The sequence below is a fragment of the Thermobia domestica genome, chromosome 12 (genome assembly GCF_964235325.1).
Source record: "Thermobia domestica chromosome 12, izTheDome1.hap1.1, whole genome shotgun sequence".
Taxonomy (NCBI): Eukaryota; Metazoa; Arthropoda; class Insecta; order Zygentoma; family Lepismatidae; genus Thermobia; species Thermobia domestica.
The window spans coordinates 135,007,570-135,079,658 of NC_137465.1; positions in this window are offsets into that span (position 1 = coordinate 135,007,570).

Below are 72,089 nucleotides of genomic sequence, written 5' to 3' on the forward strand. Positions count from 1 at the left end.
ATTACCAATCCATAGGTTTCATTGAGCTGAACAAAATTATGTCGATCAGTATAAATCCTCATGAGCAATTTTCGAGAAAATCAACCTAAAAATTTAAGTTCTGCAATAATCATGTGACCTACTGACATGAAACTGGTACTGAGGTACAGTATCCATTAACTTTTTTTTTTTTTTTTTTACTTACAAACTATGGTACGCATAAGTATCCAAAGTCTTATAGAACGGGTTTGTCCGTGCGTCCGCCTGTCGACAGGTATCAGAACAAAAACGGTAAGAGATATCGAGAAGCTGTTTTTTTGCAATCGAGTGAACGTCCCAAAGAAAGATTTCATTTCTGCAGTCAACCCAATATTCAAACTGGAAGTGATTCAATTTAACTGTTTTTGGTTTGAACTTTTATCGCCATAGGACGAAAACGGTAGCACATAGCAAGAAGAAGATTTTTTTTCAAAGAATTCAGCACCTCAGAATAACTTACCATGACTATCTATCTACCTAAACCGAAAGTTTTTCAAATTTACTATTACTTCTAGTTTCAACGTTTATCGTCATAGAACGAGAATGGTAACAGTTTAGCGAGAAGCGGTTTTCTGCAAACAATTTACTGTCTGAGGCTAACACATCATGTTTAATAACAAAACTCTATCAAAACCGGTAGTGATTTAAACTAACCATTGTTTTCGTTTTCAATACTGATTTCCGTAGAGAAAAAACAGTAAAATATATCAAGAAATGGCATCAATTCGATGTCCCAAGAATAGGTTCCATTTTCTTCGTTGAAGCTATATCCAAACCGCAAGTGGTTCAAATTAGCCACTTCCGATTTTTACGTTTATCGCCGTAGAACGAAAACTGTAAGAGATAGCGAGATACGGCTTTTCTACAAATGTTTCAGCGTCTCAAGACGATAATATGACTATCGAGAGCACTCTAAGAAAAGAGGAAGTGGTTAAAATTTACTATTACTTCCGGTTTCAATACTGATTTGTATGGAGTAAAACGGTGAGAGATATCTAGATGCGGTTTTCTGCGATTGATTTAACTTGCAATAATAGGTTCCATCAATAGGTCAATATAACATAGACACAACATATATAGGGTGGTCCAAAAGTAGGTATACACCCCTGCATTGATTGAGTATAACATTCTAACTTATAGGTTTAATTACTTCGGCTGTTCCAAGTTTAAAATATAAGTAAAAAGGCATTAAGAACAAATAATAAAGAAACTAGGTCTACTTGATGGGTAACAATAAGAAATCATATAAAATGAAATGAGCTCATCTGTACGGTACTGTATACCAACTTTTGGGCCACCCTGTATAACCTACTGTTTCTTTAAATAGGTTAAAATAATTACTGAAATAAGAAATGCAGTGGCTTCAATACCTTATGTGTAAACTAGTGACATCTGACGAGCTTCTGTTAGACATAACTTTTTCTTCTTTTAAAATTATAAATGGTGAGGTCTTGACTTGCCTGTCAAATGCACAAAAACAAGTAGTTCAGTTGAGATGCTATGAGAGAAAGGAGAGAAATCGAGTAAAAGTGGTTTGGGAGTTGGTTGAAGCCAAAGAGAAAGAGAGGCACGTGGGAGGGAACTGCTTATATAAATGACGCCCGCATTAACCATTTCTGAGATGGAGATCCGTCGCATGTAGGCACACAATTAGTTCTCCAATAACACCAGGAGAATCCCAAAGTGAAACTGGAATATTTATGACACATAGGGCGTCCCGTGAGGATGTTACACGTGTACCTGATAAGACACTAAGAAGCCAGTCAGTGTTCAAGGAAGCCACCACCTTTCGCCTCCTCCTATCCCTTCTCCTCCTTCAAAATTTCTTCGTTGTCTGAAGACCTAGTGCAGTAGGGGGTGCTCGGTCTGGAAAACTTAACGAAGAATCGAAAACGCAAATTTCCTCTGTTCAGTTGAAGAGATAACACACACACACACCAAACAAAATAGAATTGCTTCTTCTGTTGCAAATACATGAATAAAGAAAATTTCTTATCGACCACCTTCAGACATTGGAAAGTTCTAAATTAAAGGAACATAACGTTCTTATCACTTGAATTATCTTTCTATTCTATCTCTTGCCAATGATTTTGTGTTAGTTAAAGCAAATTTTGATTTATTGTTTTTATCTGAAATATTTTCTTCTTAACGCAGGGCACAATTGACACAGTGGGGGCCGCGGTGGCTCAGTGGTAGAGCGTTCGCCTCTGGTGCTTGGGGTCCCGGGTTCAAACCCTGCTCCCGCCAAGTGAACCTTGTGGTGGACAAACACCGTGTGCGTGGGTTTTCTCGGGGTTCTCCCGTTTCCTCCCACTTTCTTCATTCCATCATTTCATTCATCTCTCATCATCACCGTCTCCTTTAGCCTAACCGGCATAAACGTGGGACGTAAAACTCAAAAATTTCATTTCATTTCAATTGACACAGTGGCAGAATGTTCATCTCTGGTGCTGGATGGACCTGCTTCGATCCTAGATCGCGTAAGCTTCTGGTGGACAACATTGTGACCGTGGATTTTGTTGGGTTTCTCCGGTTCCAACCACATTTTCCATCCAGCAATTCTTTCATAATCATTCACTTTCATTAACAGTCCGTCTCCATTAGTTTAAGGACGTAACTGTAGGGCGTTAATTTTATTTCATTTTTCAAAAGAAGTCATATCATACCATTATTGAACATTCAAATCCGATGAGGAAAAAATCGATTTATATTGACTTTTGTTCCTATAACTTGTTAGCTTTCTGTGGCATGTGGCATTGATTACGCTTTAGTATTAATAAAAAGGAAGTAAGAATTTTTTTTAAAAAAATACTAACCGACTTTATCAAAAGTTTAAAAAAGCAAATAATAATAATAATTAAGCGCTTAAAATCAGAAAAATGCTAAGTAGACACGTGTAAAATTTTTATCTGAGTTGTTGTAAAGACATTTCTCGATGGGATCATCACAGGGAAGACTTTTTTGCTCTCTTATTGAAGATTGAAAGATATGATAAAAAATGTAACCCATGCAGTTAGCTTTTACTTCATAATTCATTACTACTATCTATATATATAAAAAATGTGAAGTTTGTCTTAAGCTAACACATTATTCTCAATGTATAAAAGAAAAAGTCTTGACTGATTGATCAATGCCTAAGCCAAACCGCATAAGCTATAAAATTAAAATATTGACAGTGCATAGGATGTGTGACATAAAACACCACTAAGGTACGGTTTTTGAAAATTCGACAGGAAAGGGGCATAGTGGAGGTGACAGTTATTGTAATTAATTCTCCGTATTTCCGAATCTCTGAGGGGTAGAGATTGTATTGTATTTTAGTGTAAGCTATTGAATATAGCAAAGCTAATTTGAATCAGTTAGGAATTGAAAGTGTGAGGTTTGTAATTGTTTTAATAAGACGGCCATAACTCGAAATTCCTTAAGATTAGGGACATGTTAGGAATAAGAAAGATACGAGACCTAAGACCAAACAAATGTGTGGGTCTGGGGACAAAGTCTCCCAGTTAAAGTCAGCCTTATAAAATTACCGTCCAAATTTATTTCACGTTAGACATTATTTGATGGGCTTGGTACTGTTACTTTAAGTAATGTAAGGTGCTACTTTCTAAGGGATTTAATAGTGTTAGTTAGCTTGAAATTATACTTATCTTAAACTGTCCGTAACCGTAATGCACCACAAATCAAAGTCATATGTTCACCCTTATAGAAACCTGAATTCTTTATTCTTCCATTTAATCGTATTCTTGTTCTTAAATCTTTTGACAACAATCTCTTTTGAATTTTACACATTCATGTAATCTTTACATAATCTTTCTATTCTTCGCCCTTACGACGTATATTCTGTATCTTCGTTTCATCTTGTTCACCTTAACAACAACTGTTATCACTTGACAACCACAGACTAACTAACCTTACACACACAACATGTATATTCTAAAATGACATTTCTTACCAACAGGCACACACTTATTTTTTATATATATGTATATAAATAATAGTACAGTAGAAACTCGATTAACCGTCACTCTCTGTTATCCGTCACTGCTCTGGACAGTACTGTACTTTAAATGTGCCGTAATTGACGCCGTGCGCCGTGCAGAACACGGAATAAAGTGTAAGCGAAACGGACTGAAATAGTCAAGCGTCACTTCCGGTCATGCTAGTTTCCACACAAAAACTTGGTAAAGTACTGAAACCCTTATGGGAAAAAGCATGGACTTGAAACACTCAAGATGCCAGAAATTAAATTCCAAACTGTTATGAATTATTTTCAAGACGAACCTATATTAGTGTAACATGGAAGGAATACGGTTTACTCTGGTCCTGTTTAATCATTATAAGTTGTGGTATAAAAATCCATTAAAAAAAGAGACATTGCTTGATTTCCGCTTTTTCCAACGCCGGTCCGGCTTGCGGCAACATTGCGCCGAAATGCATTATTCTGGTGCATTACTATCTGGAGCGGGATTGCCTTTGGAACAAGCGGAGAGCGTGACATCATCTCCAATAGGATTAGCTAGTACAGGTATACAATGGAATAAGAGATATAAAAGTTAGTAAACTGGAGGTTTGTGTCTAAGATTTTCTTAAGAGATTTGCTGATTAGATATGCTTCCATAAATATCTAGTAAAATTGAAAATTCTTTGTTTAAATTAAAGTTTAATTTTCTCTGACGTCATGGCTATTTTTAATCCATTGTTATTGAACGCGACTGTCCATTGTTATTGAACGCGGAAAATCCCCACCCCCACCCTTTCGTAGGCCCCGCCCCACTCCTACTGTTTTGGTAACTCAATCAGTTATTGTCAGTTTCACTGGACACTTTGAGTTGGCACGCAGATTTAGTGTGTACAGTACGAGTACTGTTACAAAACGTAGAGAGTGTACACAGCACACTCCTTATCAACTTACTGTTGATTGTTATGCTTGGAAGATGGCTGAAAAGCGAAAACGAGTCGTGTTAGGACTTGACCAAAAACTCGAAATTATTAAACGTTTGAGGAAGGGCGAAACTGCAACAAGTATCGCTCTGATTTATGGTGTTGGTAGAACGACTGTCAACGACATAAAACGGGATGCCGAAAAGATTGAGCAGCATGTGTCAAAAATGCAGAGTACCGATGAAGAAGCAAAAACTCGTAAAACTATGAAACCTGCTAGATATGAAGAACTCGACAATTCTGTGTATCAGTGGTTTATTCAAGCTCGAAGTAAAGGAATCCCAATTTCAGGGCCAATTATAATGACAAAAGCAATCGAACTTAATAAAAAGTTAGATGGGGATCCTAACTTTAAAGCTAGCATGGGTTGGCTTGATAAATTTGTTTCGTCACGGCATTCGAAAACTGGACATAAGTGGCGAGAAATTTAGTTCAAACAGCGCAGTCATAGAAGACTTCAGAGAAGAGTTTCAGGCAAAAATTACTGTTCTTAAACTTGTGAGAGAACAAGTGTACAACTGCGACGAAACCGGGCTCAACTGGAAAGCTTTGCTGCAAAAGACACTGGCATCACTTTCAGAAAAGACAGCACCAGGCTTTAAGGTCCAGAAAGATCGCATCACTGCAATGGTCTGTGCGAATGCAACTGGCAAGGATAGGTTAACCTTAGCAGTGATTGGTAAATAACAAAAAACACGCGCATTTAAAAACTTAAATTTGAATGTTCTTCCTGTGAACTATTATTCCCAAAAAACGCTTGGATGGACCAAACCATTTTTGCGGAATGGTTTCACAAAGTGTTTGTACCGCAAGTTAGAGCTCATCTCGCAAAGTTGAAGTTGCTGTAGGAAGCACTTCTCATTATGGACAACGCTCCATCACATCCCTTTGATGAACTTAAAAGTGACGATGATAAAATAACGTGTCTCTTCCTTCCAGCCAACACAACTCCTCTCATTCAATCTATGGACCAGGGGATCATTGAAAACATGAAACGTCGATACAGAAGTTTCATTGAAAGTTTGCTGTCATCTGACGATGCAACGACAGTTAAGCAATTTTGGAAAACCTACAACATTAAAGATGCTATATTTAATCTTGCCAGTGCGTGGGCGGATCTTAAAGATTCAAATCTGAAAAATGGGTGGAATAAGCTTTGGCCTGAACCTGAAGCTGAACCTGAACCTGAACTTCCTGTTGATGATACGGTTAGTGTTGAGGAAATTGTGCAACTTTGCAATAACGGATTGGACAGTGAAACTTTAACGACAGAAGAAATAACAACCTGGTTAGAATGCGATAAAATGGATGGAGGTTTTCAACTTTTGAGTGACGACGAAATTATATCTAATGTTCTGCAGGCCAATGACGAAGCTAACGACGGGGATGAAGAACCTAAAACTGAGCAACGACCAGCCACTAGCCACTCCGAAGCCGAAAAAATGTTAACCCATTGCATCGACTGGTTTAGGAAGCGAATGCCACGCAGATACTTCTTCTTAGAAAAATACGCAACATTGGCGCACAAAAAGCTCGGCGTTCGAAGAAGCAGAAGAAGATGACAGATTATTTTTAAATGTGTGATTATTTCACTACCAGTTCAGTGTTACTCTTGTATGTAAGTACAGTACAGTATTTTAAATACAGTATAAACATGTATTATTCACTTGTATAAGGTTATTTATTTCTTCCAGAACCTTTTAAATCTACTTACTGTACAGGTTTATAACGATATTTCTGTTATCCGTCTATTCTCTTAACCGTCATGGTCCCGGTCCCGAGGGTGACGGTTAATCGAGTTTCTACTGTAATGGGTTATTTCCTTCTTTCAAGTCCTTCGTTATTATTGTTTTTTGCTTTTTTTAGTGTTTTTATTGAACTTAGTGTTATTTTTAGTCTTTTATTGTCTCCTGTCCAATGCATTTTTGAAATCGGTCATTTTTCTTTTAAGTTTGTAACAGGGCACATATTTAATTATGAATTTCCAAAGGCTTTCCCGCTCCTCTTTAGGAAATGATGTGTGCGATATATATTTATATATATATATATATATATATATATATATATATATATATATATTAGCATCATTTGTGCATGTTTAAAGTAGCGTATACTATACCTACTTATTTACTTGTACAGAGTGATCACAAAGTCCTGTTACCCCCTATCGCGTATCCACGTATTCATAGATGGCCGAATTCAAGTATATAGCAAGTATCACGAAAGGTATACAATTCCATCTTAACATTAAAGCGGTAATTAAAATAAATTTACTTAGTATGATCCTTTATATCATGCATCATTTGCATTAACTACAGTTAGAATGATAGAATTGGTCTGTTTACTAATGTATTACAAATAACTGTAACATAATAAACCTAGTACTTTAGCTCCTGTAATATCTATAGTTTAAGATAACTCGTTACTAATTATTACATAAATTGCTCATAATAATATCGATTATTTATTTCATTAATAATAATAATAATAATACTTATAGTGTTTGCAGGATATGAGTTACTAATCGTACATAATATTCTACTAATCATATTAAATCATAGTTGAATCATATTAAACATAATACCTTAATTACTTCACCTTATTTAATATACCATGAATTTTCTTCGTCGTCAAGACGACTTCTTCAAATTCAAACGAGGCAATGTCATAGATGATGTGGAGTGGTCTACTGCCACATTTCACCTGTTTTCGGAGACAAGCTGCGATCTATATACTGAGTTAAGGACCGGCATCGCTAACGCATCCGGTCAGTATTCCTCCAGTATTTTCGATGTCTTGTACACGAGATATACCTTCAAAGTAAGTCTCTGAACCTTGATTACGTTTGGGCATGTAACCCTTTGTAGCTAGAGGGAATGGGATAAGCCCACCACGTGACTAGAACGAAGTTCTTAGTGCCTACTGTATAGTACCTGTGCTACACTAATTTTTATTTTAATAGGGAAATTAGTATTTTATTGTGATATTTTTATATCGAAATATTTACATACCAAAATGCAAATTTTACTGTAAATATACAAATGTATTATTCCTTTATTATATAGATAATATGAAATAATGTCAAATTAGTTTACATAAGGTAGTGATATGCATATTATATTCGTATAATAATGGCTTAATCGGTACAAAGGAAGCATAGATACGAAAACTATTTTTTTCTGGAAACCATCTACATCGAAGAGAGCACATCTGTGTGCAGCTGAGTATTTTGGAAGAAGACAGTTGGAGACTGAGAGTGTTTCTATCTAAACACTAAATCAAACTCCAAAACTGAGAAATAAATACACCTGGTATACTACGAGCATTACACTAGCGCAGGTCTAATATCTTTTCATCCAGAGTCTCAACGCTGCGAATCGAGCCTGCAGGCCACTGAACATTTTCATTGTATTCTCTTATAACAATGTGCTGTTAGTTCTACAGTATAAAGAACGGTGAAAATTTCAGTATATGATATTTTTTGACACTTTACCCCCTCTACACCCTTTCGGATGCTGTTTCTTTAAGCTAGCCTTGAGCTTCCGGTGATGCTGAAGGATACATAATTCATGGTTCTTTTTCGCTAGTTTGTACGCAGTACGAAATATTTTGGAGTTGATGTCTTGTTAGCGGGATAGTGATTTCGCATACGCAATTTCAAAAGATTCTTTTTCTGCTTGCAGAAGTAATTTAACAACAATTTAATGTAACAAGTAATGTAACAAGTAGTTTTAAGAAGTTCTTGACTTCGAGAAAAAGGCTATAACTGCAATTACTATCGCTTTGTCCATCCAAAAGACATATTTAATTCTCCATAATATTAGGAAACTTTCTGTGTCTTCATAAATTTTGTTTCTCTAACGTTTTAAAAGTTGTTGGGTTTTGAACATTCTCTATCTTACAAAAGAATCATAAAATGTAACTTACAGGCTAAATATCAGGAAGACTATTGGAGCTACGAAATATGTTGGTATTACACAAAACAAAGGGTACTTCATTACGAGCATTTAGGAAAAAAGAACAATTCTCTGCGACGCTTCGTTGTAGAATTATATTTGTTTAAGTAAAGTATTGCACGTTGGCGCGGCAGTCATAGTGATTACGTCTTTACTCGGATCCCCATCACTCACCAACCTTGAGAGAAACCTTTCCCAAGACTATAGATTATGTGAAATCTTAAGCACTTAACGAAGTTTATGATAAATAAAAGTCGTCTACGCGTTTTGCTTTGCATAATTTTAGAGGTCAAGAATACAACACCATGTGATACATAAAACCAAATTACTCATTCAATTTTTAAGATATAGTAATAAAATGGATATCTTTAAAAAGCTCAAATTCTGCTCTATCACGTTTGTTTCACATCATTTTTTTCATATCTATAATTGTTTCATAGTTATTTGCCAGTAAATATTTATAATAACGCGAATGAAACTAAATTTTGAGCGAATCATGCGCCATATTTAAAGATGGCGGCAATGCAAATAAACGGAAATGACATCAATTTTTTTTTTTAAATATTACCTTCAATTTGATACACGAACGAAGTTCCTACCTTCATTGGGTGGAAAGTTATCCTCAGTTAAAACTTGTGTTATGAATTCCGGCGGCAGCCATGTTGATGACGTCATTACTCTGCCCCCCACAACTCACCAACGTTAAGAAAAGCCTTTCTGAAGACTGTAGGTTATGGGTAATCTTAACCACATAACAAAGGTTATGGTAAACTTGGGGTAAATAAAAGTGTGCTATCTCTTGGTCTATTTATTTATCTCACTAATCCCACCCGCAAGGCCATTAAACTTCAGCATATGCGTCAAATTGGCCGGCACACTTTCAAAATTTCACAATTTGACTAATTGAATCGTTCCTGCTACGTTTCTGCTTAAAAATGCTTGAATTTGAACATTATTGTCAGGTGAATAATGCCGTTAATAATGTTTCAAATGCCTCGGCCAATTTGACGTCAAGTTGGCCGGACATAATCTTAGAATTTTGAAATTTCATAATCTGATTACGTGAATTGTTCCTGCTACGTTCCTGCTGAAAACTACCCGAACATAAATGTTACTGCTAGATAAACAATGCCGTTATTTATGGCTCACATGTTCCGGCCAACTTTACTTAAAATTATAGAATTGAATAACATGACTATGCCAATCGTTCCTGCTACGTTAGTGCCAAACACTGGTGGACTTTGAACGTCACTGCTAGATAAATAACGCCGTTATTACCGTTTCGTATGTCCCGGCCAGCTTGACATCAAATTGGCCTGGCCATAATCTTAAAATTTTAAAATTTCATAATCTGACTACGTGAATCGTTCCTGAAACGTTCTTGCTGAAAAATACCGGAACATGAGCGTTACTGCTAAATAAATAACGCCGTTCTTAAAGTTTCATATGTCCCATCCAACTTGACGTCAAATTGGCCGGGATCCAATCTTAAAATCTTAAAATTTTATCATCTGACTACGTGAATCGTTTCTGCTACGTTCTTGCTGAAAACTGCTCGAATTTGAAAGTTATTACTAGGTAAATAACGCCGTTATTAGAGTTTCCGGTATGTCGTATAAACGTTAAGTGAGTGGAACATAGAAGCAAAATTACTAAGTTTGTCAATCTGACCCTGCAAATAGTATTTGTTTTGCTCTTCATAGAAATGAATTTAGACGTTCCTGCTACATAAACAACGTCGTTATTGGAATTTCTATTATCAGTATTTGCATTAAGTGAGCCGAGATTTACACATTTACTAAATTTGACAATCTGACTACGTGAATATTTACTGCTATGTTCCTGTTGAAAACTGCACGAATTAGAATGTTACTGCTAGATAACGCCATTATTCATGTTTCAAATGTCCCTGTCAACTTGATGTCAAGTTAGCCGGCGAATAATATAAGTTTGCCAAGCATTCCTGCTGAAAACTACTCAAATTTGAACGATATTGCTAGGTTAATAACGCCGCTATTCGTATTTTTATTATCACATATGAACATTAAATGAGCCAAGATATAGGGGCAAAAAAACTAAATTTGACAATCTGACTAAGTGAATCTTTGCAGTTACGTTCCTGCAGACAAATGCTCGTATGTGAACGTTACTGGTAGGTAAATAACGCTGTTATTAACATCCCAAATGTTCTGGCCAACTTTTGAGCGAAGTAGAAGGAGGCAAGTAGTTATGCTCGGATGTTTTTTCGGCCTCATCGAGTTACAGGGACAAAGATACGTACGGGCAGATCCTAACACTAATGCTGTAAATATTTTCTAATGAATACTAGGGCCTATAAGCCCTGTACACTAATTGTTTCGCCCTGTACACTAATTGTTTTGCCCTGTACACTAAAGATAAAAATCATGAGAAGTACCTAGCAGTAACGTCCAATTTTGAGCACTTATCAACAAGAATGTAGCAAGGAAGATTCGCGTAGTCAGATTGTAAAAATTAGTAATTTTTCACCTATGTTCCGGCTTACATAAAATTAATATGTAATAATAGAAACTCCAAACGGCTTTAGTAATCTAGCAATGTCTATATTCAAGAGGTTTCAATCAGGAACACAACAGAAATGATTAACGAATTCTGATTGTCAAATTTAGTAACTTTGCTTCTATATCGCGGTTAACTAAACGTTAATTGGTCGTAATAGAAATACTAATAACGGCGTTATTTTCGCAGCAATAATGTTCAAGCAGTTCTCAGCAAAACCAGCAGCAACGATTGGCACAGTCATATTGTTCATGGTTTATATTACCGTGCGAAAATCGAATGAAAAAAACGAAGGCGCGAGTGAGATACAGAAGAGCCCAAACATTTCTATTCCCTGAATACAATAACCAACTTCAAGAAGAAACAAGGATTCGGAACTCTTTCTCTAGGAAGTAAAAAAAGGAAGATTGAATAAAATAAAAAACTCTGATTTCCATTAAACTATATATTTACTATTTGGTATTTCTGAAGTATCTTGTCAACTGCTTTTTAAGATAGAAAAAGAAATATTCCGTTCTTATTTAAAAGGTGCGTAGTCGGGGTGAATCAGTTATAGAGCGTTCACCTCTGGTACTTGGGGTCCTTGGTTCGATCCCAGTTCGCGCTAAGTGAACTTTGTGGTAGACAAACACCATGTGCGTGGGTTTTCTCGGGGTCTCCCGTTTCCTACCACTTCCTCCATTCCACCATTTCATTCATTTCTCTCTTCATCACCGTCTCCTTTAGCCTAACCGACATAACCGGCATTGCATTTCTTCATATATTTGTGTGTGTTAGCAAAAATCACTGGCTGTTCCAAGTAATTAATGTATTTTATATTGATTGTCGATATTTGTAACTATGAATTTAGACTAAATATAGCGTAAATCCTATATAATCACTACAAAGATTATTACAGAATATTTTTTCTTATCTCAATTTGAACACTGGCACAACGGAATTTCTGCATCTCGCTAAAAAATAAATAAATAAATAAAAATATAAATAAACTTATTAGTAATACCTTTGTTGTTCCCTACGAAGGCTTCCATTGCTTGAAGTCTAAAGTAATTATGGAACATATCTCCACCACATGACTGAAACAAACTTGCAGTGAGTGCTTTCCTATGTAAAAAAAAAAAAAAAAAAAAAAAAACCCTACTGTTTTTCCTGAGTTTTCGCTCATGCACTTTCACAAGCAAGATATTAATCCCGACTCCTTTCAGTATGTGGTCAATGAATTGGACACCTCTGTATCTTCTCTGCCTCTGATTGGCTGTTCTAGACGGTAGTCAATGTGCTGCCAGCCTTAGTCCTCGATTTTTTGATCGAACATTGTTTGTCTTACAAATAATTGAATAGGATCAATTAGCTACTACATACGACCAATTATTATTATTATTATTTTCAATGTAATTTAGAACTCATTTCTCGCTTCTCACAAGTCAGCAATGAAGAATTCTATAGAAATATTTTCAAAAGATGAACAGACAATTATAATATACTTAATGTTTCCATAGAAACGAGTTTTATCTTCTATTTTTCCTTCCTTCTTAATATTCTTCTTTCTTTTGCTCCTCCTCCTCTTCTTATTTTCTATTTCTTATGAATACTTTCTATAACCGTTCTACATAGTTTAAAAAATAAATAAAAAGAAAATTGACTTTTATAACAAGTCATTTAAGAAGAGCTCGGAATGCTAATAGGCATACTAGCATTAGTGTGTTTTGTTTGTTCATTTTTTCTTTTGTGAGATAAAAAAGCGTAGTCAATTGTTTCTTACGTACCAGAATAAGATGAAAGAAAAAGATGACATCTTAAATCTACTTCTTCTTGTTCACCTCATCCGTAGGTTGGTGGGCAACATGGAAATTTTAAAACTTTTCTCGTGCTTGGAAGAGCTGTTTTATAGTTTGATAAAGTCTCTTTTTTCTAACTGCATCTAGATATTCAATAATTGGTCTTCCTTTTCATGGTTTTCTTCTGCCTTTCCCTCAATCAGCATAGTGATCCAATCGCAGTGCCGAATAAGATGGCTAAGCATGCTGTTTCTTCTTTTTCCTATTATCTTCATCATCTGTCGTCCTTCATTAGCTTCCTTTAGTACGTCTTCATTTCTTTTCCTTTCGATCCATGATATGCGCTGCATTCAGCGCCAACACCATATTTCAAATGCTTCCAACTTGGATATTTCAGTTTTTTTCAATGTCCACATCTCTGATCCGTAAATTACCACGCTCCATATCAAGATCGTAATAAATCGTTTACGAAAGTCCAACGACGCCCAAATGTTTCTTGATGTTAGCAGTCCTCTTTTCCTATTGAATGCTTGTATAACCTGCGCTATTATTGAATATACGTATTTTTCACTTCTTCCGTCCGAGGATATTAAACCTCCTAAATACTAGAACGTCTTAACGTCTTCAATTTTCTTCGATTTGCATCTTTCTTCTTTTTTTTTTCAGTTGGTTGTTCAAGTTTGTAAGTGCTTCCTGCAAACCCTTTTCGTTCTCCGCTATCCGTGTTATGTTATCAACAAACCTTATTTTGCTGAAAACCTGGGCATTTACTTTTACGCCTTTCTGGTTTTTATCAACCGCGGCAAGGTGGAGACAGAGGCGGATCCAAGACGGGCTTCTGGGGGGGGGGGTTATAATACTCCTACTTAGAGCTACTTTTAAGAGCTCCAAACTCTGGGATGGACTTTATTTATATATAAAATAGGGGAGTTTCCTCATCTGCGGCGCGATCGCCCCGATCGCCCACCCCTGGATCCGCCCTGGGTGGAGATATTTTAATCTACTTGTTTCTGTAATTGTCTTACAGATTTTATTTCTTTAATGTGTATATACATTCAAAATCTCTCCAGTTGTTAACCTACCCCAATAATACATATAGACATTTTATAATACTTTTTACAAGGAAATATAACAGCGCTGGAAAGCACATAAACAGGGTTTCCTTTTCTGCTCGTGGAGATGCAGTTAGAAACTCTACTGATCCATTCAAACCATTGCTCCTCATTCATCTTCAAAAAGTTGGTAGGGAGGGAAACAAGTTACGAAATCAGATAAGATTGTTCATCTAAAAATGCGGAGAATGCATATTTTTGAAGTTATCTAGTTGACAACCTGATCGTATAGTTCGAAAGAAGAAAGGGTTGCGGGAGTTAAGACTGGCTGCTGTCAGAAATCAGACAATCTTATCTACCTACACATCTTTTTACTTGAATTTTATATCAAGCTTTCTTGTCAAACAGGGTGCATTTTGCCTATTTTCCTATTTCAATCATTTTTGATCCTAAATCTTGATTTTTGCGCGGTGATAAAAGGAGACACGTCAGAGGAAACACAAAACTAAAAGCATTACCATCAATATTTTGCTTTCCAAAATAAGGCATGTAATATTAAAAAACAAAACTTTAAAAGAAATATCTGGGAAGACAAAACAACAAATCATGACATTTCATGCGTGTACGTAACAGTAATATACAAAATAAATAAATAAATATTTTATCCAGTGTATACCTGAGCGTCAAGGGGAGGCTATAGCCCCTATAGCCCCCTTGGATCCGCGCATATATATATATATATATATATATATATGGGCTGTAGAACATTTTAACTCAGTTTCTTGACCAACCTTACGTTACATCTTAGGAATCAACAATTACGTCACTTTTGAACAAAGGGACATCTACCTTTGTTCCCCTACGTAGTTCATAACATTTCATAATTTTAGGTAAAATATCTGGCAACGTGTATTACTTCTATTCTCCTGATTCATTTAAAGAACCAATTACCGGTTGATTACAAACTTGAATTATTATTTTCGGCTGAGGAATCTTATCAGACTCTCAATCAAATTTGGTTGATACATGAATCTTGTCACAAATTGGAATGATCACAAATCGCACGGAATCAATAAAAATATATCCACAGAAAGCTATATTAGTCCATATATCAATATTCGTGAAAACTTCTATTTTGTAGTTGACCATTCATCGCAACAGGGTCCATACTTGATCTATTGATGATTTGCGAGTGAAACATCTCAATCAAAATCTCGCGGCCTGCAATCTCGCCTGGCGAAAACCTGGGTAACTCATAACTCATGTAACTGGGATACAGCACTGAAAAGTCTGCTTCATCACCATGATATTCTTTTATATGAACAATGCAATGAACATAAGTATTTAGTAATATTGTGAAGGGTAATTTACATTTATGCAGTAATAATTACAACAAATATATATGTATTGATTAGTGGCGCATTTAGAAGGCTATAGGGCTCAAGCCGCCCCGAAATAATTTCATTATTATTTTTTCGCATTATACGTACAACACAAATGCTTCTTACTGGTTCTCAAGCCTCCTCCTCCGAAACAAGATCCTAAATACACCACTGGTTTTGATAATTTGAATCGATATTATAAGTAGAAATACTTTACAGGAAGTTCAAACCTCAATTATCACAGAAATAAAAATTAGGGATGGCCACAAAGTTCCGGTTCCGGATCGGATCTTAGGAACCGGTTTCAGACCTGGATCCGAAAACACAGTTCCAGAACTGGATCTTAGGAACAGGTTCCAGATCTGGATCTGAAAACCCGGTTCCAGAACCGGATCTTAGGAACCGGTTCCAGACCTGGATCCGAAAGCCCCCAAAGACCCGTAAAGAAGGCACAAAGTTCACCTTCAAAAAAATGCAAAGAGGACCATGCACTTGTGCCTTCCCCGCCCAGACCCGCATGTGCCCCCCCAAAAAAATGTTGGTCCACCAGTGGGTGTTTAGCCAAATGAGTTTGCCAGTTTGCCTGTTTAGCCAATGAGTTTGCCAGTTACCCAGTTTATTTAGCCAAATGAGACAAGCAGCCGCCGCCTGGGCGCCTGCCTGTCGCTTCCACTATTTCATCTAGCACACTGTTCACAGCCTGCTCGGGTTTAGCGTAGGGATGGTCACAAAGTTTCGGTTCCAGCGGAACCGGTTCCGTGAGAAACCGTTTCCAGACTTGGATCCGAAGAACCGGTTCTAGACCTGGATCCGAAGAACCGGTTCCAGACCTGGATCCGAAGAACCGGTTCTAGACCTGGATCCGAAGAACCGGTTCCAGACCTAGATCAGAAGAACCGGTTCTAGACCTGGATCCGAAAAACCGGTTCCGGAACCGGATCTTCTAGAACCGGATCCATTCAGACCCGAAAACCGGTTCCACCAGGAACCGGTTCTGGCCATCCCTAATAAAAATCCATAATATGTTCGTAACTGTAGTAGTATTGTCGAACGAACTCCCTAAGGATTGACCTCTTGAATGAGATTGTCAGAGATACATGTTAATTTGCATTTGAAACTAACATTTCTACAAGAGCTTTGGCAGTTTATACTAGAAAATATTTCACTATGGCGTAAGAAAAATCAAAACTGGATATTGGTCAATATTCGTGATGCATTTGAATTTTCGCAATTCGAAACGTTCACATAATGATTGGATAAACTTCTAGTTTACGCGCATACCCACCGTTCCTAACGCACCTGCTCCCTACAGATGCACCTCCGCACAAGTCCACCAGTTCGTCCTATTCTGAACGTAGTGTTGTCCACGATACCAGAAATTTCTCATCTCGTCTTGATTATAATCTCGAAAACCACACGAGAAGTACCTTTCTAAATTCGAGACAAGGTGAAAAACACAACAATTATCATCTCGTTTTCGAGACGAGAAATTTCTCGAGTCCCGTGGGCAACACTAATTCACTCAAACACTTTTTTAGTGTTTCATAATTCATATGTTAAAAAAAAAACACTACAAATTGATAAACTGATGGTACGAAAGAAATGAAGAACATTTATCTGCGTTCAAAATATGCACAATTTACTCCAATAATAAGTAAGTATTGTTTAAAAGTTGTAATATCACACTATTCGTGGACCAATTGTGACGGGAACAGTTGGGATAACTGCCAGTTGAAATTAAGGGAAAATTTTGACATTTTTTTTTACATAAATTACACAGGCCTACAGAAAAAAATTTTTTTCTTGGTGCCTAAAATTTTAGAGCTGATTTTAACTATGTGTGGGGCGCTGAATCCAATAATGTAAGCAGTTTTTTTCTATCAGCTCTACTTTGGTAGATACAGGCTACTGTACCAGTAGTGTTATTTACGTTACAATGTATGTGGAAGAAATATTACAATCCAAAATAAATATGTAAATTATAAATGATGTAACCACTATTTCTGCATGCTTCTTGCAATAGTATACAAAATAAGCAAAAGAAATACAAATATTCTCGTAATAACAAGTTTGAATATGATCTTATAAACTCTGCAACTCAAATAAATCCTACTGTGCTCTATAGAGATTTCTATTTGGAAGAACGGCGCTCTTTTCTCATTAGTGCTGCTATCTGTCGGTACTAAACGGAAACTAGTCATATAGTAGTTCCAGGAACGTCCACTAGATTGCATTGGTATTCTACTTGGCTAGTGGATCGTAGTTGTTGTCTTGCAGGTGGAGTGACATGTTGGAACATGTGAGTTTTGTTCTGAAATCATAACTTGTATCGCGTATACTAAGGCTTTATATTTAACATCCGTGTTAGTGGCCTGAACATAAAATGAGTTCAAGTCGAAGAAGTTGTGTTAACCATCCTGATGTGTTTTGCTACATATGTGGTGAGTACACATTTAAAGACAATAGAAAACATATCAGTGACTTTGTAAAAAAAGCATATCATGCATATTTTGGTGTACGCCTAGGGGACCAAGATAACACGTGGGCTCCACATATTGTGTGTAAAATGTGTACTGAACACTTGCGACAGTGGACAACTGGAAAAAGAAAAAGTCTTAAGTTTGGTGTTCCAATGGTTTGGAGGGAACCCACAAACCATGTTGATGACTGTTATTTCTGCCTGGTAAATGTTACGGGTATGAATAGAAATAACCGGAACAAGTGGACATATCCTGATCTGCCTTCAGCAAGACGTCCAGTTGTTCATTCCGATGAAATACCAATCCCAACGTTTCACCACTTGCCAGAGCTTTGTGAGACTGAAAACGAACGTAGTGAACATTCTTGTGACATGGATGATGGAAGTGACAGTGATTATGAGGGAATGTCAACAATTCCTCAACAGTTTAATCAAGATGAGCTAAATGATCTAGTTAGGGACCTTAATCTTTCAAAAGAATCGTCTGAATTACTTGCTTCCAGATTGAAGGAGAAAAACGCACTAGAACAAGGAACTAAAATCACATTCTACCGAACAAGGGAAAAGGAGTTTTTACCTTTTTTCACTGAAGACACAAATCTCGTATTCTGTCACGATGTTAGAGGTCTCTTAGAACACATGGGTCTTCCAGAATACAATCCAGATGATTGGCGCCTGTTTATTGATAGCTCCAAGCGAAGTTTAAAATGCGTCCTTCTACACAATGGCAATAAATATGGCTCAATTCCAATCGCTCATTCAACACGACTGAAAGAAGAATATGAAGCAATTGCTTTGGTTATGGAAAAAATTAAATATCAGGACCATCAGTGGGTGATTTGTGTGGATTTAAAGATGGTGAACTTTCTTCTTGGACAGCAAAGTGGCTACACAAAATATCCTTGTTTTCTATGTCTGTGGGATAGCAGAGACAAAGCAAACCATTGGTCAAAAAAAAGAGTGGCCGCAGAGAGACGACATGGTTGTTGGTAAGAAAAATATTATTAACATGCCTATTGTTGAGTGTGACAAAATCATTTTGCCACCTCTACATCTCAAGCTCGGTTTGATGAAGCAGTTTGTAAAGGCGCTAAATAAGGACGGGCCGTGCTTTGCTTACATGGGAAACAAGCTACCTCAGATCAGCACAGAAAAATTAAAAGCTGGAATATTTGATGGTCCCCAAATAAGACAACTCATGAAAGATCCGGCTTTCGTGGAGTCCATGAATGAGACTGAACGTAGAGCTTGGACCTCATTTGTAGAAGTTATCAAGAATTTCCTTGGCAATAATAAAGCTGATAACTATGTTGAGCTAGTGAACCAGATGCTTAATGCATTCCAAAAACTTGGATGTAATATGAGTATCAAAATTCATTACCTGCACAGCCATTTGGACCGTTTCCCAGACAACGTAGGCAGTCTGAGTGAAGAACAAGGTGAAAGATTTCACCAAGATATTAAAACAATGGAGGACCGCTACCAAGGAAGATGGGATGCCCATATGATGGCAGATTACTGCTGGAACCTAAAAAGAGACTGTGCAAAGAAACATTCAAGGATGTCACGAAAACGAAGCTTCCGAAGTGTTGAATAGATCGTTTTGAACAAATTATTTGATTTTTTATTCATAAAAACTATTATAAAATGTAGTTACAGAGTTATTATGTACTTGATGTTTGTGTTTATATGGTTTTCATTATTTTCAAAGTGTTCCAAATAACAGATTTAAATGTCATAGTTTTCTTTTCACTTACAGTAAAACAGCACCTATGCAATTTTCAACGTTGTAGCAGGTCAGTCTTGCAATTCCTATATCTCAAAAACTAAAGCTGTTAGGGGAAAACTAACGCCATATTTGGATTCAGCGTCCCAATTCTACTTCAAATCAGCTAAGAAACACCCGGCACCAAAACCACTGTAAGCCAGTGTTATCAAAACGAAGCAATAACATTTCGAGAAAAGAAGGAAAGAAGTCTTCGAGGATCGAGACGAGACGAGACCTATTACATTTAGCAGACGAGACGAGGAAACCTTACTTTTCGTCTCATCTGGTCTTATGGAAATAAATACACTGTCTGAAAGAAATAGATATTATTCTTGCTTGTAGTAACTACCTGGCAGATGTTGGTGCATTTCTTTTTGCATAAATAATCGCTTTTATGGCATATCAATCTGCAAGCATATCATCAATCTGCACGCTATTATTGGGGCATTAGCCAAGAATAGTACACAGTAAAATGCGTTACGTTATTATTTACAAATGAAATAAAATCTTAAGAGTTTTACGTCCCACGATTAGGCTAAAGGAGACTATGATGATGAGAATAAATGAAATGGTGGAATGAAGGAAGTTTGAGGAAACGGGAGATCCCCGAGAAAACCCACACACGTTGTGTTTATCCACCACAAAGCACACGGTGCAATCTGGAATCGAACTGAGGACCCCACACACCAGAGATGAGCACTCTACCACTGAGCCACCGCGATTCCCGTTAGTCTTTAGGGCATAATAACTTATGTAAAATAATTCTTGAAATTCCCATATTCTTAATTTGCACGAAAATAGATTTGATGAATAATATTTCTTCTACCTGGGTTTGTTTATTATACTTCCAAACTATTCTATGCATAAGTATTGGAAGTCTAATGGAACTGCTATGTCCGTCTGCTTTTAACAGGTATCACACCAAAAGCGGCAGGAGATATGGAGAAGGATTTTCTGAAACCGATTTAGCGTTCTAAGAATGGGTTCCATCTCCTTCCTCAATCTTCTACTCTGTATATAAATAGGAAGTAATAGAGATGAACCACTTACGGGCCATAAATCAAAAACTATATTAGCTAGTGACAAGCGGTTTTAGGGAATTGATTCAACATCTCTAAAAAATATACCATCTCCATTCCTATCTTTCTATTGAAAACCGGAACTGGTAGAAATTTACTACTATTTCCGGTTTCAATATTGATTTTCATAGAGCATAAACGATACGACATATCGAAAAGCAGTTCTCGGTCGTTTTCTTCTTATACAAATATTAACTGTTTTGCAGTTCGCTATACATCATAACAAGGTAAATCCTCGTTGATCTGTTTGTAAACGTTTGTCAGTTGATGCGACAAATAGCAAGTTTACTTTACACTATACAGTTCGAAACTATTTTTATAAGATGAACACTTTTCTCACTTGGAAGCAACATAGAAAGATTTTCTGAAACTTTCGTACGTCGTTAGTTCCAATATGTCTCTACAGGTAACTATTCACGGAGATGTTTATGTAGACTATGAAAAGAGAGAGAAAACAGACTTTGCTCTTATCTGCTGTCAATCTGTATGTATTCCATGGGTTTCTTTATCTCCGGGGACAACCCAAAGTTTGCGCGGGGCAGAGAATGAAAGAAACCTACTTGGTTAGCCTCCTATCTGCTGTTCTGCGTTGTTGCAACATGTAGAGCCATATATTAAACAGCTTTTAAATGTACAAAATAAATAGTTTTCATAATATTTTAGAAAGAAAATATCTTTCAGATTTACGTCCCACGGTTATGCCGGTTAGGCTAAAGGAGATTTTGGAAAGAAATATGCCATGTTATTATATAGGGGAATTCCAACGCATTCCGAGTGTTGGACACAGCCTTAAAGTTTTCATCTTTCTAAATGTAACTAACTTCAGCATTTACTAAAAGTAATAAATTTAATTCCTTATACATGCCTCCCATATCATATATCAAGAGCTCAATGCATCTATTAAATAAAAATTAAAAGGATCTTTGTTTGTGATTACATCACGGGAGAACGATAAAATCGATTGAAATTAAATTTTTGGATATAGTTATCACGCACCTCGAACTGAGTTTTTATTAAGTTACTTTAGTTAAAATATGTATCCAAATGGGGTAGTGGAGGTCAAAATATATATATAAAGAATTGGAGAAAATGAAAAAATGAAATCTTTGAGTTTTACGTCCCACGGTTATGCCGGATAGGCTAAAGGATACGGTAATGATGAGAAATGAATGAAATGGTGGAATGAAGAAAGTGGGAGAACCCTGAGGAAACCCACGCACATGGGGTTTGTCAACCACAAGGTTTACTTGGCAGGAGTGGGGTTTGAAGCCGCGGCCCCAATCACCAAAGGTGAACGCTCTACCAGTGAGCCACCGCGGCCCCCATGAAGAATTAAGTATCACACGATCTTGTCAAGTTAGGAAGAAGAAATTTGACATTTAGACTCTTCATTAAAAATCAGTAGCCTGATGTCACAGTATTTTTGAGAATTCATTTTTCAAAGGAAGAAAGCGGCCATTTTCTATAAATTCTTTTTCTCTCATATTCAAAGTGATGTTCCCTGTTGTTTCTGATCGCATCACGGGGAAACACTTGGACAATTTGAAATAAATTTTTGGACAAAGTTAGTGCCTGCCTTGAGCTGGAATTTTATCATGTTACTTGATTAAACGGCGCACTCTAAGAAGAGTGCAAAGGATTTAAAAGGGCCTGTGATACATCCATAATGTATGTCTGAGAAGCCAGACAGAGTGCGTAACTAGAGGCGGGTGTCCGGGGGCAGACCACCCAACATCTTTTGACCTCAGTTGCTTGAAAACGCTCACCTTTGAGTCTAGTTTTTTTCTTTCATTATGTTATACTCGTCATATAGTTCAAACTAAGCAAGAGAAAAATATATCGCAGTCTTCACGTTTTCGAGATATGCGCATGCGAACAATAATTTGCGAATCATGCGCAGTTCTGCGCAGGTGCAGACAATTCGTTTTGATTTCATTTTAAAGCTATCATGTATCTACTATGGCATGCAAAGTTTACTTGATTTTGGTTGATCCGTTCTCGAGATATCACGACGAATTTCATCTTCAATGAATTAACTGTATTTCAGAAACTATAGCTTTTTCGAAAAATTCCTGCTAATTACATTAGTTTTGCAAGGTGCCCTATTAGTCTACCAAGTTTCATCAAAATCGGATGTTGTGGCCTAGACACCTTATGGATATGTCACAGGCCCTTTGAGCCCAAAATACAGTACGCTATGAGAACATCAGGCTACAAAGTAAAACTCGGTATGTAAGTTCCTCATGAAAAATAACGGAAAACGTATCATCTCGTTTTTAAAATTTTCTATTTTAAGAGGGGAAAGAGATGTTTTCAAATTTCTTATTTGACATTGAAATTGGCGTTGACTGTTCTTCCTGATCGCGTCACGGGAAAACGATTCACCAATTTCATTTTTTTTAAATATATATATAGTATCTACATAAAGCTGGGATATTATTGTGTACTTTGATTAATAAGCATGTCCAAAGGGAGATATGGAGTTCAAAATTTGTCTTAAAAATAGAATATCTTATGAGGTTTCTTTTGTTATTATACTTCCATTAATCTTAAGAGGGGAGTAGGTTCGAATATCTTGCATAAGCCTACACTCCCCGTGTGAAAAACGGACATTTCAGCTAGTTGACTTGATTTTGAGTTTATCATCTCGTTCAACAGCGAGGTTATATGAGACATGGACCTACAGCTGAACGTGGGATCTTAATCACATGAGTTCCGACCAGAAAATGACCCAGGTATCCAACGCCAAAGCTATGAAACGTCTATACGCTAGTCGCTTAGCGATAAGAGAGCTCATGTCAGGTAGGCCACACCAGGCCACAAAAGTATCTCCCCCCTAAGTGCTCTAATTCCATTACTTGGAGTCCAGGTAATTTGCAGTTGTGAGAACGCCTAGACAGATGCAACCCAACTTACACGTTACTTTTCTCTGCACTGACAGCAGTTGGTAGCACTGAATCAAGTATGTATGGAAGTAAAATTGTGAGTAGATGACGCACGAAACATTTCTCCATTCGAGATCAATCTCTCTGGTTCAGAGCGTGTTGTCTAACGAACATCATATGCTAATCTCAATATTGCTCTGTATGTAATGTACAGTATTTTTCATTATGTACTGTATATTCAAAGAAATAAAAACACTGATCACATACGAATCAGAAAATGCTTGAAAGTAGCTGAAAATATCAAATCTAGAACAACTGCTGGAAATAACTTTCTAAATGATTGCCTCCATTGAAAGACCTTCTCCATTTCTCCTCATTCGAACATCTTTTTCTTTCTGGAGGAGAGAAGATCTTGCTTGTCACACTGAGTATGCAATGAAATTGAAATTGAAACAGAAACACTTGAAAAGTTTGAGCCTGGTCGCAATTCGAACACGGGTTCACCAAATAGAAGTGTATAGCGCTAACCACTCACCTACCGCGCCATTTAAACTTCCACCCAAACTAATACCTAGTTAAAGTCGTTTCATGGAAAAATATAAACAAGATACTCAAATATAACAAAAACAAACAAATATAAACAAAATATAAATAAGAAAATATAAGCAACTTGTGTGAGTGTTTTAATGACATACTCGAGATTTCCTTGTTTATTTCAAAAACAAGTTATATAGGCGTTCCTCAATGAGGAAAATATCACAAAATGTTCTTCAAGTTGACCCTACGTCATCGGCAGAGCCATAACTTGATTCGAATTTTTTTTCGTATCATTTCGCAAAGTTCAATGGAAGTTTGCAAAGTTTCATTTCAATTGGAAATAAGTGCAAGTTATACATCAAATTCATGTACAATTTTCTCGGAAATTCATTGGTGTAGTGAATTTTACCGTAGCTTGTACCGTTTGGAAGGTATTGCATGTTAAATCCTTCCAAGCACTTCTCAAAAGACATTGTAGAGTAACATTAGTTAAGCTTACGTTTTTGATGTTGAAAAACCAAAACAATTTCTAACTGAAAAGTACTGTAGGTATAAACAAACTCTTTATAACATTGGTGCCATAATCTTACTACATTTCTGTGAGTGACTGTTATTATTTTCATGTTATACTATAAAAAGGAAGTATTGTATTACGGTCAAAAAGTTTAATGTAAATCCAGGTAAGACTAGATTTGGGTAAAGATCTATCATTTCCGTATTGACGTCTGTGTGTCTGTATGCATATACGTTCTGAGAATATTTCGTCAACGATAAACCACATAAAACACACGGGGCCCTGCACAACTTTCTATTTGGTTCAATATTCGTAAAGTATCTGACATTTAACATGAAATACCTTGCATACGGCACAAGTTACCGTAAAATTCACTATACCAATGAATTTCCGAGAAAATTGTACATGAATTTTATGAATCACTTGCACCTATTCGCATTTGAAAAGCCGAAAGTTAAATCCAATGTGGTGGATTCAATATGGCGGCCAGGGTGGGTAACATATACCAGAGAAGTAGTACTTAATCCAATTTGTTTTGCATATGCCCACATTCATGTCCAGTTACATCTAAAGAAACTAAAAGCAATTTTGTGTACTAGTGCTATAGTAGTGTATAATTGAATTCCGGATATATGATGAACCATAAAGAAAATGAAAATTACCGATATGGACCTTTAAAATTAGTACAATACACATTGAGCCGCGGGGAAATTTACATTTGAATCAATTTTACAAGAATCCCGATGGGACAGTTCGCGAATATACCTTATAAGATATACATAAAAATGTATTCTTGTATTATATAATTTATCGATCTTTTTTAACTTAGAAACGAAACCAACCATTACCATATTTCTAAGGAAAAGTAAATAATTCTAAAGGAAAATTCACTTTTATTAGTATTGAATATTCATAAGCTGTATGATGAATCAGTAAATTACATAATTTCGCACTATATAATAGAGATGCAACGTTATGATTTTAAAAATGGTTAACACTTATCATTAGTGTTGACGCATTAGAAGTAGAGGAAAATGTTTATATCAAAACACACTTGAGAGACACTTGACTAAAACCCAGAATGCGGTTATACCCTGAGGAATTATCTTCTAAATTAAAAGCTGGTCTATCACTCCCAACCAACGCTAGGATTTCTTTTTCTCTTGTTTAGTAATTCGTTTTAATGCTTTGCCTTGAGCTAAATTTTCCATTTGCAGCCTTTCTAGTTTTCCAGCAAAAACAGGATTGTCAGATTAAACTAGGTATTCCATTTAGTTTGTATATTGGTTTTCCGTGCCAGTCTTCTTCCAAGAAATTCTTCTAAACAAGATCTGGTTTCCTTGTTATTTCTTTCCACCTTTGTTGAAATTCGCTAGCAATTAAGACAGAATACTTTTTCTTACTTTGTTATTTTATGTTAAACTTCCTTACTATATACATTTTCTGAATAAAGCTCGTCTCATTGGAGGCAATTCAAGTGAAAAGAGTGTAGTAACCCTCCGACTTACGTAACTAAAGCATTCCATAAACCTTTACGAGCACGTAATTAGGAATTTGACGTTAAGTCGAGTTCACAAATTCCTTAATTGTGGCTTTGTAAGAAACCGCAATACGTGCCAAGGGCGCCCATGTTGTGGTTTCCAAAGGGGGGGCAAGTATAAGCGACGTTTCAAATATAGTTTCAAATTTTGCTGTAACTAATGTAAAAATTCTATTGGGTTTTCAATATTCCCAAGTACAATTTCCTCTTAGGGGGGGCAAGCGCCCCACCTTGCCCCCCCCTTCCCCCGATGGGCGCGCTTGGTATCTGTGTAAAGAGTGCTTGTATCATTGTTGAGAAAAGCAGTACTCAATTCTTAACAATGTATTTTGCACCACACAGTACATAAATAGATAACAATTTGTTTGAGGAAACTAAAAACTGTTAATTACACAGCAACACACACACAAAAGTAAAAGTTCTGTGCACTTGACTCCAGGTATGTATTCGATGTATTTTGTTACGCCGAATCCAAATTTCGAAATCCTAGGACGATTGGCCATGTCAACTTTTTATGGACTTGAAGGATTTTGGATAAGCTCACGGGCGAAAAATGGGTGTCATCCTATCCAAAATCGCTCAGGTTTTTTCATAAAAATTAACCCTGTTAATTGTCCTGGGGTTTCGTAATATGGATCAGGCGTAACAAAATACATCGAACCCATATCCTGGGGTCCATGCACAGACAATTTTTTTTTTTTTTTTTTGTATAGCTGTGGTACGTGTATTCTCCCTATCCAAACTTGAAGGGTGGCTAATGCTTATGTGGGCCCCCGTGCACTTTTATGAATACGTTTTTTTTTTTATGAATCTACAATATTTGGCATAATTTGAATTGCATTTGTCTTAAAATCCTCATATATGCATTCTTAGACCCTTGTCTGCAACCAAAGACACATCTGAATGCCTCCCCAAAGTAACAGAGAAATCGGCGTCCTTACTAAAATTGACTCTGTCAATCGCCTTGGAGTTGCGAAATATCAATTCGGCGTAACAAAATATATCGAATCCATATCTTATGATCCAGTACACAGAAGCTTTAATTATTATTATTATTATTATTATTATTATTATTATTATTATTATTATTATTATTATTATTATTATTATTATTATTAATATTATTATTATTATTATTATTAATATTATTATTGTGTATGTGGCTGTGTTATTATTGGCAACGAATGACATATTTTTTTAGCACCCCAAAAGTTCATTTCTTTTTTCGATTTTCTCGAAAATGGTATATGAGAATTTATCCTCAGTTATGTTATCTTGTTCAGCTGGATGTGATATATCAACTAGTATTTGTCTTAAATTTGGGCACCAACACGATGTTTGTCCACTATAAAACCCATTTGGTAAAAGGTACTGTCGTCTTGCTATATAAAGAGGTTCATTGAGGGTAAATTTCAGTATCAGTTTTGACCTCAATAAGTGGTATGGTTCTCGTACAGTACGAGTATTTTACGTTTACAAAGGAATACTTTTTCCAAATTTTCCCAAAATAGGCATGAGCTTTTACACCCACGCATCATTTTGATCAGTTTAACAGTGGCGAAGCGTGCTGTAAAACACTGGGTAGACAGACACAAACACACACACATTATATATATATTATTTTTAGTTCTGATATTTCGTACTTTATAAAGGATACTGATATACTCCAATCACTATTCCAAGTAAGATGGCCCCTGATAATTCATAAATATAGTATTAGTGTTTGAGTTTTCAATATTCTTTGCAATAAATGTTTACTCTGTTCCTTTAAGTATAAAATTTTATAATTAATGAAATTTGGTGTATAGTATTTCTTTTTCCAAAGTATAGATTTCTGAATGGTACCACATTTGACGATAAAAGTAAAACACCTTACAACACCTAATCTAATACCAAATAGGGCCTGCATTACCTAATATTTTAGAGTTTTGTAAATGAACTCCATACTCTGTTGTTCATTTCGGCGAAAATATTAATAGCTCTTTCTTTGGATTCAAGTATCCTACAAAGCTTCCACTCCAAGTTCGCTATTGTAAGTGTCCGTAATTCAGGAAGTGTTCCTAATTTGTCATGGTGTTCGTTAAGTGAGTTTTCACTCTTTTCAGGGCACTCATTGAATGTTTTCAAAAAACTAAACTTAATAGAATGCTTAATACCATATTTAGCAACTTTGTTGTTTCCTGATATACGCTTTGAAGTTCATCGCTGAGAATATATTTCAAGTATTCGGGAAGAGAAATATCTTCATTACTATCGGAACATGAGTTGATAAGTTCATTCTTAAGCTGATCTGAGCAAAAAGTATGAGGAAAGGTGGATATCAAGTTATTGAGTTTGCCGTATGGAAGAATTTGTTCATATATATTAAATTTTCTATAATTTATTAGTTCTACAATGACCAGATTTTTGTATTTTTCAAATCTTTCATCTGCACAATTATTGAGCGAAGAATGTAATATAAATAAAATAGAGTTTGTTTGTGTGTTTGTCTTTCTTTGCGTATGTATGCGGCCTGGGGACCAGACGAGTGGACCGAGTTACCAAAATTTGGTCACGGGTACTTTGGTCTAAGCCCCAAACCAAGAGGAGGCGTTTTTTTTTAATTCGAACCAGGGGATCTCAGGGGGTGGTTTACTGGGGCATGTAAAAGTACTTGTCACTCTCGCGAAAAACAAAAGTGATAGAATTGTCAATACATTGCAACTTTTCGTTAAGGGGGAGGTCTTTTTTCATTCTGATGTTGGAGACACATAGGGACAATATATATATATATATATATATATATATATATATACTAATGTTCTCCAAAGGTACGTTATAACAATTTAACATTTTATAGAGGGAGCTCGAAAGATGGTTTCAAATCAAAACAAATAAGATGAAATAGCGGTCTGTTTCTGTCACTTACAAATCCAACTTAAAATAAACAAGATAGGCAGCCCTCTAAACGTAGACAGAAAAGCAAATGTCTTTTCGCAAGTACTACTACTCAGCGCGAATCTTTGGACTTTAACTTCACACGTGCCTTTTCTCCTACGCTTCTATAGGTTGGTGCAAGTTAAATTTATGTAGCAGAGGAATAATGTTCAAGGTTTCGCGAGACAATTTGCTTTCTGTCTTTCATATGGAAGCATTTAAAATGAAAAGCTCAGAATAAATTATAGGAAATTTTAAGTTCAGAATCTTTAAATTACAAAATTGTAAGTTAGTAATTTAGGCTTAATGGCTTAATACATATAAAATTCTAAAGGGTAGACGCTGTCTACACTGTCTACCCTTAAGCCTCGCCACTGCAATTTAATAAAATACAAGCATTGATATATATATATATATATATATATATATATATATATATATATATATATATATATAATCTTTGGACAGCTTCCCCCATTAAACAGTAATAAGATAGTAGGATTATAGGATTATATATATATATATATATATATATATATATATATATATATATATATATATATATATATATATATATATATATTGTGTGTGTGTGTGTGTGTGTGTGTGTGTTTGTGTGTATTATTTATACAGTATTACACTATTGTATAAATAAAACATTATGTGAAAGTGTGATAAAAATTTGCTCACACTTATACGTACTAACGAACATAGAAATTACGTACAATGCAAATTTGCGAGTTTCTGAGAACTAAACAGGCAAGTTATATGTATTTGTAAAATTCTGGGACAACCACTTAATTGATTTTTTTTTTTTTTTTTTTTAGTTGAGTCGCGCTGAATTTATATTAATTCCGTCTGTAAATGAGCCGGTACTTCATCAACGTCAGTAGGAAAACGGAGCAGAAAGTGGGGAGGGTTATCTTCGATAGATCTTGATATCGCGGAACCTTTCTTCGAATTCAGTCTTCAAACTCTGTTCTGTACAAAACAAACCTCTGAATTTGTTTCGTACTTAGCACAAGTTAGAAAGTATGTGTCAACTCTTCGTTTTAACTGTTTCTTATAGAGCAATAACTTGTGTTCGAATGTTTTTCCTAATCATTCCTGCTCGTGAAATTATATTTTCTTTGTATTTTCAAATTGAATTTTGACAAGTGTTTCGTAATGTCGGCTATAAAAGAAATGTCTAATAACCACAAAGTATTCGTTAGTAAGTTGGTGTTTAGATCCTTGATTTCCAAAATGTAGCGAATTCCGTCTCTGAAGTTCCAGAATCTTTTCAGAACCGTGGATCAGGTAGCCCTTCTCTGTAACAGGGAAGCCCAGAACATAAATGTGCTTTCTAAACCTTTCAAGAAAACAGAACATTGTGATTTGTAAAAGACGTTTCTCCATATTTAATATCTTTTGAGCATTAAAAGTTTGTAAATAGGTAAATTATGTATTTTGGTTATTTTCTCGAAGTGAAACGAGAGTCAAGAGCCGCGAGTTTGACATGCCTGTTCTAGAATAATATTGCCATGTAGACAGTTATGAAACTACTGTCTATCTCTATACCTACATATCAAAATGGAACATCGACATAACAACAGATTAAATTTCAAAAAGGTATATACACGGGAGTTCAAAATTTGAGGATAAAAATAGTCATACAGTATGATACAGTAAACAACAGAAAGAAGCAGGTGATCAGAAGAAAATGATACTTTACACAGAAATAATAATTTACACTGAAATCACTGCGACTCGTAATATTACCTGGCATTACAAAAGGAGTGAAATGTTTCTTAAAAGGGTGGATAATTTGGATAATTATCACCGACAACGATGCATACTCTGATATGTGGTTCCATGCTGCTTGCAAGGTTGTTAATGACTTGTTGTATCCACGTAGTTCTATTCCTCTATCAGTGCGGTTGACAACTGCTGGATGGTCCTTGGTGCAACTGGACGTGCTGTAAGGCTTCTTCCTATAGCATCTCATGTGGATTTGATGATATTTGGGCCAGAAGTCTATACGGGTTCGGGCGAGCCTACGGACTTAAGCCCAACCCAGCCCACGAGGCGGACTCGGACCGTACATTTTTAACTACACTACCATATTTCTCGGGTCTCTTCAGACCTAACTTTGTAAATATACTCTACAACGAAATTTATTGGACCGATATTTCTGGAAAACTTTTAAAGCACAACTGCAAAGTTAAACCTCTAATTGATGTAAATAATAATACAATTTTGAGTTAATTATTAATATTCTGTAATTCGGGCTCATTTGATTATCACATGGGCTCGGGCCTAAATGCTAAAACATATTTCCGACCCGGGTCGGGCCTCACATTATAAATTCACGGGCCGGGCCGAGCTCGAGCTAAAACTTCCGGCCCGTGCAAACCTTTAGTTTGGGCAGAGCAGTCCATTCGCCAGATACCCTCTCCTTCCGGTCTCACTCATTATCATCGATAAAGATGAAACCCGGGCTGACTGTACCTCTGAAAAGACACACATGAGGAAGGAATACACTATCAAAATAACGTTAACCAGTGAGTGTACTGCGTTCAACAATTTTTAGTCCGATATGTCCATGGAACATGCTTTCCCAAACAAGAGCATCTGGACCACCAAGACGACATGTTCCACAATGTTTCTGAGTTAATTGCGTGTTCTCAACGTCTCGCCAGATTAGTATACGTCCAGAATCACTACTCAAACTGAATCTGATATCTAATCCAGGATCTGTGCATAAGAACCGTAGAAAATTCGAGGGTGACAGCAGATCTCTTCAGAACCTGTTAGATGATGAACAAACAATGAAAAAAAAGAAGGTAACACTTCCGTAACCGGGGCTTTCATTATGAAATTCAATATTCAAGATGGCGCCCGCGCGTCAAGTACCAAATTATATTTAAACTCGAATATCTTCTCACAGAAACAAGCTAGAAATTCGTTCATGAATCAAAGTAAAGATAATTGATAGCAGAAATAAGAAACCTGGGTATATTGATAACATGTTGCCACCATATTTAAAAATAACGTTCATTTGGACCAAAAATTAGTTTTTCCGCTTCTCTTTTTTCATTTCATGACAAATAACTATGAAGCCATTACAAATATGAGAACACAGCCTAAAATAATTAAGGAAGCATAATCTTAGCTTTCTATTGTTACTAATATGTTTAGAAGATCTTTAAAAATGGCGGAGATAGTTAAGTTTAAGTAGCGCAGGGTGTAGTTTTTTTTTTTTATTGTTTAATAAATTACCGGAAAAACACGCACTACCGGTTCGCGCAAAACTCTCAAAGCGTAAACTTTTCAACAAATTAAAATAGTCCATTCATTTTGTTAGAAATTAAAGGTAATATATTTGTGTCACTGGAAATGAAATCTGCGTTTCTCAAGTATTATTATTAACATGTATGTTCATATAATATGTAGCTAATGTAATTCTTACTGTTTTATTTTGCAGACTCTGATGTCATGAGAATTTACTTTAATTTGATAACATCATGTGCGCTTGTGCGAGCTAGTAATACTTATTTAACGTAAGGTATTTTACGGTTACAATCATAAGACTCTACCTTGCTTTAGAAAATATTTACATATTTCTTTCAGAATGTAATGTAAAATTACTGACACTCAACATGAAATCTCAATAAATATTTAAAATTTTCCAAATATCTTATCTGTGCTTGGGAGCAATATTCGTAAATTGAGAAATTACAGGATAAATAAAACTACTGACATTTAACAGCGCAAGTAATTAAAATAAAAAAAATAGAAATGCATCTTAATGTAATAATTTTTATATTTTTGGGGGGGGGGGATGCAAAGTAAAATTACAGACGCACAAAATAAATTTCTCAATTTAATAAGAGAATGTGAATGTTTCTATACATCGAAAAGTAACAATAATGAAATAACTTACAAATAATGCTAAAATGTATTTTGTAGTTAATCACCTATGGAAAACGGGGTAAACAATAATTATACTATTGTGTAATAATTCCAATCACTTCCTTTCTATTTATTTCTACGCATTTTAATATGGAATACTACAGTCTATTGTTCTACGTTCTCAATTTGCTTAGATCACATTCTTTGGCTATGAACTTAAGGACGTATCCACACACGAGCCAGTGCATTTGCAGTATAAAACATAATCTACATAATGTTTTCGACACTTACATCATCTTGTTCCGCAACTTTTACATCCACATACACTTATAACATGCTCTGGTAAACAGTTGAGTGTTACACTAGGAACTAGTGAGTTGTCTTCGTCCAGTTGCCAGCCATATTCCAAACGATTGAGAGGGGCACTTCCTTCAAGCACAGTTAAACAAGTGCGTACCATGAAGAATGACCTTTGGAAGTGACTTCTAAGAGAAGAGCTTGTAAGGGGTCTGTCCTGGTTCGTATATTAGTAATCTTCAAAATAATTCAAAGCGTTTTAACGCTTTCTTAGCTGGTTTTTAATAATTAACCATGAGAAGCGTACATAATCAACTTTTCTGCATATTCAACAAGATGTCTACACCTTTATACATACACTTATTTTCTCGACAAGATGTCTACGTACCTGTACCTTTATTTTTACGACGTTGCTATAGTAACAACAACTCTCTTATTTTAGTTACCGATTACAAAAAATAATATCTCGAAATCTCTATATGTCTTTCTTTTCTTTATACATAATATTGCTCAAATGATTCGCCTCTGATCCCATTCTGTAAATTGGCACAGATTGTTAATAGTACATACAACGTTATCGTTGTAGATGTCGCTCGGACGGGACTTCCATAATAGTTCTACTATGAAGGAAAGAACCCTGGGTTAAATATCATGAAACATTTACCTTTTGAATAGCCCTCGTATATTTAATATCAACTTTAATACACATATTCTACTTTTCCCTTTATACATAATATATTATAACATAACACATTTTTATATTTGTCAATATATCTCAATATTAATAACGACGAATTACAATTATCATGAATAAGGCTATTCAAAAATTAAACCTAACTGATAGTTTTCCTTCTAGGGTACAAATTAACTATTCCTTCATATACAAACATTATTTACAAACAAAGATTTTCATAATATTAAATATTGATAGGATCAGAAGGCAACAAAGTTAGAATATATAAACACATTGATGATTATCATTTAATACATTAATAAACTTTTGAAAAATTAAGAGATTCGATATTCATTATTCTTATTCTTTCCATATAATAAGTTGCATTTATCTTATATAAGTCTGTCATTACCTTCATAAGTTTACATTAAATTATGATCTTTTATTTTTAAATATTTATAATATTCATATAAGTAATTATGATATAACTTTGCAAAATACATGAATCACAAACATAATTACATTACTTAACATACATTATAATAATAAATCGAATAAAGAACATAATAACCATAGACGTAAGCAAAGGTCGATTTAATACGAATCCATCGGACGCCTTTTCGATAGTTCAGGTTGTACGTTCAAAAGGTTCAATTAAGCAACATTGTATAGCACAATCTTGTTTGTATACGTGCTTGTCTTTCATAGGATGATACCATATTTTGGTTCCTGTTTACGAAATTCCTGCCATCTGCAAATTGATTTTGTGAAGATCGGCGGTAACTATTACTCCTACTGAAATTCCTGTTGTTATTTCTAAAATTCCTAGCTACATTTCTATAATTAGGTTGCGTTTGATTTCCGGTACCATTATAACTACTCATTCTATTATTGAAACTACGAACATTAGAATCATTTTCAGGTTGTATATCTACATTACGAACAGGAGCATATTGTGTCTGATTACGTACATAATTACCCTGACCTCTATCCTGCATCTTATTGTTATTCTGTATTGCAGACTGACTCTCATAACTCTGAATGAGCATAATTAAATGGTTGAAGTTAATGCACTGTGCCGACATTAACAACTGTTGTAGTCTAAATGGCAATAATATTCTAATAGAAGAAGCTATAGTTCGGGATTCCGGATAGTTTGGATTTAGTGATCTTAACTCATGATATGTTGATACTACGAATTCAGTAATACTCCGGTGTAACTTTGGATTGTAGTGCTTCGTTCGCAAAACGGCATCTCTATTCGCTACCATAAAATCGTTTTCATAGTTTGATAGAAGAGCATTTTTAAAATCTGAATATGTATAAAGACTACTTCTAATAGCTTTAAACCATGTTAAGCAGGGTGGTAACATGATGTGCGGTAATAGTTTTAAGAACTGAGACTCATCTACACCCATGAGCTCACATTCATCCTGAAATTTTTCGAGAAATGCCCTAGCGGGTATATCTCCTGGCACGCCACTAAATTTTGTAAGCGACTTAAGTTCGCTAAATCGCAACTGTTTACCTGTGTACATCTTCATACCTCTAATGGAGATGTGTTTGCGCCTGGATGTTTGCCTTACTCTACCTTCTCTTTCACTATTCTCTGCACCACTCGAAGATCCATCAAATTCCAAAGTTGTTCTGGGAGGATGATCAGATACCCAACCTGTGGCTGTAGAATGATTCGTGCCTTCGTTATCCTGAAATGGAGTTACGGGAATACACCTTTCCTTGATGAAAATTACTTCGTCTCGCAGTAACTTAATATGATTTTCATGGGCATTAATCGTTGATTCTAAAACATCCATTGATTCTTGCATTTCTGTGCTTCTTTGTACTACTTTTTCTATTTTCTCTTCATACTTCTCAAATTTTTCCACTACATGTGTGTTCATCTGATTTAACTGATGTTGAACACGGTCCCACCTGTCTTCATTGCATTGATTCAACTTCACTATTTTTTCGTCAAAATCATTAGCTAATTGAGTTAATTTCTGATCCAATTTTTCATCAAAGCGTTGAATTTGCTCTGATTGGTTCCTCATTTGCTGAGCCAAGTCCTTTAAAATGTTTGTCAAATTTTCACTAGGAGTCAATTCAGGATACACACTCTGTTCACCAATTATATTATTACTTTCCGTATTCATGGCCATATTTCGATGAATTACTTTTCCACTTCTTAATATGGTAATATTAAGGTCGCGTTGAAAGCTTGCCGTTTTTACTTTCCTTCAAAACGACAATTATATAACTCCCGGGTTTCGGCACCAATTTGTAAGGGGTCTATCCTGGTTCGTATATTAGTAATCTTCAAAATAATTCAAAGCGTTTAACACTTTTTTAGCTGGTTTTTAATAATTAACCATGAGAAGCGTACATAATCAACTTTTCTGCATATTCAACAAGATGTCTACACCTTTATACATACACTTATTTTCTCGACAAGATGTCTACGTACCTGTACCTTTATTTTTACGACGTTGCTATAGTAACAACAACTCTCTTATTTTAGTTACCGATTACAAAAAATAATATCTCGAAATCTCTATATGTCTTTCTTTTCTTTATACATAATATTGCTCAAATGATTCGCCTCTGATCCCTTTCTGTAAATTGGCACAGATTATTAATATTACATACAACGTTATCGTTGTAAGCTTGTGGGCAGAATAGTTAACAAATTGGCCGTTTTTTGAGTGCGTAATCTGTTCTTTTCGAAGTTCGTCAAATTATTTCGAAGAACTCCCACATTTGATAACTTGAACAAGGTACGTTTCTGCCTTCTCAAAGTCTTCCGGCTCTTCAAACCTGTGTTTGTAACAAACTATTTATATATATATATCTGTCTAACAAAAATATAACTCACTGGTTCGTAATTGACCGACTTTTAAATTACCTTGTTAAATCTTTTATTATCTTTAGATGCTTCGTAAAACATTAACTCACATACAACATAACAGCGAGACTATGACATTACATTACATAATATCGTGTGTTTGTTACCATGACAACCTTCAGTTCGTCGTTCTGGTTACATATCAACATTCCAATTATATCTCTTAAAAACATATATTAATCTTATATTATTTTCTTCTTTTTCTTGCTCTATAAAATGAACTGGCTTGTACCTATTTATAAACCAACTATTGCTCGAATACAAGTATACAATACAAGTATACAACATACCGTTGTATGTTTTCCGAAGTTTTGAAGCAAGTTAACAGGATCCGCTTTTATAGCTGCTGATTTTGTACCGATTTTACTTGTGATATCGGAGTCTGTATGATAAGATAATGGGTGGCATAATGACTTCTCTCGGAGGACCTTGTTTTAGAGGTATATGAATAGGAATAATTTCTGATGCAGATTTTCTCATCCATAGCATCGTCAATCCTTGGATTTCAAATTGAGAAATAATGTAGCAGGTATACAAGAACACCTATGTCATTGGAAAGTACTACAATACGTTGAATATTATTCCTGACATAATGCTCGATGTGAAGAATTATTCTCAAATCTGCTTCTTCGATTGGCCTTTTTAAACTCTTCATGATGTAATTTTGGAACAATTGAAGAGGCAGAGATAGATATAGCAGAAGTTGGACAATTTTCAAGTAGTAATCCACTCAGATACATTTCAAAGGATACATTTCTCAGATAGACTTCGCTTTCATGCAGAGGTAGGCTTTTAAGACATCTTGAATTTCAATTTTGTTTTTCGAGAAAGCCAAACATCTGCCCAGTAGCGATGTGGTAGGTGACAAATTTGCTAATAGTATAGGTGAGCTGCTTACCCTTTGCTATCTTTCCACATTTTTCATTGAGGTGATTAGATAGTTATCAAACACAAAATCCTCGCAGGTGCATGTGTAAACACTGCTGCAGCTCCCGAAGAATACATGAAACAGATCAGCAAACGTTTGTAAATCTTTCACTCCAGTTTTAAGAAGTTGGTTCATGACATCAACAATAATTGCTGCATTCATTGATGAATGTCCTTCGAAGACGTACTCAGACGGTTCCAACAACTTCTACAAAGTAGACATTAGTTCTGATTTTTTTGGCTTAGTGATTGCACCCATATTGTCCAGCCATGTGGTAGAGTGACACAGGTTATATCTCAATATACCATCAAACGGTAGCCCTCCCTACTTAGCAATGTCCACCAGTCACTGCGTGGAAGCCAGCGATTTGACAAATGATATCTTGGAAGAAGTGGAAGATGACATTACTTTATTTTCTTGTCAAAATAGTGGAAGTTTTTGCTTGTGAATGGTCTTCAACAACGGAATTGTTTTGTGCAAAAATCGCTCGTTTCGGAATGACACATAAGCTTCATGGTCACGTGTCAGGTAATTCAGGATTTCTTCTGCATTAGTAACTAGTACAACTTCCTGCGACATGAAATGGTACAACTTCGCAGGACTGCGTAAATTGTAGTATTCCCTCCATAATTTGTTAATCGAGTTACGAACTTCTTCACCAACATTACCAAGGAACTCATGGTGAATTTGCTGCAAGTCATAGTCTATTTGTGATATACCAAGAATCTGACTGAAAGTTTGGCATATCGAAAGAGCTTCGTGGCACGACAGTTACCACCCGGTAATATAGTTCTTTCTGCGCGTCTGACTCACAATTCCTCCGATGATTTCTTAGATCTTTTTATAGTCTGTTCAAATTCCATATCAGTACCACCTGCGCTAAATACATTGTTCGTTCTTCTGACTACGAAATGACCATTCATGAACTGAGTATTTATTTCTGGGTGTTGAGTGTCCAAATTTCTCATTTGCTCAAGATAGAGGGACCCCCACCTCAGGTAATTGATTCGATTAAATGCCATGAATACCGGAAGCAACTGCTGTACGTGCAGTATATAGATGCAGCGGCCAGTATATTTCTCGGTCAACTCTTATAAGGCTTCTCAGCAGATATACTAGATGTAGAAACTGTTCCAGGTAGCGGCACTGCTCAGAAATTGATTTGAGTTTCTCTGGAAAGTTCTGCAAAGCATTCGATATTTCTTCTGAATTACTAACCAACTCCATAAACTGATAGAGAGCACGTTAAGTTTGTCTTTCTTTGATAATAGTCATAGTGTCAACGAGCTGCTGGATGACAGACATATAACATTCACCTTCTTCTTCCAGGAAAGCCTTCCACTTTGGCACGAACGCATCATCTGCAATCACAAACATGCCTCTCACTACCCTAACATACATAAATCCCTTTAGAATACTCTTGGTTATTTTGGTCCCGAAAACGGTGATTTCTATGAAAAGAGATCCCAAACCACTACCAGAAACGTATTTTCCTATCCAGACAAGAAGGACTTTTGTCATGTGGAATGATCCTAGCATGAGGACAATGTTTGGAAATTCATTGCTCGTAAGTTGACTTTCGGCAGCAACGTGATATACGCCTACGTCACATGCTACGGGCATTGAAGACTGGATTAAGTGTACAAATAAGCTCTGGAAGTTTTTCATTGCTGTGTACACACTATAATATTCCGTTACTGAATACGCCAGTACCGGAAGAAAGCCAACTTGTCTCTTGAGAACATTTGAATCCGTTATCATGGCATTCACAGCACCCCACGTTAGAGTGGATTCTTTAATTTCTAGCCAGTGCATTATGCCTTGAGTTAATTCCTTCTGACGCTGATTATCGATGTCCGAATCATGTACTTTAGGAGAAATTGTCAGTGTGTTTTGAATGGATATAACATTATTATTTCATTTCCTGCGACACAGAAATCTATTACCTTTAATTTCCAACAAAATGAATTGACTATTTTAATTTGTTGATAAGTTTACTCTTTGAAAGTTTTGCCTGTAATGAGTGCTTTTCCGCTAATTTATTAAACCGTCCAAAAAAAACTCTACACCCTGCGCCACTTAAACTTAACTAGCTCCGCCATCTTTTAAGATCTTCTAAAGATATTAGTAACGATAGAAAGCTCAGATTATGCTCCTTTAATTTTTTAGGTTGCGTTTTCATATTTGTAATGGCCTCGTAGTTATTTGTCATACTTATTGAAATGAAAAAAGAGAAGCGGAGAAACTAATTTTTGGTCCAAATGACTGTTATTTTTAAATATGGTGGCAACATGTAAACAATATACCCAGTTTTCTTACTTCTACTATCAATTATCTTTACTTTGGTTCGAAAACGAAGTTTCTAGCTTGTTTCTGTGAGAAGATATTCGAGTTTAAATATAAAATGGTACTTGGGGCGCGGGCGCCATTTTGAATATTGAATTTCACGATGAAGATCCAGGTTGTGGCAGTGTTACCTTCGATTTTTTTTTCATTATTTTATCACCATCTAACAGGTTCTGAAGAGAACTGCTGTCACCCCGACTTTTCTAGAGCTCTTATGGACAGAGCCTAATCATCAAGAAGAGAATGTGACCTTATTTCTCCTAGGTTCAGTCCTGAAGTTCTTAGCACCACTGTAAACGATGCCGCCGATGTGCGGATGTAAACAGAACTCAACGTAATTGCTGTCAGATAAAGAAACCTCCCTCATGCAGTCGATGTGCTACTGTAAAGCATAAAATTGGGCTCCTTGCAGTCATGTTAAATGTGTTTGTATTTGCACCGCAGTTCTTGCTTTGTCTGTTGCAGAATGTAGTGGTCGTCCGCTATACTGTAGTTCATAGGGGTCAACCATCACTTCTCTCTCGCACAGCATTGCATGTCCTTCGAAACGTTCCCCGTGCATGTCAAACAATGCTGTGGGCAATACCTAATTCATCACACTTCGTCCCTCTTCTAGTTCCAGATTATTCTTCCTCATGTGAAGTTATCCAAATGTTGTCTCCGTGTCATGTAGTATCGAGTAACACTACCAGAACATATTCAATAGCTCTCTAATTCACACACACTCTTTCATCCCTTTCATTAACTGGGTCGTGTTGGGAGAACAGGCCGATTCGCATACAGTCCCTCTGACCTTACACTATGCATATTCTTGCTCCATGTGTATATGTAAGAGACCTTCGGTGACATGCTGCCGATCTTTCAGTCTTTCTATACAGAGAAAACAAAACGTATGTGATATACGTAGAAACGTAGGTTACATGTGTAAAACCTGCAGTTTGTGGACTTAACATACAGCAAACGTATAACTTAAATAGTACTTTTTATACGTACTTTCTGTATAAGTGTTCGAATAAACATACTTTCCCTACAAACGAAAGAATTCTATATAGGTGGTCAGGACCTCACATATAGATAGATGTACATAACATGTAGCTGACGTATGTAACATATGTATATGTATGTAATATACGGAAGACTATTAGATGTCAGACATCCTGCAACTGCATGATGTAACATCTAAGGGCAGTATGGATAACGTATGCTCCGGACTGATTTCTGTAGTAAACATAAGTATTCCCTATCTTTGTACAATATACCGCTGTCCGGATATATATTAATAGTAGTACTGCTTCAGTTATTCATAACTTTCAATATTCAATAATACAACTAAGGAGAATGCAAATTAATAAAGTGTAGTACTTTATGATTATTCGCTTACGAATTTTCATTTTCCAGTGTCGGAATGAGAGTAATATTTTATAACGAATAATGTTCCTGATCAACATATCCAGTACATATCTCACGCCTTACACGTTGGCTGTAAGCCTAATTTCAAAATCATTTCAGGTATTAAGTAAAGGGTTCCAACACGTGTTTAAATATGTCTTTTGTTACAATCTTCTAATTTACATATTATTCAATCTTCGTTTCTTCTTAGTATCTTTAACTCTTAAATTCTTAAATTATCGTAATCATCTTTTCCGTTGTAAATACAACAATTATTAATTAAGAACCCTTGCGTTCATGTTAATGACTATATAACAATTGAGAATATTAATTCCATAATAAATCACAATGTAAACGGGAAATGGTAGGCTTAGATCGATTGAACAGATAATAATATTAAGACTCAGACATTGTAATCATTTTATCAATATGAGATTTACGGATAAGAATTCGTATCGTCAATCAGGTAATTAAAAGCATACCTTATTGTTTAGTACACTTGTACATCTCATTAAATACCAACATTAGTGCGAAGAAATTTTGAAATAAATAGATACAGATTTTACAGAAATAAATATAATTTAATCTATAATAATGTTTTCCATTGCATATTGTATTGTAAATATACGTTCTAAAATTCTTCGTATGCTTAGCATTACAGAATTAGTTTATTCAAAATGCTAAAATATGACAAAGAACTGGTTTTAAAAGTTAATATCGTTTCATAATATATAATAGATAATGTGAGATTTTATGATCTCTCTTTAGGAATGAAGTTTTAGTATTCATACAACATTCTTTAGATCATCAATAAATAAATATTAAATTAGGTTTCTCATAATAACAGTTAATTTTAGTTACTGAACTTATTAATCTTAAATCCAAAGTAGATTTCAAAATATATCTGAACCAGATATAAGATTATATCAGAAAAAGCAAGATTCTACTTTTTACATTGGCCAGATATTTATGTTGAATTTCTCTTCTGTAGTTTCATATTTTTGCTTAAAATTGTCTATATTTTTTTCCGTAAAGCTGAGGCATTTTGGATAAAACCTGCATGGACTGTATTATTATTACGTTTTTCTTCCAACTTTTAGGATTAGTTTTAAAATTATTTAGTTTATTTTAAACATCTTCTTTCTATTTTCTCTAAACAAAATATTTTTGAATGTTCCCTTCCGGACTTACATCAAAATTCTGATATTAAAATACTGATTTAATAATTGAAACAAACTCCTAACGGTATAAAGAAATGTGAATTAAAAGAAATAAAATGAATAAAGCAAATAATGCTCGAGCACTTATCTCTTTTCACTATTTGACCTTAGGTTAGTTTCTCAAAAGAAACTAAGTTTGCCATAATGTTATACCGGGTGTACCAGTACTAGTGATTCACCTTTTCAGTGATCAGTATGTTTTCATTATATATATAAGAATGACATGAAACAAAATTGTAGATATAAATCAAGTGCTTTACAGTATCTAATCCCTATTGTTCAATTAGAAGTCCACTTGGCGGTCATTAACATCGATCCGTGCCTGCATCCAGAGACGCACATTTCTTAACTCAGCTCGGCCCATCTGCATGCGCCGTCAATTCCGCAACACTGTTTATGGGTCTTGTATATACCTTGTCCTTCAAATGTCCATAGGAAGAAGGCGGGAGAGGTGAGGTCTGGTGACCGTGGCAGCCAGTCCACTATTCCGCAACGACCAATCCATCTTTCGGGGAAGTTGTTGTTTCAAAAAGTCACAGACAATCCAGGTAAAGTGTGGTGGAGCACCATCTTCCTGCTACCACACTGTGTCAAAATCATCCCTTTAATGCAACAGAGGTATCACAAGAAACAAACAAACAACAACAACAATCATACAGCCTAACCTACCACACCTAACAACGAATGAGTCACTACTTCTGAGACACCCGGTAATTATAGGAACTATTCCATTCACTTTAAATTAAGATATGAGAAGTTTATGATGAATATTTGTAATGTATATATTAGATATGCATTAGAGAGTTATACCACAGTATCATTTTTATGTCATATTACGTACAGCAAAATTAAACGATAAATGATAATGATTATTTAATTTACGGATTATTCTAATCGAGAAAATATTGAGATAAATAGAGAGAAATAAACAACCAATATGACTATAATAGTTTCTGTTACAATCACTGAAAGAAATGCCCATCTCCAACATTGAAACACCCTTATCACCAAACAACCAAACTTAGAACAACCAAACAAATAAAACTCACTAGCTAACTCTGTGGAGTATGGAACCCGGCGGTTCAATGCCGCGTTCACAAAAGCTCTCCACTGACTTCTATCCTTGGCCAACAGGATCCATTTGCTACTCTATATTCCTATTTTTGCGGGATTCATCTTAATATTATCCTCCCATCTGACCCTAGATCTTCCTGATGGTCGTGTTCCGATTGGTCTTCCAATCAAGACTTTGAAAGCGTTCCTACTTTCTTCCATCCTGGCTACATGATCCGCCCACATGAGCCTATTAGATTTGATGCCCCTAACAATGTTTGGTAAACCGTATAAATTATGTAGTTCCTCGTTATGAAGCTCCCGCCATTCCCCATTCCCGTTCCTCTTGGGTCCTAATATTCGTCTCAGGATCTTGTTCTCAAATGCTTTCAGTCTACGTTCTACCCTCAGAATGAGCGACCATGTTTCGCCATCATAGAGAACAATAGATATGATTATCGATTTATATATTTTAAGCTTCAAATTCCTCGACAGAATTCGCAAGGACAAGAGATTTTGAACTGAATAATAACAAGAATTCTCTGCTTTTAGTCGACATTTAATTTCTTCGTGAATATGGTTTTTGCCTATTTGGTTGTGATAACAACCAAATAAGTACACACACATTTCTCAACAACCGTAAATAACAAAAGCCTCCATTTGTAGAAGAGATATCACAAGTGCCTATGAACCCCCGTCCCCTCGCTCCAAAAGAAGAAGAAGAAGAAGGGAAACATCAAGGTTTTCCTAGTGTGTTCTTTCTTTCTGCTATTATAATATATAACAAAAGCGAAAATTCTCAGCTTTCACGTGAACAAAAATAATCATCTCTTTCTTCGTTTCTGCAAATTCATTTTGTTCTCTCTCTATAAAGACCCAGAGAGTCCTTACTAAATTATATAAGTTGTTGCTATAGAAACAGGATGCGCAAAGACTTCAGTAAATTTAATTTATATGAGTTATTAGATAAACAACTCTTTTCGTTTGACCTTTTGCTTTAAATTTTCTTCTTTCACTTTTTATATTATTGTTGGTGATGTTGAGAGATCGTAATTGAGTGCATTCCAATTGATCAATCAATTCATGCAAGAAGTAATCAATCATAAGAGATATCACACAATCATCATTAAAAGTTTCAATTCCATTCACTTATCTCACATTTCATATGCTACAGTCCACTGGTAACCTATCTGTCTTTGTTAATCTAATAAAAAAGGGCGAGATGTGTTTTATGCTTGTAACCATGTTTCACTTTAAGAGATCCATGTATTTCCAGAAGGAACTCGATTACTGAATGGCTATGATTTATACAGGGTTAGATTCATCCGGTTACAACACACGTGTCTCTGTAAGTCTACAGATCTCACGCCATGCGATTCTTTCTGTGGTTGTATGTGAAGGACACAATTTACCATCCCCCAATACCAGCATCACTGCAATAACTGAAAGAACGTGTCACCCGCTGCTGTGACGAACATTGACTGAAACATGCTATTGAACATATGGAACAAACTAGATTACCATTTGGACGTGTGCCGTGTAACCAAAAGAGCACACATTGAACATAAATAGTAGTCTATGTGCCTGAAACTTCGTGAGTGTGTATATTTTCCATGTATCAGCCGCCTCTGTAGATCCTATACTTCTAAATGGACGGTGTTTTGTAACCCGATTTATGCTAATCCTGTATTTAGCGTTAGACACATCATGCACTGTACCTGTAATTACAAAACAGCAAATTTTCTGGCCAACTCTTATTACTATCTAGGGTTTCTTCGGAATCCTCTAAATATTTACTAACATCTTCACATTTTTAGACACCCTCTTTTTCACTTCTTAAACTCACTACTATCACCACTCAACATGATGTACACTCATGTCCAAAATAATTGTCGCGTAGTCTATCTATAACTGTCTTCTTGTAAGAATATAATTTGATAATGATTTTGCAGAGTACTTTTAACACTGATACTATGTGTTTAATCGGGAAATGTGTATTTGTGGTAAATTTCATACGAAAAGAATTATAAATACGAAAATTAGAATGAGTCAAACAAAATGTTGCTAAATGGACAAGAAAGTTTTATTTTCATTTTATTGTTCTTATTTACTGCTCTTTTGACATGAAATTTGCCACATACATGTCTTTGCCGATTATACACACACTAACATTATAAGAAACACCAGACGAATTCGTTATCAAAGTATATTCCTACAACAACATATTTATAGTCATGCGACAATAATTTTGGACATGAGTGTACATATTTTCACGCACTACTTTACTTCTCAACTGATTCTTACCTCCGACCGACCAGCTGAGTATGTGGCTATTCTCCTAAACACCTTCGCCAAGCTATTATTCTAATTATTATTATCCCCAACAATTTTAAGCAAGAACTTTCCTAGCTCTTTTATTAATTAAAGTTACCTTCTTCAACTTTTCCATTGACCGAAGTCCCTACCAAGTTGTTCGATTTTCATTAATGTTTACCTACATGGAGTAGTATTGAAAGAGCAGAAAAGTGTGAACACTGAAAGCGAACTTCGATAATCCGAGAGAGAGAGAGAGGATAGCCTAGTGGTACAGCTCTCATCTTGGTGTCAGGGGTCTTTGGTTCGATTTTATAACTTTCTCAATACCCACATTTCTAATCTTTAAGATATTTTTCTTTTCATTGAGTAAGGAGGATTTTAGTGTCTACGTTCATGTGTCTTATATTACTATAATCCATATTAATTATCGGTTTAGTCCGTTTCTATAAGTTGTCATAAGTCTCCTACAGACTAGGAGAATAAAACAATAAACTAATCATAATTATTCAATTTTCTTCAGAACAATTTTCAACATTTTCTTACAAAATTTTGCGACGTATCCCTGACGTCATATAGCATGATAAATCTTCTTTGAGAAATTGAAATGAAATCTTTGAGTTTTACGTCTCACGGTTATGCCGGTTAGGCTAAAGGAGACGGTGATAATGAGTAATGAATGAAAAAGGATGGAATGAAGAAAGTGGGAGGAAACGGGAGAGCCCCGAGAAAATCCACGCACACGGTGTTTGTCCACCACAAAGTCCACTTGGCGGGGGCTGGGATCGAACCCAGGACCCCAAGCACCAGAGGTGAACACTCCGCCACTGAGCCACCGTGGCCCAGCATGTTAAATATATGGGTTATTCATTTAATTCTCGGACAGGTGCTGTAAGAAATCATGGGGACGATGGTCATTTGTTTGTGTCTGTGTCGACTTCAAAGTACGTTCATGCTGCATCTACACATCGATTCCAAAGTTGTGGAATGAAGTTTCCTCGTGTCAATTCACAAAGGGTCGCTTATTGTTGACATGAGTTCCTCGTGTTATTCTGAATGTGCTGGATCGTATCAAATCTTTTAATAGAGCAGGAAGAAGTCATACTGAGTTAGATCCGGTGAGTAGGTGAAAGGTATACAATGGGGATGTTGTTTTCGCTAAGAAATCGGACACCCTTTCCGAAGTGTGGCATGTAGCATCGTCATGGTGCCACTGCCAATGTTTAGGTGCCCAGTTGTCCTTTTATTTACGATGAACGAAATCGCGTAACAGCTGTAATACAGCACTGTAAATCTTATTGACAGTTTGGCTGCTTGGAACAAATTCGTGATGCACGTTCTCGAATATATCAAAAATCAACCAGTATCACTTTCAGCTGACATCTTACTTTTCCGGCCTTTACGGGTCCCAGGGATAATTGTGACTTTCATTAGGTCGACATTACTTTGGTTTCGGCGTCGTACTTCTTAACCCTTGAACTGACCAGAAATGTCACATCGTTGGCGACTGTTCTTCTGCTCGTTGAAAATCTTCGCCGCGAATTTCGTAGCTACACGCCTTATCTTTAAGCCCTCATATAAGATTTAGTGACATCAGCCAATGAAAAATTTAACTCACTCGCAATTTTATGGACACTTAGTCGAAAATAAGGATCTCACAAGCGCACTGTCCTGAACGATTTCTCCTCATTCCGATTCACACATGGTCGTTCAGATCGGAGGATCGTCCTCCACCTACATTCATCCACCTTCGAAGGTTGTGAACTTCTGACTGGTCTGTTGCGGTACCCATTGATACATATCCAAATGCTATTTGCAACTCTATAGCCGTTTTTCAAAGTTAAAAACAAAATTTAACACAGATTCTCTGCTTCTCTCGATCGCTCATTTTACAATCCAACATGGATCACACAACACACCGCACGCAATCACGTCTCGTTCAGTTCTGCGTGCACACAGGTGAGCAATAATTCAGTGACATCATCAAGATATGTTGTCATATTTACCTGAAGTAAGTATTCCAAACTACAGGTAACACTTTTTAGAAAATACACTATTAATTAAATGAAAAGCCCAGATACAACTAATATTTATTCAACAGAGAAAACTTTTGATTAGTTAATTAATGAGTAACACTACTTTAGTAAATAACTGATAGTTTTTCGATTCCTACAACAGAAACATTATTATTATAACCAATATAGTAATAATGGAAAACACACAACGAGATATTTACAATAGTTAAATAAGTATTAAAAGAAAGGAAAATGCTTATAAAGCATTGATATCACTAGCCAACAAAATTTTACTTTTTTTTGTAACTGGTATGAGAACGGCTAACGTTTATGTTTTCGGGTGTGCTGATAACGCACATGTTAATGAAAATGCAAGATTAGATCTCGTTTTGAAGTTATGATAATTTTACGTTATTGCCTATATAAGCTTATCCGTGTATTTACTTTGTTGTTATCCTTCGGAGGAAGGTCACTGAAGGTGCAAATGCTTTGCCTGGCGTTTGTAGTTGTTTGCTGGTGATTCCCTGATTAGTGTCCAACAATAATCGGCCAACATTGATGCATTCCACTTTCCCTGGTATCTCATTTCCATGTCCGAAATTTGCTGGTGGAAGCGTTCCTCGTGCTCGTCGCTTACAGCACCACATTTCTCAGGAAAGAAGTCCAAGTGGGAATCTAAGAAATGTAACTTTAAGGAAATTTTACACTCCAGTCCATCGTAGCAGTGCAGAAGGTTTGCCACAAGGTCCTTATAGTTTTCTGTCCTATTATTTCCTAAAAAGTTTGTTGATACTTGAACAAAGGTATCCCAAGCTAACTTTTCATCATCTGGTGTTGAAACGCTCATCTTTGTACAGTTTACGTACCTGGGTACCCACAAAAATCCCCCTTTTTATTTTCGCCTCACTAAGACGTGGAAATTTCTCGCTAAAATAGAGAAATGCTTCCCAGTTTTATCCATGACCTTAACAAAGCTTTCCATTAGGCCCAGTTTTACATGAAGAGCAGGGAGAATTATGTTCTTGGATTCGATAAGTGCTTCGTGCATAACATTGTAAGCTCCTCGTTTAAATGATTGACGCTTAGGCCAATCTTTCTTTTTATAATGAAGTGCTTTGGCACGGCTATCCCAGAGGCACAGGAAGCAACAGTATTTGGTGTAACCCTGATGTAGCCCACGTAATATGCCTATGACTTTCAGATACCCGGAAATCTGCCATTTAAACTTGTCATAGTTCAATCGCAATAACAATTGTTTCATGTTATCATACGTTTCTTTCATGTAAGGTGCATACCCAATAGGGATGCGCACGAGACGAGTCAAGACAGTATTTTTCTGACAAAATTCGAGTCGAGACACTGCTCTTCCAATAGAAAAATATACATTTCTTGAGTCGAGACACTGCTCTTCCAATAGAAAAATATACATTTCTTGAGTCGAGACATCACTTTTATAGCACATTTTCGAGACGAGCCAGCCACAAATCTTGTCTCGTGCGCATCCCTAATACCCAATCGGAATCTAAGGTAGCACGTTGCCATTATGCAGGAGGACACATTTGAGACTTATTTTGGAGGAGTCGATGAATAATCTCCACTCATCGTTTTTATAGTCAATGCCCATAGCTGCCATTATTCCCTCTACATCACTACAAAATACTAAGTTATTTTCACTTTCGAAAAATGCAGGAATGGCATATGGCGGTTACGGAATGCAGTCAGATTTACCATCTTATCAAGGCAATTCCACTGTTGTAGTCTTGACGCCAAGAGTTCAGCTTTATCGTTCGGCAATTCCAGATCCCTCACTAGATCATTAAGTTCACATTGTGTTATTTTGTGATTCTCTGTACACTCATCGGTACACACAAAATCAGGATCTTTCGAAGAACTGGGTTTTGAAGGTGATGGTGCAGCACTAGTTTCACTACCGCCCTCGTCACTATCACAATCAGGTGGAACAGGAACAGGCAGTCCATCTCCGTGAGGCACTGGTCGCATGGCCGACGATATGTTAGGATATATCAAGGAAGACTTTTTCTTCTTGGAAATACCATGTGTTAACAGAGTTGTCATACAAAAGTAACAATCATCCATAAGGTTTGATGGTTCTCGCCAGATCATGGGTATAGCAAAGCCCCTGGAAGATCTTTTACGGTTTAACCACGAATGAAGGGTCGAGACACAATATATGCAACATACATGAGGAGCCCAGGGCTTGTCCTGGTCCCCGATTTTACATCCAAAGTACAGTCTGTACGCCTTCCTAATATATGGCGTTATTGGCTTCCTTTGCGATTTTGATGTAGCCTGTCCGCAAATGTCACAAAAATAGTCAGCACTATTTACACATTTGCGAGGCATATTGAATCACAAGAATAACAATGACCACACGCTTTATCTACACTTCAATAACACGTTCTTCCAGCACAAGAACACAACACAGCTTGTAACAGACAGAAACTACGCTTAAATGAAACATGCTCCAATCCTCCTTTCCTTTCCCCTTTCCCTCCCCGTTGTTGCTACGAGCCCGGGCTAAAAATAGCGACAAAATACACACAGCTATTGTTGCCTGCAGGAAACTTGTTAATCACTTTGTCTACAAACAGCAGGATTTGAAGCCTATATGGGAAGGGATTGACAATGAATGCTAAAAAAATATAATAAATATAATTAAATGCATCTCCCCCCTTAACTTGGAAACGAGAGTTAATTCCAGTTTTTCATTATCGTTTTCGTTATCAGCGTGGTCGATATAGTTAACAAACATCTATTTCATTCCAGTTACATTTTCACTGTTGGCTAGTGTATCCAAAAGAACACAAAGATGATATAAAGAAAAATGAATAAAAAATAACGAGACAAGACACAAGACAACATATTACAAACAAACGGCAAGGGATGAACGGAAGGATTATGAAATATATATTGGAAAACTCAAAGAAATCAAGAAAAATTCAAGAAATGATAAAAAGGAATTTGCAATATTGTAATGAAGTATTCCTTAGGAAGGTTCAAAATCCGTAAGAAAGACAAACATTAAAGAACTGCTTGACGTTTAAAAAAAATAATGAGAAAGGAAACAAACAACCGCATTCGAAATAAAATAGAGAAATATATAAAAATTATACAAAAAATAAATAAAACAATTGGTAGAATACTTAGCTGCGTATATATAGTATATCTTCTATATAAATGAAAAAGAAAGTGACTATATTTGTGACTTAATAACTCTTGAACCACCCGACCGATCTCGATCAAATTTTCAACATAGGTGAGGTTTTGGCTGGAACGTTTTTTATCATTTCACTTTGACGGTGCAACTTAGGCAAGGGATAGGGGGAGATATATAAAAATGATCAAAAATAATCGATATTATTGTTGAATTCATAGTTTTCGGGGGCACTAGGATGATCAGTGACACTTCCGATGCCATTTAAATCACAATTCAGCCCCGCAACTTGGGGAGGGGAAGAGGGAGAGGAAATAAATAAATAAATTATATATATACATATATGGTCGAAAATGACCGTTATCAAAGACCGCTTCAGTAATAGTAAAAAGTGACTAACAAGGCAAGTGTCACTAATTTTCATATAATAAGAGCCAAATATAATATCAATGAGAAAAATATGTATATACCATTAGTTGTAAATTGTCAAATTTCTCTATTACATTTTCGTCATCGCCATTGTTATGTATCTCGGTGCAAAATTATGTAGCAGTTTCTTTATTTGTGTGTTTGTTTGTAAAAGTTCAGCGTTTCTTTTTTAGCATCAAGACTATATAAGACGATGACCTACAGTTTAAGGTGGAATCCGAACCACCATAATGCATTTAAATTTCGAGATTTTTCCACTGGGAACACAAACCGTGATCACGTGCGCATACTACAACAGTAGGGAGGGAATTTCTATGTTTCTTCACGATATTGCATTTGGGGACAGACGTTGATGCTCCTAGTACTTAGGATATTATGTATTGTAAAACTGTTATTAAATAATAATTTTTGCTTACCCTCAACGTTGTAAGAATACAAGGTTCTGTACCCTATTTATAAAGCATATTATGTATTGTTCTATTATTAAACCATATTTTTTCGTACTTTGCTTACTTTCACCTTTCTAGCGATGATTGGAGAGAAGAAAGTATGGTGATCGTAAAAAAAAAAAAAAAAAATGAATTCGAGATTTCAACACTTCATTTCCTTCCTATGCCGAAGGACTTTCTGCATGTTTTTGATGTCTGTCCGTGTGTTTGTCCAGGTGTAAGTGCGTTTACTTGCCTTGCCTAGAGGCCACATTGTTCAACGTGTCCGCCAAATTTTATGCTTAAGGCTTTTATGAGATTCCTCAAGGGGATTCGAATTTTCTTCTCACCCCCAAAATAAAAGTAATTTACTGACGAGTGAAAAATAAAATTCATTTTTCGAAAATGGCTCCAGCAATTTTGTTTATAATTCAACATCGAAAACAATAGTTCATTAACAAGTCTATACTGTGGTCGTATAAATCATTTATCTGTGGAAAATCCAGAAGAGGTAGTTTACTGTTTGGGGTGAGTTTTTTTGGATGATTTTCTACAAAACAACTCTAAAATTCACAAGGGGTAGTTTACTGTTAGAGATGGGTTCTTCTCAGACAAGTTCTTCAAAAACGAATCATACTCTTTTGTTCATGGTTTATAAATAAATGTTTCATTATAACAGTACAATTCAGGATGAGTGACTCGTTTCTTATTTAACAAAAATATCACAGATGAGGGTATGAACTTGGAAGTGGGGGTGATTTTTTCGGATATTTTTTCTCAAAAACAATTCAGGCGCTTTTGTTCATATTTCAGAAACAAATATTCATACTTCAATACAGGATAAGTCATTTCTTACGAAAAAAAATACACAAACTTCTTTTAGTGTAATATTTTACTTTAGTGGTGTTTTCTTTCGACGAAATTTTCCAAAAACGCTTTAAAATTTTGGTCGTATCACATAAATAAATGTTTCAGTAACAATTGCAGCATAAAATAATTTAGATTTAAAACATGGAGCAAAAAAATTTAGTGTAGTGGACGAGATCTTTTATGCATACGTGCTGTTTGACTTACGCAAAGAGCTCTTGAACAATCTACTTACGTATGTAAAGGACTCTGTTGAGTTGATTTTGAGTTTAACGTCCCGTTCACCAGCGAGGCTATATGAGACGTGTACCTACCGATTAACGTGGAATCCGAACTACATAAGCTCCCGCCGGGAATCGACCCCGGGTCTCCCACGCCAAAGGTGCGTACGCTGTATTCTATTGCTAACACTTTGTGAAATAACGTGCAGATCCATGTTTTAAACTTTATCAATCATTCAATTATTAATTCCGTGATTACAATTGTAAACTGACCTACACCCTGCTTGGTCATAGATACGTTTCAAATATTCAATTGTGGAATAGATCACCTCTCAAAGGATAATTCTTACTAATAGTTCCTTCAAAGAGGTGTTCTTTATTTTGGGGATCATTCACTCCGAATAAGGATATTTGCAGAAATAGGTTACTACACACATTTAAAAAACGACATACATTTTATTCTGAAGCTGCATATAACTCTGCACTACGAAGTCATTTTGGTGGATAAACTTTAGTCAGCTACTGTCAACCTTCTTGTTATCAATTACCTATTGTTATTTTGTTGTTCCTATTATTGCATTCGTCATTATCATTATTATTATTGTATTATGTTTCATCTCTTAGATTCGTTAGATACAGTGTTGCCAATTTGGGGGGAAAGTCGCTAAATCTAGGGGATTCGCCTTCCAGGATAGCGAGAAAAAATATTTTTTCCGATTAGCGACATTTTTGGTGATTTTGGAATGACAAGTTGGTGACTTACTTACAAATCTAGCGACTTTTGTGCTGCCAACAACTTGTCCTAAAACAAGTACTATTAGCTCAAATCAGTTCAGATATAGGTTTATTTTCCTTTTAGCTTATTTGAATCAGTGCAGATGTTGACGAGCTGGGAAAGTAGATAACATTTATCTCTATATTCTCGCTTTGATTGCTGTTATCTCTTACCTTCTAACAGGGACCAACTCCAGCTTTTAATGTCATTTATTTTACAGAGTTTCCATTTAGAGATACAAATAATACATTACCGATAGCAAACAGATTATCTGTAGAAGCGTGAGTAAAAGTGGAGTAAGATTTTTTCTAGACCTTTAATTTTGTTCGTTTTTCTAAACTCATTTTTGATTTCGTTGAAGCAAAATTGATCATAAAGTTAAAAATATATAAAAGTGAAATTATTGTTAGTTATATATGAGCCTTTCGTATATGTTCTTGTAGCGTAGATAGTACTATGGCTTGAATTGATTACGTATCTCACACATACACACTTTATATATATAAAGAGCCAAATTCAACTAAAAATTTTTAGCAACTTTTCTCCCAAAATTGGACTCATTTCATTTTCTATTTAGCTTTTTTTTTGTATCAACCTGATGGCAACACTGGTTAGATAGCCTATTTTAGCGTAAACTGGCGTTCAGCTGTATCTGGAATTGTGTTTTCGTAAATAAATAAATAAAATAAAATAAACAAATCAAATCCCAGAAATGTAACTAAATAAGTAAAAGCCAGCAGAAAAGAGAAACAAAGATAAATGAAGGAAGAAATGGAGAAGTGTACTCAAAGATAAATAGAAAATAGGAAATGACTAGAAATATCATAAAAAGAAGAAGTAAGAACTTGTATAAGAAAGAGTTCTACCCTGCGATCATTATATGTTACAGGAAATGACAAGGAGCAAGTAACAGAGTTATCTAAGAATACTTGTGAAGAAAAACATTGTGTAGGAAAAACTCATGTAATGCTGTACTGGTTTCAAGATCCATTTGCGGTGTTTCTGACGGTTTGTGCGTTGTCCGAATAGGCCACAATTTTCAAACCCAGGTTAAAACAACTTATTTCAATATTTCTTATTAACATGCGTTTCGATAAAGGAACGGTTCAAAATTGAAGTTTCGAGAGTTGATCGATAAATGTCATTACTAAGCTAATTGTTTTCCTTTTGTTGAAGTCTAAAGTATGATTTGATTTTGAATTTAGCGTCCGTTTCAGCAGCGAGGTTATATGGGACGTAAATCTATAATTAACGTGGGATACGAACCACATGAACTCCCGCTGGAAATCGAATCCAGGTTTCCCACGCCAAAGGAACGTACAGCACGACAGAACTCTAAACTGTAATTTAAATAGGAAGAATTGCGGATTACAAGTCTCAAAAAGACACAATTATATAACAGAGACTTAATAATACTCGTAACATGGAGCTTTAGTATTTCGTGCATACCGAAGCGATAACCTTAACAACAGTAAACACTCTTATGGTGCGTCAACTGTACAAAGACTTCATTACTTTCTTAAGACTTTTGAAGCGACTTAAGACTATTATTTTCGAGCGTCAATACTGTAGGAGGGATGTAATTATGGTGATTATTTAAAAAATCGAATTCGATATTCCAAAATATTTACACGTTTTTTGCCTTGTACTTGCCAGGAAAGAGATTTTTGGATATTTGTCCGTATGTTCGTCCAGTTAGAGCCCTTAGCGTTCAACGTATTCAGACCAAATTTTAAATTTAAGGTTTATAAAATGTTTCACTGTATTGTTTTTTCGAATTTTCCTTTTACCTTTAAATATATGGATAGTTCAATGAAAAGTAAAATCAAAAAGCTATTTTCTTCAAAATGATTCAGAAGATTTCTTATAGGGTTACAGTGGCTCAGTGATAAATCGCTTATCTTGGTTGCGTGCTGTCCTTGGTTCGATACCCGACTAAGTAAGTTTGAAGTGGACAACATCTTGTCCGTGGGTTTCCTTAGGGAACTCCCGTTTCTTCCCACATTTCCATTCCACCAATTCTCCCATCACCAGTCACTTATCTTAATCATTCGTCTCCCTTAGTCTAAAAGGGCATAATCGTGGGACGTTAAACTGAAAGATTTTATTTCATAAAAAGAATATCTTCGCATTTCATAAATAAACATCCCATTAACAACCTATAATGTGATAGAATGAAATGACATTTTTAGTTTAACTTTAGACACAGGTTCTTTAGACTAAAAAAGACGCGAATGATTAATGAAAATGAGACAGTTATGAAATACTTGGTGGAATGAGAATGTGGGACAAAACAAGATAACCCCAAGAAAAACTCATGGCTATGATGTTGTACACCATAAACTCAAATGGTCCGGGATTGAACCAGGGACCGTCGCAGAAAAGATGAGAACTCTACCACTAAACTACAATGCCTCTTCCCTCTATAATGTAGCGTAAATCAATTCTCACCAAAAAATTACAATGCATAATTTATTCCTGAAAGTAAGTTTTGCTGACAATTTTCTCAAAAACTACTCAAATGAATTTGTTCATATGTCATTAACAATTCTACAATGTGGAATATGTGATTTCTGATTTTCAAAAATCCATTACGGTTAGTTTACTCATGAGGGTTGTGTTTTCTTTGGAGAGTTTCCCGAAAACATTAAAATTGCGTTCATATTTCACAAATAAGCTTGCTCAGTACACAGGATCATGCGGTTGATACAAAATATTCAGAGGAGCGTTTTGCCATAAGAAAAGTCATATTATATATCCTTTTATCATAGGCAACCAACATTTCTCTTCTACTGTGCAGATTGCATAGCAGCTAGGGAGTTATAGATTGTAAATGACATATGGACATCCACCATTAAAGTCACGGTTACCTATTGAGCCCATTGACCAGAATTGACTCCATTGAAAGAATCGTCCGAAAAAATCACTCTAGCTTTTGGAGAATTCAAAAATTCACTTTCGTTCGAGAGTTACCGTGTGAAGTATCAAAGAGATAACTGACTACAGTTTTATAGAGGCCACTGTGTGATTCTAATATGTTTCAGTAGCTTAATAATTGTAGTGTGGCATAATTTAATATAAGAATTGGGAGAGAGAAAGTTTAGTGTGGTGACCCATACATTTTATTTCTTCTTGGAATCTTCTTTAAGAAAAGAGAACAGAATGTCTGCCACGTGTCTTAATACCCTTCTACTTCCCATAAAAACCACACACACACATCGTAACAAACATACACAAATGCATTGAAAGGTCACTGGAACTTCCTACCACAAAAGTAAACAACACGGAAGAAAGGTCAAAGAAACTTTTCGGCCAGTTTTTACAACCACTTGTGGACATTTCCGGGTCTCTTTTTGCCACTGCTGTTAACTGGCCAATTCCAAAGCACGGAAGACAAAGGGTGAAGCTATCGGAAAAGCAAACAAGAACGTGAAACAACCAAATAGCAAATAAAATGTTCCATTCAGAAAGAAAGCATCTAATCGTCTGAATTTTTTATGCTTCCTGCAACCAATGCATTATTCATAAAGTACTGTACGTATCAAAATAGAGAAAAAGTATGTCTTCCACATTTTCCTCTTTCCTCTGTAAGGACGTCGAGATACATACATGTATATTTTTTGATAAACCGAACGAAGAACCGATCAATACTGTTTTGTTATCTCTCTATTTTAAATAAATATAGCCTACTAGAAGAATTTACTTCGATTTACAGTCTATTGTGACTTATTGTTGCCACCCAATACTATATCACAGCCAAAACGAAAACATGTATGTATATGAATACGAGGCATCTTCAATATTTAAGTATAATATTAGAACAGAGTTGCCAACTCTCTCATAATATACATGAACTCTGGCATTTGGCACAATTTTAAACTTTCTCCCGCGTCCCGATTTGATTTATTCTGAAAGCTCACATCTTCCATTTTTAAAACAAAGACACATTTCTTTTTACATGAGTAACAAATACCGTAATAACAGAGACCAATGGAATCTAGATATGATGAAACCTGAAGTACAGTTCATTTTGCGTTTTGACTTCACTTCCAGAGAATTTTTACGTTATGTAAATAAAAATCCCAAAGGTCAGGTTGCTGACACAGATATAAATAAAAACTCTTCAATCATATTGTAGCTGTTTTGTTGAGTTGATTTTGAGTTTAACGTCCCTTTTAGCAGCGAGGCTATATGAGACGGGACCTATTGATTAACGTGAAATCCGAACCACATGAGCTCTCGCCGGGAATCGAACGCGGGTCTTCCACACCAAAGGCACATAAGCTAATAGGTTAGCCACGAAGGAGCTCTGTAGCTGTTTTGTGTAATTAAGTGAATGTATTTGGGAATAACGTTGAAAATCACATTTTCATACTTCTGAAATATCAGTTTTGTAGATGCTAGGACATTAATATAGTTCTTCCGTCTTCCATGCTTTTCAGAATATGTTTTACATTCTTACTCAAGTTTTTCTATGACAAATGAATATAAGTCTAGAAGCGTAATGACATCTACCGATTGACACCATAAAGCAAAAGCCATTAAAATGAACTTGTCACCGTTCTTCCCGCATATTCTTCACATAATTTAAATATAATATAAGAATTTACGTATTCATTCATAATACCCGTAACAAAGCCTGCCTTATTTTTTTTTTTTTTTTTTTTTTACAAAAAAGTGGCAATTATAGTTACTTTATTAATATATTTCATTATAATTCACTTTCTATCGTTGTACTTCGAACAACGTGCAATCAATGATTCGATACCAATCAATAAAATATATTAGGTTTGCTGACTCTAACAGAGGTGTATTGATCTTCTCTTTCAGGTGTCAAGTATTTATCAGAAACAGACTCCTCCAATGAACCCTCCCTCAACAGGTCAAATTTATTAATTATCACTATGGGCTAAATCTACAGAGTAAAGAGGATGTGAAATGCCTTCTATTTAAAAATTACCAATTACCCGACTTGTGGACGTACCAATGGAGACTGGCTAATACGCCTACAAGGAATGCACCAACATTCATGTGAACGTAGAAAACCAAAACGACATCAAAACTGTGTTCGCGGAAATAGTCTAACTTAAAGTGAACACCAACGAGTTGCACATAAGTCAAGGAATACCATTTACAAATCAGACAGGAATTGCCGTAGTGCAGGTTATTGTAACCAATTTCTGAAAGAATGTTACGAATAGTTCATATAATGGACATTTAGAATCAAGCACACGAAAGAGATAACTTCAGAGGATGGCATAAACATATGTCTCATGATTGTGTTCCGAAGCTAACAGAGACGGAGCAGGTGGATGGTCATAATGGTGGAGTGAACAAACTGGAAAAAAATATGAGAACTTTCAGAAACCCACACACGCGGTGTTAGTAGCTTCGTATTTTCATTTCAGTAATGTGAACAAAACTGCCTTCCGGACAATAGGCAACGAATGTCCAAATGGATGTCCTCTTGAACCTTGCGGTTAGTGATAACAGCATAAAATGATCATTGTACATAGCATAATAATATTGTTATGATAACGTAGCAAAAGGTCAATGTTTCATTTATTCCAACTTTCCTACACTGGGAAAAAATTCTGAGTTTAAATTACCAAATATCAATACAAAATCATTTACCTTTCATTGTGTAAGTTGATATACATTTCCTTAGATTAAATTACAAAATGCTTTTCTTTTACAAATTTACAGTAAATTTATGATATTTTTATTGATAAAAATGTAATTTTACACCATTTCATATTAGTAATTTTCTTTTACAGGTGTAAATTTATTTTCACGGTAGCTTGGCAAACAGATTGACACCATCTTCTTATAAATTTACCTATGAAATTTTTTACAGTGTACATTAAACAAAGGTTATAATACATCTATATTCACATTTATTCAACTATCTCTATTCTAAATCTTCCATGAGTTACTATTCTCTATGAGATTGATTTTTGGGACACCCTGTATATTTAAATATATAGTGAGAGTGAAAATTATGCTTTCTCTATGACATACAATTTTGAACTATTAAACTGAACTGTTTGTTATGGTATTGGTCCCAATAACAGTTTCAACAGGTATTAACACTCTTCGATTGCTCGTCTATTTGCAATATTGTTCATTCATGTTGACTCAACGATAAAGCATTTTCCATCCCACCATCATCACAGAGCCCAAAATTATACACTTTGTGAATATCAATTCTGTTCTGGTCGCTGAACCATCTGTGGGCGAAACGATGCATCTGTGTTTTGGTTTACAATTCGTTTAGAATATACGTGTTACAATATTGCAATTCACATGAGGAAGAAATTTAATTATCTTGCTTAATTAGAACGTGTACATGAAGTTATGGGATTGAAGTTTTCAGTATAGGATTACAGAGACCTTTTGTGTAAGAGCCTGGCTACTTTATTCATTACTCAAACACAGGTGCATTCTGCATGCAGCTGGGGACGTAACATAGATGTCTCAAGCAATAAAATGTGTAATGGAAAATGTTACGTACTTTGCCTTAAATGTCAGCTCTATTCCCTTATACTACTAAGAGTCGAATCTGCTCTATATGTATTCGTATATGTTGTAATATTTAAAATTAATTTTGACGGTAATTTAAATTTGTTTCTGTCAGATTGTTATTATTCCTAAATCCTAGTAATGAACTTCTATTAATACGAGGGTCAATTAAAATTTATAAAATAGGTTTCCGATCCGCAAACGAGAAAAAAATATTCACGATTAATTTCAACCAATGTGTGCTTTCCTAATTCTTTTTGCTCTTCGGTACAGAACAGTACGCAATATCCGCGCCTTTTTTTCTGAGGTTTTTTTAAAAAAACTGTGATTTTAATAACCATTTTCCTTATGTTTGTCACAAAAATGTAAAAAAGAATGTTGATCAAGTCAAAACTGCTACACTGAAAATCATAATAAAACCCATAACAATCGTCAGTACTACGTAACGCTGGTCAGGAATTCAAGCACAACGTTAGTGCTCCTATGTAAGGAAAGTTGTTAACAAATTAATGTGGATATTCTGACTTGATTTGAGATCAAAATAACCATTATTACGAATAAGCTTTGCGGGAAACGAAAAGGGTATCAATTGTTGGTGCTACATGAGTGCTGGTTAGTGCTGCAAACACAACGATAGTGCTCCTAGATATGGAAAGTTACTAACAAATTAAAGTGGCGATTCTGGCTTAACGTCAAGGAAGTATCGCCACATTAAAAATATCCTTTGTGGATAACGAAAAGGTTGACAATCATTAGTGCAGGTTGGTGCTACATGCATAACATTAATGCTCCTACATACAGAGAATTATTAAAGATTTAAAGTGGCAATTCTGGCTTGACGTCAAACCAAAATTGCCACCTCAACAAATAACCCTTATGGACAATGAAAAGATGACAGTTATTAGTGCTATGTTAGTGTTTATTAGTTCTGCAAGCTCAGCGCAGTGCTTCTACATGCGGAAGGTTATTAACAAACTCAAGAGGCAATTCTGGCTTAACGTCAAGCAAAAATCCCCATTTCTACAAATAACTTTGGCGAGGAACGATAATGGTGTCAATTTCCAGTGCTGGTTAATTCTACAAACGCAACATTAGTTTTTCTACATTCGAAAAGCTATAAACAATTCATAGTGTTGATTCTGGCTTAACACCAAGCAAAAATAGACACTTCTACAAATAAGATTTACAGAAAACAAAAATTGCGTTAATTGTTAGTGTAATGCTAGTGCTGGTTAGTGATACAATCACAACATTAGTTCTTCTACGTACAGAAAGTTACTAAGATATTAAACTCGCGATGTTGCCTTGACGTCAAGCCAAAATTACTACTTTTACTAATAAGCTTTGCGAATAACGAAAAGAGAGTCAGTCTTCCCTGCTATGTTAGTACTGCTTAGTTCTTAAAGCTTTGCATTTGTGTACTTACAAACGGAAAGCTGTACACAAGTTAAATTGCCGATTCTGATTTACCGTTAAGCAAAAATCGCCACTTCTACAGACAGGATCGTAACTTGTGGGGGGCAAGGGACAAGTGCCCCCCAGGAAAGCTACCCGCCATTCGAGGGGGGCACTTTAAGGCAAATTTTCTTACTCCATATACGATTGAAACATGAAATTATAAATTAAGCATCAAATAGGTTCACTACATTACATAAACATAACAACACACAAGAGGTAGATAAAACAAAAGTGAGTCGTGGGCCCATTTCAGTAAAAAAAAAAAAAAAAGGTCATGTATGGAAAGGGTCCAGGGGCGTGCTGGAGGGCCCGCAGGCTTCGAGGGCCTACAAAGAGTAAGAGAATGATGGAAAGAAGAGGCCAAGTTTCGAATTTTGTGGGAGGGCCCAAAACCATTTTTCTAATGTGCTCAAATATTAATGCTTGCTCCCTCCAGAAAAAATCTAAGCTACGGCGCTCTCTACAGATAAACTTTGTGAAAAATTAAAATGATTCAGTGCTAAGTTAGTGCTGTTTGGTACTGAAAACACAACAATTGTCCTTCTATATACGGAGAGCTACTAAAAATTAAAAATGAATTCCAGAATGCCGGCAAGCTAAAAATGATATTTTTCCAAATAAGTTTTCCGGAAAGTGAAAAATGTGTTCATCGTTAGTGCTGGTTAGTGCTAAAAGCACAACGTTAGTGCTATTATGTACAGAAAGTTATTAACAAATTGAAGTGGCAATTCTGGCTTGACGTCAAGCCAAAATCGCCACTTTTACAATAAAATAAAATTGCAGAACACAAAAAATTATAATACTACTTTAGTATTTGTAGTGCTAACGTTGTGCTCCTACACAATACGTTCGCGGAACCTACACTTCAGCTGCATTTATTACCTATATGTTCTTGCCATTGTAAACTCCGCATCAAAAAAAATTGCGACAGCTAATGCCATGCAGTTAGGACACCCAATATACACCTTCTTATCCCACAATCGTGTCAGGTAAAGAGACCTCCTCTCTCTCCTCCTTTCTTCTCTCCCATACTAAAATTAGCTAACAACATGAGCGCAATTCTAAAATCAAACCACATATGTATTAGCTTCGATAAAATGAAATAACAAAACCTAGACGAAACAAAATTCATAAGTTATGTAGGGAGAAACTGAAACACACAATGAAAAGTTGAAACCAATGGGATGTCTATTACAGAGAGATTCAAAAGAGAGAGAGAGAGAGAAGAAAAATAAAAATAAAAGGGAGAACAGATAAAAATGTGGAATTCAAACGTAGCAAGAAAAGAACCTAACATTATAAAGTTCCGTTTCCAGAAATCCAATAGTAATATAGAAATAAGGTTTGTTTTCACATATTTTTTCAGAATATATAGAGGATGCTTTAAACATTCATTATGTCCTTTCATAATGGATAGCATACTAAATGTCCAGTAGAACTGTGTAACTCCGAGACACATTTAGGATAATGTCAAAATTTAACACACACGCTTTGCTTCCACGTGGTTCGATTGCAAATTCGGTAGTCTTCATTGGACACTGATACAAAACACACTCTTAGTACACCCAATAGATAGAGCTGGTCATATCCTCCATTTCAGACTACTAATGCAAACTGAACAAAAAAAAAGAAAGAAAAAGAAAATTAACAAAGAGAAAATTAAAGAGTGCTATTTTACTGCTAAATTTCTGTCAGAAGTATCCTATATTAAAAGTTCAAACTATATCATAATGAAAAGTTACAAATGTTTGAAAGCAAAAGTTTAATAAAATTTTGTTTTCAAATAATCAAAGAGGTTACCATTTTCTAGTCTTTTCCGAAGATTTATCTGTTCCGAACATCCAATATTGATTTCACCTCTTCCAGATATAACGTAATTTGCACAGATAGAATGAACACGATAAGAGCCCAAACGAATTATCGTGTCAGTCGGATGATGTAGACCACCACTGGATCGAGGATTCAAATCCGTAGTGACCCAGTAATTCGACTAAGACTCGGTAACTTAGAGACCAAAAAAGAGATATTTCTTATTCCCTTGCGTCTAAACAGTATTTCTATTAGAGGTGACCAGGACTGGAGAAGTTATTTCCAGAGGACGAAAAACACGGCGCGGAAAATCCTAGTCAATTACTGTAGATTTTCCAAACCAGGTATATCGCGCTCTTGCTCCGTTTTAATTTTGGAAAATGAAGTGCGTATGTGCGTGAGAGAGAGGGGGAATTGTGAAGATGCAAAGACAGGATAGGGAAAAGTCCAGAAAGAGAGAGAAGGAGAAAGGACGAATACAAATATTTAGTTATTTCGATCACATTTACATGTCTCCCCATCGTCCAAGTTGCGGAGTTGAATTTGGATTTAAACAGAATCAGATGACTCACTGTTAATCTCAGCGACTCCAAAAATTATAGTTTCGCCACTAATACAGGTCATTTTCGTTCTTTTTTAAATATCGCTTCTCCTCCCCATCTCTTAAGTTACACCATCAAAGTGATATGACAGAAACCATCTCAGGTTGGAACTTCATCTAGGTTTAAAATTTGATCGAGATTTGTTTGGTGGTTCAAGAGTCATTAAGTTTTATTTATTTTTATATATATCTCCCTCTCCCGAAGTGAAATGATAAAAATCATCTCAGGTCCGAACCTCACCTATGTTAAAAATTTGATCTATATTGATCGTTTGTTTCATGAGTTACCAAGTTTTATTTATCCTTTTTAACTCCTCCCTCTGCTCAACCCTAAGTTTTATCGTCAAAGTAAATAGACAAATACAATCTTAGGCCTGAACTTCATCTATGTTGAAAATTTAATCGAAATCGGTCGAGTGGTTCAAGAATGATGAAGTCACAAAGACAGTCACTTTCATTTTCATCCCTCTCTCCGCCCCCTACGTTACACCGTCAAACTGAAATGATAAAAGTTGTCCCAGATCCAAATCTTATCTATGTTGAAAGTTTGATAGAGATCGGTCTGGTGGTTCAAGAGTTATTACCTTTTATCCATTTTTGTATATCAACCCTCCTCCCTTCCTCCAAACCCTAAGTTTTAAAGTTAAAATGAAACGGTAAAAAAGCTTCAAAGGTCCGAACCTTATCAATGTTGAAAATTTGATCGAAATCGGTTGGGTGGCACAAGAGATTACGAGCCAGAAAGATAGTTACTTTAAATTTGATAATATGGGTTATTATTATTATTATTATTATTATTATTATTATTATTATTATTATTATTATTATTATTATTATTATTTGCGTACATTTGAACTTGCACGGCAAAATTACTGCAAAATATGTTTTATTTCTCAATTTTTTCCTGGATTGTATTCTCTTCCTTTATTAGTGGGCATTAATTTCTCTCTAGGCCGTCGGATAAATGAATTTCGTTGTGCACTTTGGTGCAAATAACGTTACAGGAAGAAGATCGTTCCAAAGATCAGGGCTAAACTAAATAATATTTGGCTTGTAATTTCAGGTGGCCCGATAGTGTAGGAGTAACATAATGGTCTTTTGAACAATACAGCTATCTAACATAAGTTCAAATCCTGTACATGCCAAAGTTAATTTTTTACAAAGTGATTGTGAAGAATCGACTTATCATACTGGACAAGCAATACCTAACAATCTGGATGCATACGAATGTTGGTTGGGAAAGGACAGGGGAATTATCACGACATTCCAAAGACATTATTGATCTGCAGTATATACTTTTCGTGTTATCGTTCTCAGAAAGAAACACTACACCATTTGTTAAACAAAGTTTGGCTAAAGCGATCGGTGATGTAGTGGTAGAGTGCTCGACTTGGTTCAATTTCCTATCAGGTACTATGATTTTTTCCCATAAAATAATGCCTGCAAACAAAGATTTATCTTCTGATGGAGAACTTACAAAGCATCACTGGCAATAATTTGAGTAAACAGTGTGTGATTTCTACATCATACACTGCAAAGATAAGTATGTTTCAAATTTATTTTCGTTCCCCTCTCCCTCTTTCTTGACGTTTCTCTATTCTGCCTTTGTACCTTTCACTTTTCCCCCTCTCTTTCACACACACACACACACACACACACACACGCACTTCATGTTCCAAAGTTAAAACGGAGAAAGAGCGCGATATACATGGTCTGGAGAATCTACAGTAATTAACTGGGAAAAATTTCGGCGTCGTGTTTTTCGTGCTCTGGGGATAACATCTCCAGTCCTGGTCATCTCTGAAAAAAATACCGTTTAAACGCAAGGAAATAAGCAAAATCTCTTTTTTATCCTCTGGTTTAACGAGTCTCAGTCTCACTACGGATTTGAATCCTCGACACAGTGGTGGTCTACATCATCCGACTGACACGATAATTCGTTTGAGCTCTTATCGTGTTCATTCTATCTGTGCAAATTACGTTATATCTGGAAGAGATGAAATCAATGTTGGATGTTCGGAACAGATAAATCTTCGGAAAAGACTAGAAAATGGTAACCTCTTTGATTATTTGAAAACAGAATTTTATTTATACTAGTTCGACACAAAATTTGTTTCCATCCTACAATTCAATGTGTTATATTCACGTTGAAATTTGAAACATGCTACATCTAAGAGAAACATAAACTTTTGCTTTCGAACATTTGTAACTTTTCATTACGATACACTTTGAACTTTTAATATAGGATATTTCTGATAGAAATTTAGCAGTAAAATAGCACTGTTTAATTTTCTCTTTGTTTCTTTTCTTTTCTTTTCTTTTTTTTTTTTTTTGTTCAGTTTGCATTAGTAGTCTGAAATGGAGGATATGACCAGCTCTATCTATTGGGTGTACTAAGAGTGTGTTTTGTATCAGTGTCCAATGAAGACTACCGAATTTGCAATCGAACCACGTGGAAGCAAAGCATGTGTTTTAAATTTTGACATTATCCTAAATGTGTCTCGGAGTTACACAGTTCTACTGGACATTCAGTATGCTATCCATTATGAAAGTGACATAATGAAAGTTTAAAGCATCCTCTATATATTCTGAAAAAATATGTGAAAACAAACCTTATTTCTATATTACTATTGGATTTCTGGAAACGGAACTTTATAATGTTAGGTTCTTTTCTTGCTACGTTTGAATTCCACATTTTTATCTGTTCTCCCTTTTATTTTTATTTTTCTTCTCTCTCTCTCTCTCTTTTGAATCTCTCTGTAATAGACATCCCATTGGTTTCAACTTTTCATTGTGTGTGTTTCAGTTTCTCCCTACATCAACTTATGAATTTTGTTTCGTCTAGGTTTTGTTATTTCATTTTATCGAAGCTAATACATGTGTAGTTTGAAATTAGAATTGTGCTCATCTTGTTAGCTAATTTTAGTATGGGAGAGAAGAAAGGAGGAGAGAGAGGAGGTCTCTTTACCTGACATGACTGTGGGATAAAAAGGTGTTGGGTGGCCTAACTGCACGGCGTCAGCTGTCGCAGTCTTTTTGATGCGGAGTGTCTTTTTATATAGTAAAATGCTCAAACCAAGATTTGGATCCGCTTTTATAATTCTCCGATATTTAAATTGCAGTAGTAAGAAACGTGGTTCTCAATGCAAAGTATGGAAGGAATCAAACCTGTTGATTGCTGCCTATTGCATGTATAATAATGATTTATATAAGGCGACGGAATTTATTGTCCGCGCTTGAAAAGTATAAACGTCCTTCAAGGTGGAAATTAAGCAATATTTCCGACATGCAGCAAGCATTTTCACCGATCCCAAGAGGTTCATTCAAAACATGACTGAAGTAGCATACTTATTGGCCACGTACCGATGACGTCACCTAGTATTACTTCTACTACTATTACTACTACTACTTTTGCTATGGATTTGCATAGTACAAGGGCAAACTTATTTTAGTGAAAGAAGTTTAATGAAAATTTTAAAAAATAATCGTTAAATCACTTTGGATCTGTATAGTACAAGGGCAAACTTATTTTAATGAAAGAACTTTAATGAAAATTTTAAAAAGTAATCGTTAAATCACTTTCTGAATATTATTTTTAATATTATTTCAATAAAAGAAATGTTATAAAAAATTTTAAAATAATAAAAAAAACTTTCCTTATGCACAGGCAGGGTTTGAACCCACGCCAAAAACAATTTTCCTTACTAGCATGTTGCGCTACCTCACACTTTTAAATAAAGTTAACTGACTCACCGAATATGTCTCAGTAACTTACTTGAACTAATGATTACTTAATTTTACTGGCTTTACTCGTTTATTTGACTTTTTCCAATCACCTAGAACGACAGGGACACGAACACAGAACCATCAAGGACTGTTAAAATCAGAAAGGCTCTCTCACTGGGAATCGAACCCGTGACCCCGTACACCAGAGGCGCACGTGCTAGCCACTAGACCAGCAGGGAGGGCACACTCGGCTACGAGGACCGACAGCAGGTGGCGTTTACTTTGTGCTATATGTATGTCATGACTCGTGATGCCGTATCTGTATCGGCCAATCAGATCAGAGGATATCTGAAGTTCTTGGGATCCGCGAAAATGCAACCAGCAAGTAACAGAGTCTTTCCTTACTTTCAAGTTTTCGGGATTTAATGATTGGAGTTGCCGCATCAGTGTCAAGTCGACTATATCACTTAGGTTGTTATAATGTTGAAATTTGTTTTAAATATAATAGTTTCAACGGTTACAGCACAGACTGTAATTAAAATGGGCTCGGACATGAATCCTAATTGCATATTTTAAGTTGAAATGTTTGAACTAGTAAATTGTTTTAATTAAATATTGCTAATGGCGCCAGATATATTTAAATTGGACTATGTAGTATCAAAATTATATCAAAACACAAAAATTCTAAAATAAGAATTGTTTTTAAAGTATAAAAATGACTCAAATTGAGTTTGAAACTCTTGTACTTATCAGGCAGTCATCTTCTTCAATTAGTGAAATGAAATGAAATCCTTGTTTTACGTCCCACACATATGCCAGCTGAGCTAAAGGAGACGAAGATGATGGTGGAATGACTAAAGTGGAAACGGAAGAACCCGAGGAAACCCACGGCGTGTTTGTCCGCCTTTTTCAACTAATGTAGCAGAATCTTATTTGATGCGAGAAAAATACGAGGGCTATCCAGAAAGTAGATTACGTTTTGGAATAAAAAATCAACAAAGTATAGGAAACAAATTTTATTATATACAGATGAAAGCCACACACAAATACTACTTTTCGACATAGTCACCATTCAAATTAAGGCATTTATCGTAGCGATGTACGAGCTTGGAAATTCCTTCGTCGACAAATTCGGCCGCCTGCGACTTCAACCACTTCGTTACCTCTTCTTGCAGCTGTTCGTCGTCATCAAAACGCTGCATAGCCAGCCACTTCTTCATTGCTGGGAATAGGTGGAAGTCGCTCGGTGCCAGGTCGGGACTGTACGGCGGATGAGGAAACAACTCCCACTGAAAAGATTCAAGAACTTCACGCGTGACATTTGCCGTGTGGGGCCGGGCGTTGTCGTGAATCAACAAGATCTTAGAGCTCAACATTCCTCTGCGCTTGTTTTGAATTGCTCTTCTGAGGTTTTGCAGAGTTTGGCAATACCTTTGAGCGTTTATTGTAGTGCCTCTTTCCAGGAAGTCCACCAAAATCACACCTTTTCTGTCCCAAAAAACAGTCGCCATCATCTTCCTTGCCGACATTGTTTGCATGCATTTCTTGGGTTTTTGGGGAGAACCTGTGTGCCCCCACTGCATTGATTGCAATTTCGTTTCACAGTTCACGTGTTTCACCCATGTTTCGTCACCAGTAACGATGCGATCGAGTAAAGAGTCACCATCCTTATTGTAGGCGTCCAAAAAGTGCAACGCTGCAGCCATTCGCTGATTTTTGTGGTCCTCTGTCAAGATTTTTGGAATCCATCTTGCACAAAACTTGTGGTAACCAAGCTTTTCGCTGATGATTTCGTGCAACAAACTTCGCGAAATTTGTGGAAAACTCAAAGAAAGTTCCGTTATTGTGAACTTTCGATTTTCACTTACTTTAACATCGACTTTTTCGACAAGTTCGGCAGTCACTTTGCTGGGTCTCCCACTTCGATCTTCGTCGTGAACATTGGTTCGGCCATTTTTAAATCTTATGACCCACTGTCGCACTCCACCTTCAGTGATAATGTTGTCCCCATACACTTCACACAGCTGCCGATAGATTTCTATCGGTTTACAGTTTTTTGCTGTCAGAAACCTTATTACTGCACGCACCTCGCAGCTCGCGGGATTTTCAATTAACGCAGACATTTCAAACCGTCACAGTATCTTAACGGAGCACAGCACGAACCTCTCACTAGCACGGCTAGATGCCGACTGAGCTGCGCAACGCTCTGACCCCAAGATGGCCGCGCTAGCCCCGCCCCTAGCGGACACAGACGAAAACGTAATCTACTTTCTGGATAGCCCTCGTATAATACTGTAATTTCATACAGGATGGAAATTTTATTTTATATGTGGTGATTAGTCTCATCAATAAAGTTTATTGAAATTAAAAGCATTAATCGTTGTTTATATATATAGTTTAGAACTACTAACTGCATCAAATAAATTTACGTTTTGTGAATGAGATATTATTATATTTTAAGAATTAGATTAAGGAATCAGAAGTTACACTGAACAGTTTTTTTAGTTATCGAAAACTAGAATTTTGTCAAGCAAACCAAAATATTTCAATTTCTATATATTTACCATATATTTGGTCAATTCTATAATGTATTTTGATTATAACCTGTTTTAATTCTGTTGAGTAATCTTTTGGCGCAAGAGAGACAATTCGTACAAACAGAGAAACAAAGCTCTCGTCTTCATAACGAAACGTTCATAATTTTTGCTAATCTAATTTTGAGTGACACAAATTTGATTACATTACTTGTGGTTGTTGTGATTTTCAATAATTTAAACTCTCCAGAAAGTAGGTCAATACCCAAGGATCTTATAAAATAGAGGAACTGCCCTTACAACAAAATCTTGAAGCCATACGTCACAGTTTCGCCACCCCTACTCTGCCCACTCCGCCCAATAGGATCGCAATGTTTTCAGCCAACAATCATGGCGGAAACGAAAGTAGCGAATCGGACGATGGCAGAAACGAGAGCAGCCAATCAGACGTGCCGATGCTCAGTTGCTTTTTGGTTTCACCGATTTAATAGGATGAAGATACATATGGGCAGATCCTCTATTTATAACATCCTTGGTCAATACTGTTCTCGTATGGTTATATAAGTTTACATACTTTCTCAAAGAAAAATTGACTTTCTTTTTAAAGCTTTGAACTTGCTCCATCTGCGTATCTATGTAAGTATAAATGTCAATGATCTAGTTTATTGTCGTATCATGGGAAAACGTCTGAGCTATTCGATACGATTTTTTTTGAATGTTAGGACAGCGACGACCCGTGAAGCTTGGACTCTACACAATCATAGAACTGCTTTCCGTCACGTATGATACATCGCAAGAATTCGTGATGATCCGTAGGGCTGCCTCCCGAACACACACTTGCTACCTCCCGGTCTGCAAGTGATGGGACACTAATTTACAATGATGATGTATGTCCACTGGCGTATTTAGGTTGGGGGCTTCCGGGCTTAATCCCCCCCGAAATCTTACTTACTATAGTAAAGTAAAGTAAAGTATATGAAATATCTTGCATAATTTTCACATTTTCAGGCAAAGCCCCGCCGAAACAAAATCGTAAATACGCCACTGTGTATGTCCATATTCGTAGAAAGGAAGTAACAAATTAACAATGTCCAGATATTTTAATATACTAGTTTGAGTATTTTTAAC